This window comes from Leptodactylus fuscus, chromosome 10 (assembly GCF_031893055.1).
Source record: "Leptodactylus fuscus isolate aLepFus1 chromosome 10, aLepFus1.hap2, whole genome shotgun sequence".
NCBI classification, from domain to species: Eukaryota; Metazoa; Chordata; class Amphibia; order Anura; family Leptodactylidae; genus Leptodactylus; species Leptodactylus fuscus.
This window is the reverse complement of record NC_134274.1, coordinates 41,458,046-41,528,987: the sequence shown is the minus strand read 5'-3', so window position 1 is coordinate 41,528,987 and position 70,942 is coordinate 41,458,046. Positions and strand designations below refer to the sequence as shown.

At 43.4% G+C, this 70,942-nt stretch overlaps 1 protein-coding gene across 1 annotated transcript; it reads left to right on the top strand.

Moving 5' to 3' along the window:
• The first annotated feature begins 26,857 nt into the window (after window positions 1-26,857).
• Window positions 26,858-69,178, top strand: OGDHL (oxoglutarate dehydrogenase L). The gene is made up of 22 exons (XM_075258312.1): window positions 26,858-27,072; window positions 31,790-31,981; window positions 33,835-33,937; window positions 38,182-38,297; window positions 38,387-38,541; window positions 39,364-39,510; window positions 40,477-40,567; window positions 40,715-40,894; window positions 41,717-41,845; window positions 41,951-42,130; window positions 42,256-42,408; window positions 48,669-48,771; window positions 48,879-49,007; window positions 53,036-53,186; window positions 59,163-59,290; window positions 63,084-63,262; window positions 63,898-63,969; window positions 64,273-64,398; window positions 64,481-64,553; window positions 66,852-67,015; window positions 68,243-68,397; window positions 68,845-69,178. Exons 1-22 carry the CDS (start codon window positions 26,872-26,874, stop codon window positions 68,966-68,968), a joined length of 3,051 nt encoding a protein of 1,016 aa, XP_075114413.1. The 5' UTR covers window positions 26,858-26,871; the 3' UTR covers window positions 68,969-69,178.
• The last annotated feature ends 1,764 nt before the right edge of the window (window positions 69,179-70,942 follow it).

The window sequence follows — 70,942 nt, the reverse complement described above, 5'->3', positions numbered from 1 at the left end:
TGATATTTCAGGCTCGCTCCAGTTTTCTCATCGGTTTGCAAATAATTAAACTGCAGCCGAACACTTTGCCCAGTGGAGTGGGAGTAACATTAGCAAATATAATTTCTAATTTTTTTTTTTGTCTTCATTTGGATAGCATCTTAGAAGACAGAGAACATATTTACAAGATTGTATTAAAAAAGAAATCCCACATGAAAGTAACCAGGAGTGGAACCCCAGTCATTGTAGACATCCCGGTCAGGGGGATTCCTGGGAGAGAAAATGGGCTTTTAATCCCTGCGTGATGTTGATTAGCGGCGGAATCCTGTGAATAATCTTTACCTGCCAGTAATTATAATCAGACGCCAAAGAACTTCAAACGCTTCGCTAATAAGAGCCCCCAAAGGGCAAAAAGAGCCCACTCCATGCATGTTTGTTTTCTCTCCATGCTCATTTTACATTATTTCAATTCATTTGAAAACAGATGAAGAACATAAAGAGAAAATTTAGGTTAATTTTCATCAAAGAAAGTTATCTATTGAGAGAAACGGAATCCTAAGGGTGTGTCCTTACGTATCATTGTGTAGCCGCGTGTGGCCAAAACTGCACCTATCTAATGTGGCCAATGCTGCATTGGATATGGCGGATGGGCCCAGTTCTGGTCACATTCATCCACCAGAATGACCTGGAAACATATATACATTTTGTAATGTGCTGCGGAATATGTTGGTGCTATACAAATAAAATGTATTATTATTATTACATTATTTCATACACGTTAGTAGAGATGATATGGATTCACTGGGTTGCTACAGATTTAGATATGGACTTTGGTGCGGGTAATCCTCAGATCACTATCCACAGGAGTATTCCTGCTTAGTAACAGCTGACGTCCATCGCACACAACACCAGGACACCGTACCAAGGCAGCAAGGAGAAGTCATGGTCAGATATTCATCATAACAGTAGGCAGCAGACAGGAATATGAGGTTGTTAACAGTAAATCCAAGAATAATCACCTTAGTAGGCTGTAGGAATCAAATGGACCGTATTTCTGAATCACAGGGAGTTGGGGGAAAGATCCTTATCGCACCTTTGTCTTCAGGGCATTGGTTGAAGGGAGGAAACATTGATGTGAACTGACCCCATAAAACTGAGAACCAGTGCACACGGGTGGTATATAGCAGCAGAGAACCCACAAAAGCAACATTGTGGGGGCAACACGGTGGCTCAGTGGTTAGCACTGCAGCCTATCAGTGCTGGAGTCCTGGGTTTGTATGTTCTCCCCGGGTCTGTGTGGATTTCATCCCATTCTACAAAGACATAGTGATAGGAAAAAAAAATGTACATTGTGATCCCTATATGGGGCTGACAATCTACACAAAAAAAGCAACATTGTGAAAGAGAAGGATGGACACAGTAGCCCCGAGGCAGAGGTTCGCAATGGGAAGCAGAAAATCTGACAGAACAATGAGTTGCCAATAGAGAGTTTTGGAATTTCCTTTATTTGATCCAAATACATGAACACAAAATAATCAATATTTGTACATTTTTGTGTTTGTAATAAATGTGAGGGGATTGGAAAAAAGCCTCAAATACAATACATGACATATCATAGCAAACATATATATTGAATCATTCATCATATCTTCCTATATACTATTGTCTACAGCAGGGTCCTCAAACTACGGCCCGCGGGCCACATGCAGCCCGCTGAGGACATTTATCCGCCCCACCGCATGTGGCCTGTGCGCCATCACCTTGATCGGTCGCTAATGGGGAATCTGATTCCCCGATGGTGAGCGGATCGCTGTTTTCTGTTGTATGTGCAAATGCACATACAACTGAAACCTGTCAGTGTAGGCCGCTCAACCGTGGCCTACACTGACCGCCGAGAGTGACCTCTACCCTGACGCAGGTGTGATGATGTCATCGTCCCTGCAGTCTGAAGGAGGAGGTGCCTCTTCGTGAGTAAGTATAATAGAGTATGTGTGTTGTACTAAGGAGCATATAATACAGTGGGGGGTGTATTGAGGAGCTTATAATACTGCGGGGGGACTGAGGCACAGATAATACTGGGTGTGTGTTGGGGGGGCAGCGCCGCACCTCTCATGAGGCGACCTGAAGTGACTGCTTCAGGCGGCGCTATGCCAGGGCCCCAGGGAGGGCAGCATTTTTGTTTACCTAAGCTAGTCCAGGACAAGCTGTCTGGACTGGCTTAGCACCGAGCGATGGATTGGGGAGGCCACTGGCTCCAGCGGCCTCCCCTCACGCTCAGGCAGAGAGCAGGTCCTCTCCCTGCCTGCGAACGCCGCTAAGCCACGCCCCCTCCGCTCCACCCCCTTCGCTCTGCCATGCCCCCTCCGCCTCCTCCTCCCGGGGGGGGGGGGCAGCTTTCTGTCGTCCGCCTCGGGCGGCGATAAAAGCAGGTTTACCCCTGGTGGGGGGGCATACTGTGGAGAATATAATCTGAAATTTTTTTAAAACTATATTTCGGCCCTCCAGTGGTTTGAGGGACAGTGAACTGGCCCCGTTTGAAAAGTTTGAGGACCCCTGGTCTACAGGCTGATATACTATTCTGCTTCAAAACCAACCACTTTGCCGGCAGCTTTAATAAGAGCTCCACATCAGTTCTAGTACAAAGGTTTACTCTGATCTCACTATAAACATATAGTATTTTTTACTGTCTAATAACTTCTATGGGGATTTTTTTTTACCTATATCCTATCTGATGGAATGCGCCTGATATTTTATAAATGACAAACCACACACCAATAAGAAAGAATGTCTGTACAACAATAAGGTTTTAACTGGAGGTGAGAAAACCTGGTAAACTAGAGGCCTAACATTACTGGCAGCAACAAATGTACAGCTCCTTGTAATATAATCTTTGTCTCAGCACAGTTAACCATTCGTATAAGTAACATATTAAGACTTGCAATAACACCATCGGTATTCCTTTTTGTACTTCTTACTTTGTAACCTCTTGTATATCTCTGGATTGCCTGTAGTTGCTGAGCGGACACATGGAGCACATTGGTCCTGCGTTCATTGCTCGGCCACTCTATTGTGCAGCCCCTTTCTCAGCGACATTGCTTGCTCAACCTCAATGATAACATCTCAAGTTGTGGATTCTAATGTCAGTATATTCTTACTACCTGGTTGGGTCTCTCCATGTTTGACTCCTTTGTACAATGTACAATGAGGTAGTCACAGATAGTACTATATATATATATATATATATATATATATATATATATATATATATATATATATATATATATATGTGTGTCTTCCTGTAAAAAAATAAAAAAAAATAAAAAAAAATCCCAACCTCTTTCACAAAGAAGTATTGACATTGCTATAGGAGGATTCACAGTCCTCAGAATATGAAGAGTAGCCCAGGCAGAACTGTAACATGGACAATAACAGAGAAAAAGATTGTTGGCAGGTGATAATGCGAGGAGGAGACAGAGAAGAGACAGGTACAAAGGCGTGTGTCAGAGCCAGGAGAAGCACAACAAGTACCAGGTGAACAGATCAAGGGGTCAGGGATGGGGTCAGTCAAGAATAATAGCACAGGAAACAACAGCTAGGATAGGAAGTAACCACAATATAGAGGTGAGATATGGTAGCATGACAGTCCATTAAATAGGCCTGGTTCACATCTGCGTTGGTAATCTGTTCGGGGGAGTCCGCATGGGGAAGAGACTACCAAACGCATTGGCAAGAGGTGTGCAGTGAAAGCACACGGACCCCATAGACTATAATGGCGTCCGTGTGCTTTCCGCACGGTCTCTGCATGGAACATGCAGACAGAAAAATACTTCACAATCTGCTTTCCTGTACACATGACTCATGCTGAGACCGTGCGGAAAGCACACGGACCCCATTATAGTCTATGGGGTCCATGTGCTTTCACTGCACACCGCTTGCCAATGCTTTCGGTAGTCCATTTGGAGGGGGGGGGGGGGGTCCCCATGCAACCTCCTCTGGCTGGTCAGTAGCAGCAGACTGACATATGTGGTCTATCCTCTTCCCTTGTACTGTCCTAGTATTGTTAGTGGCACTACCTTCTACATTGTCCCTGCTATGTCTTGTGTCACCCCCTCTACTTCATAGATTGGAAGCTCTTGGGCCCTGAGTCCCATTGTGTGAACTGACTTATTACTCTGTAATGTCTCATTTTGTCTGTAATTGAACCTTACAATTTGTACAGTGGTGCGGAATATGTTGGTGCTATATAAATACATTGTATTATTATTATTAATAAATCCCTATAGCCATATTTTGCTTGTGTCGCAGTGTACCGCCGATACGAGGCCAGTAACCTGGCTATATTTATCACTGGCAGCGTCTCCTAGTTAATATATGACAAGTCTCTCGCTATCTTTTGCAATTTTCCCTGTATACGTTTCGTAATCCACACAGGCAGAAAACAGATGCTACAGTCCAGATATCCATTTTTCATCCCACGTTTAATAGAAGTGGGACCCATTATGGCTCATTGCCGCTGAATCCTTGGCTCTTAGGTACGTCACTCGCTATAATGTCTTTACCCTTAAAGTGTCTCAGCGATACCTCCGCCATAGTTCACACAACTTCACCCTCGCTCAGGAACTTCCCAAACTTTATCTGTCTAGACGATGAACATTAACCTCAGCGCACGGTATTATTTATACAGCCCGTAGTCTAATATTTCATGAAATATAAGTCTACTAATGATGACAAGCAAATCTACATCGTACTCCAGACATTAACATGAAAAATAAAGCCGCCCGAGTTTAATGGCTGCGTTGAATCAAACAATATACTTTGCTGATAACTGATTGCTAGAAAACGGCGCTGTAATTATTAATAAACACGATCATTCCCCGGTAACTGCGGCGAATAAAGGGAGCATTTGTAGAATTTACTAGGGAACAGAAACCTGAATTGTCACCTCATTTTCTATTTATTTGTCCTGGGAAAATGATTATTTCTTTATACGCCAGGTTTTTGGGGAAATGAAATCTGTTAATTATGAATGTCGCCACTGGGAGCCATGCTTTCCTATACACGGAGATCTATCTTTTAGCCGTTGCACCCGCGAGTTGGGGAACGCAGTAAGCGCCTAATAATTCTCATTAGAAAGGGAAATAAATTGCTCATTTACCTTTGGAAATGATGTTTTCATTTACTGTAGAATAAAAGGGAAACTACAGCAAAAACTGGAGCTCAAATTATTCCGCGAGAAATCCGTCGGCGTCCATAATCTATAATATTATCTATAGTGTGTGCTATGCAGCAACCATTTTAACCCATCCGGTGTGCGCAAGTGTTAGTAAGGCCAGGTTCACATCTACGTCTAAATATTCCGCCTAAGATCCGCAGAGAGAAAAGTCATGCATGAGGACTTCTCTCTCTGGCGGTTTCAGTATAAACCCAGTGAACCCATTATAGTCTATAGTGGGTAACCGCTCTATTAACGGAAACGCTCTCTGTTGTCCAGGTCCCCATGTGGATCCGAACGATGGAAAGATGAAGGTTAGTGTGAACCTAGTGTAACACAAATAATGCACTAGATAAGTCCCTGAAAGAACTGTAGGAGGTGTTGTGTTTACTGTCACACTTGAGCCCACCAGACTTAAAGGGATCCTATCATTAAAATGCTATTTTTTCTGAATAAGATGTAGGAATAGCCTTAAGAAAGGCTATACTTCTCCGACCTTTAGATGTCTTCTCCTCGCCGTCATTCGGTAGAAATCCTGGTTTTTGTCGGTATGCAAATTAGTTCTCTTGCAGTACTGGGGGCGTCCCCAATGCTGCGAGAGAAATCTCCAGCGGCACCTCCATCTTCGTCTGGAACGGCCTCTCCCCGTGTCTTCTTTCCGCGCTGGGGTCAAAACTTCTACACATGCGCAGTCAGCTCTGCTATCGGGCCTTGAGCAGAGCCATCTGCAAATGTCCTTGGACATTTTTTTTGTGGTCGCTTATGCTCTGTACTCCGTTGAACTACAGAAGCATACTGCACATGCGCAGGATGCCCCCAGTGCTGCGAGAGAACTCATTTGCATACCGAAGAAAACCTGGATTTCTACCGAATGGCGGCGCGGAGAAGAAATCTAAAGGTAGGAGAAGAATAGCCTTTCTTAAGGCTATTCCTACGTGTTAGGCAAAAAAATAGCATTTTAATGATAGGATCCCTTTAAGTGGGTTCTATGTCCACTATGACATATAAGGATTTACCAGTGTTTATAACCTCTGTGCTGAGACATCTCTGTGATCCTTCATCTAGCTATATGCAGGTCTAAAATTGCCTGATATGCTGCTAGTCGATCTATGGTGACATTGTTCATATACAGTCCTATGAAAAAGTTTGGGCACCCCTATTAATCTTAATCATTTTTAGTTCTAAATATTTTGGTATTTGCAACAGCCATTTCAGTTTGATATATCTAATAACTGATGGACACAGTAATATTTCAGGATTGAAATGAGATTTATTGTACTAACAGAAAATGCGCAATATGCATTAAACCAAAATTTGACCGGTGCAAAAGTATGGGCACCTCAACAGAAAAGTGACATTAATATTTAGTAGATCCTCCTTTTGCAAAGATAACAGCCTCTAGTCGCTTCCTGTAGCTTTTAATCAGTTCCTGGATCCTGGATAAAGGTATTTTGGACAAACAATTCAAGTTCAGTTAAGTTAGATGATCGCCGAGCATGGACAGCCCGCTTCAAATCATCCCACAGATGTTCAATGATATTCAGGTCTGGGGACTGGGATGGCCATTCCAGAACATTGTATTTGTTCCTCTGCATGAATGCCTGAGGATTTGGAGCGGTGTTTTGGATCATTGTCTTGCTGAAATCTCCATCCCCGGCGTAACTTCAACTTCGTCACTGATTCTTGAACATTATTCTCAAGAATCTGCTGATACTGAGTGGAATCCATGCGACTCTCAACTTTAACAAGATTCCCGATGCCGGCATTGGCCACACAGCCCCAAAGCATGATGGAACCTCCACCAAATTTTACAGTGGGTAGCATGTGTTTTTCTTTGAATGCTGTTTCTTTTTGGACGCCATGCATAACGCCTTTTTTTTATAACCAAACAACTCAATCTTTGTTTCCAAAATGAAGCTGCCTTGTCCAAATGTGCTTTTTCATACCTCAGGCAACTCTATTTGTGGCGTACGTGCAGAAACGGCTTCTTTCTTATCACTCTCCCATACAGCTTCTATTTGTGCAAAGTGCGCTGTATAGTTGACCGATGCACAGTGACACCATCTGCAGCAAGATGATGCTGCAGCTCTTTGGAGGTGGTCTGTGGATTGTCCTTGACTGTTCTCACCATTCTTCTTCTCTGCCTTTCTGATATTTTTCTTGGCCTGCCACTTCTGGGCTTAACAAGAACTGTCCCTGTGGTCTTCCATTTCCTTACTATGTTCCTCACAGTGGAAACTGACAGGTTAAATCTCTGAGACAACGTTTTGTATCCTTCCGCTGAACAACTATGTTGAACAATCTTTGTTTTCAGATCATTTGAGAGCGGGCTGTCCATGTTCGGCGACCATCAAACTTAACTGAACTTGAATTGTTTTGTAGAAAGAAATGGTCCAAAATACCTTCATCCAGGATCCAGGAACTGATTAAAAGCTACAGGAAGCGACTAGAGGCTGTTATCTTTGCAAAAGGAGGATCTACTAAATATTAATGTCACTTTTCTGTTGAGGTGCCCATATTTTTGCACCGGTCAAATTTTGGTTTAATGCATATTGCGCATTTTCTGTTAGTACAATAAACCTCATTTCAATCCTGAAATATTACTGTGTCCATCAGTTATTAGATATATCAAACTGAAATGGCTGCTGCAAACACCAAAATATTTAGGACTAAAAATGATTAAGATTAATAGGGGTGCCCAAACTTTTTCATAGGACTGTAGATCATCCTGCCATCAACCAATCCAAGTAAATTACCTGTTCAGGAGGCAGTGTTGAATAAAACCGCTCTAAGTCTTCGCAAAATGATAGCGATTAGCCAAATTCAGATGATCATACCATATCCTTATACTTTCAGCCAACTCAGGTTTTTCCCAGATAGCACACTGACCCATTCCTAACTGTGGGCCCGTGCACATGACTGTGAATTACATGGTCCTGTGTGCGGGCTTACAGTCCGGGCTGCAAAATATGGAACAGGTCCAATTCCAGTCCACGGATTACATGGTTTAGGCTGAAACCCCACGTTGCGGAAATGCAGCTTCTTTTGTTGCAGATTTTGCTGTGTTTTTTTGTGCCAAACCTAGGAGTGGCTACAAAAGGAATGGGAAATAGATACTAATTATACCTCTACCATCTGCTCAATCTACTCTAAAAAGCTGCGTTTCTGCAACGTGGGGCCTCAGTCTTAGAGTCATTCTGGTGTGCATTTGCAAGGGCAGAAGTGAATACCAGGAGGAGTAGTTGCAGTCACACTTGAGAACCGTATACGATGATGCCAGACAAGTTGCTTAGAAAGCTCTTTGCCATAATTCTGATGCAATAAGAGATCGAGCCAAAGTTAAAAGTCTCCTTTTTAGTCTAACAGTTGGATCTGCTTATGCTGTATATGACATTCTATATTTGAAGTGCAAATTTTGTCCTACTTTAGGAAGCAATTGTGTAGACCCACTGATGTCTGGAGTCTGCTTTTTTATGTATTCCCTCTAGAAGCTATTTACATAAAAATTAAAACATCTGTCTGTTTCATGGGTGATGGTGTATAAACAAGCATGTCAGAGCGGCAAGTGCAAGCAGTCACCACCCCATCAACCACACGCTCGCCTGGACATCTTGCAGACACCTTTTCCATTCCTCAAATTCTGTTTTTGAATTAAGAGCTCAATGAAACCAGTTCCGTTACTCTCTGGTCTGTCTGATGAAGCAGACAGATGTTATATGTGCTTGGAAGGGATATGCGTAGATAAATTAACCCCTTCACTGAGTTCGAGATTACGTCCAAAGTGTCTAAAATGAAGAATGAAGCAACTATTTGCAGACATATATACCTTTCCGCGGTAGCAGACAACAAACAAGCTGGTATATTTGGCAGATGTCGGGTATTTAAATATGGCGGACGCTTAGGAGCAGAGTGGCCGCCATAGCCACAGGATCTTTTCTGCATTATACAGCACCTGACGCTATCTATCATAAACAGTGCCCGCTGACTGAGGCGCCATTTTGAGGAGGATCGCTGGTGCCCAGTACAAGATCTGGCACGACAGCTGGGAGCCTATTATACAGTGTTGGCCAAAAGTATTGGCCCCCCTGCAATTCTGTCAGATAATACTCGTTTTCTTCCAGAAAATGATTGCAAGCACAAACTCTTTGGTATTATTTTGCTTGCAATGAAAAAACACAAAAAAGAATGAAAAAAAAGTCAAATCATTGATCATTTTACACAAAACTCAAAAAATGGGCCGGAAAAAAGTATTGGCCCCCTCAGCCTGATACTTGGTAGCATAACCTTTAGACAAAATAACTGCGAACAATCGCTTCCGGTAACCATCAATGAGTTTCTTACAAGGCTCTGCTGGAATTTTAGACCATTCTTCTTTGGCAAACTGCTCCAGGTCCCTGAGATGTGAAGGGGGCCTTCTCCAAGCTGCCATTTTGAGATCTCTCCAAAGGGGGTCTATGGGATTCAGGTCTGGACTCATTGCTGGCCACTTTACAAGTCTCCAGTGCTTTCTCTCAAACCATTTTCTAGTGCTGTTTGAAGTGTGTTTTGGGTCATTGTCCAGCTGGAAGACCCATGACCAATGAGGGAGACCCAGCTTTCTCACACTGGGCCCTACATTATGCTGCAAAATTTGTTTGTAGTCTTCAGACTTCATAATGCCATGCACACGGTCAAGCAGTCCAGTGCCAGAGGCAGCAAAGCAACACCAAAACATCAGGGAACCTCCGCCATGTTTGACTGTAGGGACCGTGTTCTTTTCTTTGAAGGCCTCTTTTTTTACCCGTAAACTCTATGTTGATGCCTTTTCCTACTTTTGTCTCATCTGACCAGAGAACATTCTTCCAAAACGTTTTTGGCTTTCTCAGGTAAGTTTTGGCAAACTCCAGCCTGGCTTTTTTATGTCTCTGGGTAAGAAGTGGGGTCTTCCTGGGTATCCTACCATACAGTCCATTTTCATTCAGACGCAGATGGATAGTACGGGTTGACACTGTTGTACCCTCAGACTGCAGGGCAGCTTGAACTTGTTTGGATGTTAGTCGAGGTTCTTTATCCACCATCCGCACAATCTTGCGTTGAAATCTCTCATCAATTTTTCTTTTCTGTCCACATCTAGGGAGGTTAGCCACAGTGCCATGGGCTTTAAACTTCTTGATGACACTGAGCACGGTAGGCACAGGAACATTCAGGTCTTTGGAGATGGACTTGTAGCCTTGTAAATGCTCATGCTTTCTCACAATTTTGCTTCTCAAGTCCTCAGACAGCTATTTGGTCTTCTTTCTTTTCTCCATGCTTAATGTGGTACACACAAGGACACAGGACAGAGGTTGAGTCAACTTTAATCCATTTCAACTGGCTGCTAGTGCCCCAAATGTAAAGCACCATGGAATTAATGGTGCTATATAAATAAACAATAATAATAATTTAGTTATTGCCACCACCTGTTAGGTGCCTCAGGTAAGTAACAGGTGCTGTTAATTACACAAATTAGAGAAGCATCACATGATTTTTTCAAACAGTGCCAATACTTTTGTCCACCCCCTTTTTTATGTTTGCTGTGGAATTATATCCAATTTGGCTTTTTGACAATTCTTTTTGTGGTTTTCCATTGAAGACAAATTAAATGAAGATAATAATACCAAAGAATTTGTGCTTACAATCATTTTCTGAAAGAAAATGAATATTATCTGACAGAATTGCAGGGGTGCCAATACTTTTGGCCAACACTGTAGGCTCTGCTCTATGCAGCCTGTAATAGAAGTGCCAGTATTTCATAATGCATTGAAAGTATTTCTATTGCAAGCAATAGAAATTCCCCAAAAAGGTAAAGCTAAAAAGAAGGGAGCCTGCACACGGATTTACGCTCCGTAAAATTGCGCTACGTAAAATTTGTTCAGAATGGACGCATAAAAAACACATCCCATTGATTTCTATGGGTGCCAGCATACGTGCGCTAGCCATTGAAATCAATGGGAGGCTTTTTTTCCCTATTGCTTTCAATGTGATACGCACGTATAGAAATCAATGGGATCTGGTTTTTACGCGCTCATTCTGAATGAATTTTACATTCAGAATGAGCGGAGCGTAACTCTATTTGCAGGCTCCCGAACACCTGACCCTGCAAAAAAAAAGATGCCCTATGCATCCCCGTAACCATAAATATAAAAAAAGATATGGGTGTCAGAATATAGCAACTTTACAGTAAGAATTATTTTTTTTTCTGCAAAGTTTTGGATTTTTTTTTTAAAATGTAGATTGTGAGCCCCATTTAGGGCTCACAATGTACATTTTTCCCCTATCAGTATGTCTTTGAAGTATGGGATGGAAATCCATGCAAACACGGGGAGAACATGCAAACTCCTTGCAGATGGTTTTTTGCCCTTGGCAGGATTTAAACCAAGGACTCCAGCGCTGCAAGGCTGTAGTGCTAACCACTGAGCCACCGTGTGGCCCCCTAAAGTTTTGGATTTTTGTTAAGGGGTTAAAATGTAAATAAAACTACATAAATTTGGTATCCCTGGATTCCTACTGAAAAATAAAATTCAGGTGACATGTAATTTTGGCTTCACGGAGAATGCTGTAAAAACTTCTATGTAGTGATCTATACAGAGCAGGGGCTGTATCTCCCTGTGTCTATCATAGCATAGATCTACTGTGCACATGGAGATCTATGAGCTGCAGCCCCTGCTCTGTATAATCACTACTTAAAAGACGACAAAGGACCTTGTAGTGATGTCATCACAAGGACAAGCTAATCACAGAGCAGTAGTGACGTCATCACAGGTCCTGTGCCACTAGTAGGGAAGAGACAGTTGGAGGCAGGAGGAGGAACTTACATAGAAGAACCACAGAGGGGGGCGTGAACAGAGTATGATGTGAGGGGTGCACGGAAACGCCTACGGTGCATGGAAAGGCTCATTCACATATATGTTTAAGAGGCAATTCATTAAAACGGGGGAGGGGGGGTCTTTTAACAAACGATTAGCAGGATTTGAATAGTCCTTTTAAAGGCTATTCAGGCATAAGTTTATAAAATAGCGAAAATCCAGTGATAGAGCCCCTTTAACACTATTCCATGATGTCATAGCGGCCAATGGGGTTTTCCGTTGTCCATGTGTAACTGCTGACTTAGCAGTCTACCTCTGTGTTGTTCAAGTACCCTGAACACAAGCAGTAGAGACCTAGCGTAATAAGGCTGTAGAGAAAGCCTAGCCTTTGCACAGGTAAAACTGACATGCAGCATTTTTCAATGATACATATGTTTTTTTTAAAAAAAAGACCTTGTGTGTGAATGAGATTAGTAAACTGGAGATTTCTCTTGCAGCACTGGGGACGCCCCCAGTGCTGTGAGAGAACTCATTTGCATACCGAAGAAAACCTGGATTTCTACTGAATGGCGGCGAGGAGAAGACATCTAAATTTAGGAGAAGAATAGCCTTTCTGAAGACTATTCCTACGTGTTAGTCAGAAAAAAAGGGTATCCAATGATAGGATCCCTTTAAAGAGGTTGCCCAGGCAAAAATGGACAACCCTTTTAACTCCCGTTTCTTCTGCTCCACCAGCTTCTCTTGGGTCTCTTCTGGAGTTCCACTGATTGGCCTTAGCGGTCACGTGACCATTGCGGCCAATTAGCGAAGGGCCTACAATGTCACTACCTGTGACATCACGGGTCCTCTTCCTGAGGCCACTAATTGTTCTCATCGGTTACGTGACCGGTGAGGCCAATCAGCAGCTTCAGCGGAACTCTGGAAGAGAAGCTGACGGAGCAGAAGAACTGGGACACACAAGAGGACACCGGAGCATCGAGGACAGGTGAGTATTCATTTTATTTTCAATGCCCCCTGCTCATTTAAAACTAGTAGATTATACTCTGGGAGCCATATTAAAGGGATATTTATACTGCGGGGGCCACATTGATGGGGACAATTCAATGTGGTATCAATTATGAGGGGGGGGTATTATACTGTAAGGGCTACAAGGAGACATTATAACGTGTGGACACCACAATGGGGCTTGATACTTTGATGCCACTGAGGCACCACATTGCAGAAATGCATTTTTTGTTGCAGATTCTGCTTTGGGTTTTTTGAGCCAGAGCCAAGAAAGGTTTCCTATTCATATCATGGGGACTGTGCAAGGACACAAAGGTGCATGCATGGGAATGTGCACAACCCAAGCGAGTGGGAGAAGCTGGAGGCCGAGCTGACAATACCTAAATACCAGATCCTGCCCCTCATTTGGTCCATAGTGTTGCTTATGAGGGACCCCCCCATATAACACCCTGGGAAACAAGGTGACACCGGATGGAACTGCACTAATGGCGTCCATATTGTCACCCAGATACTATCATAGCTCGGAAACGCCTGCATAGCAATCCCGGCCGCCATGTTGCACCCTGCCGGTGACACCCAACCCGGTCACCCGCCGCCCATTGCCCGGACCCTTCAGCACCGAGGACAGCGCTCTACGGATGTTATGTGCGCAGGCCCCGCCCCCACTAGCCCCGCCCACCCTCCAGTCTTTTACGCCGAGCGTCCGTCTTTGTGACGTCATCGAGGCTGCGATACGGAGAGTCCGCCGGGATCTGTGTGTAATATCAGACGAGGCGCCCGCAGGTAACCGGGTCAGGGCGCCGGCAGCCTGTGGTGGGGGTTAGTGGAGGGCGGCTGCTATGGAGTCTGCACCTCCTGCCCGGGCTCTGGAGAAGCCATTTTGCACGGATTGGAGAGTCTATAGAGGTCGTGATGCCTGGGGCCCCTTTGTAGTACTGGCATGGCATGGTTTGGGGGAGGGGGGCACTTGCACATAATTCAAGGATATCGGAGATTTTAAAAGTTTGTGCATCCTACATAATGCATTGGGTCAGCACCTGGTAAACTATTATTAAAGGGGTTGTGCTGCTAAGGTTGTGCTTGTATCCCCTATATACAGGATAAGGGTCAGATTATTGCCGGGGTCAGCCATTAGTGAATGGTCACACAAGTGCTCTAGGGGGTTTAGGGTCCGACTGCTGGGTCTCCCAATCTGGCGGTCGGACCCCAACAATCTGACCCTTAACTTTATTGACACAACTCCTATATCATTTTCCTAATGTTTATGGGTTCCCCAGCTTTCGCGATACTTTGTCCACCAATATCAGATCAATGGTGGTCCCTATCACCGCACCCCACTGGTTAGCCCATTGAAGGGGCAGCGGTGCTTGTACTGCAGCCTCTTCTATCCTTAAATTGGGCTGTTTCTTCCTTCCAAACGCCCATTTTCTTGTAGCTTTGCACAGTTTTCTGCAGTACCGTGCACGGTTGACCCAGGTAGATGGCAAAGTTATTTGCACAGAGCATTTCCATTGTGCTTATCACTGTATAGTACAAGTCTGTATTAGAGACTGTTCATATTACGTTTCTGATGTACAGACATAATATCTTATCACAGAAGAAAATTATAGCGATCACTTTTTTTTTGTCTTCTGTGATAAGATATTACACAAAAGTTTGTATCAACTCTGCTACATCTGTACGTGCACTATAAACCAGTCTATAGGGTTACAGCACTTGCCTCTTACCACAAAAGACGTATGGAATAGTATTATTGGCTGAGCTGTTCCATTGCAAGGTTTGCGTTAAAAAAAAATCGTGTTAGACGTGAATATGTTGTGGTTTTTTTTTTTTTTTTTCTTTTTGTACATTGGCAGCCTATGGATGAGGGGTGCCTTACAGGGGTTTGCCATTAGTATACTGTATATGCTAGAGGGAATCTGCTATTAACAAATATGGACAGTGACATCCCTAAAACCTCCCCAAGTGGAAATACAGAGCAGCCAGAGTCCCTGGATAGAGGGGGGAAGGTCTCTGAATTCCAAGGCTCTGTCTGGGGACTCGGTCTGCTACTTTGTTCTTTAGGACAGCTTCCTTTCTCCAGTTCTGGATGAAGCAATTTGGTAGAGAATTAGGGGCAGCTGCTGGTTGGGTGGGTGAAAGGAGTAAACAATCAGTTCAATAGCTCTTCCATAGTGCTCCAAACTAAACAAGTCATCACCCCCATAAATCACAATAAAAGTGCAAAAATCATCCTGAATTTTTTTTTTTTAATTGCAGATTTGGAATTTATGGTACAAGTAAATATATTTAGCTTTAAGAGGGATTCCTGGACCCACATCAATTTTTCATTCTGATGATACTATAAGGTGCCGGAAGCTGCAAATGGACATGGGAGCATGTGTAGGCTTCTCCTATTTAAGTCATAGGAGCGGCACAGCAGCCCCATCCGAAGCATAGTGGTGGTTCTGTGGAACTGCAGTGCCACTCCTATGTGCATAGGGCAGCACAGTCCAGAGGCAGCTACAACAGCTGACCCGTGTGGGGTATGGTAGTTGGATCCCCACAGATCACCTACCATTCACTTTTCCTGTGGATGGATCATCAGTATGAAAAACTAACTAGTGAGGTTCACTTCTGTGTCAGACACTTCTCTGCAGAAACCACTGGAGAGAAAAGTCCTGCACAGAAGACTGCGGCAGTTTCAGTATAAAAACGGTGGAAACCTGATGGACACCCAGCAGACCACATTTTATCCTATGGGGTCTGCGGGTAACCGCTGTTTTAGCAGATAGGTTGGTAAAGTGTTAAACTAGGTTCACACCTCAGCTCTCCATTATTCGGATCAACCTGACGACGACGAAGAGCCCAGTACAGGTGTGACCCTAGCTAAACCCTTTACTCACCCTCTTTGAACCTGCTTAGGGCGGGTTCAGACCAGCGCCTGGTTTCCACCTTGTGGGTTTCCATCTTCTGCGAATAGGAGACGGAAACCTGGCAGTCGGTGTCCGGCTGTGAGCGTTTTCTGGTCTCCGCGGCAAAACCGTGTTTTTTTTTTTTTGTTTTTTTTCCTTAAACGGACACAAAGTCCTGCATATCCGACTTTGTGTCTGGTTAAAAAAAAACAAAAAACTGTTTTGCCGCGGAGACCAGAAGACGCGCATGGATGGACACTTTGAAAACTGATGGCCGATTTCCGTCTCCTGTCCAGTTTCTTGGGCAGAAGATGGAAACCTAAAAGCGGAGATCTAGGGAATAACAGCAATTTTATGATATTTTGTAAACTTTTTTATGGCTTCACACTGCTGTTGTGTTATATGGTATTTACCAAATATATACAGTTTTAGTTTTTGTTTTTTTTAAATTTGTTTATATGTCCTCATACACAAAGATGAAACATTGCAGGACAACTTTTTATGGGTACAATGTCTGGGTACTTTTGGCTTTTGATCAGTTTGGTTTATTATTGTATATGTTTTTGAGAGAAGTTTATTATGCAGGGTAAATTACATACTAGTTTTATTTTCTAGATTGTTATGGATGTGGCAGTACCAATTGTGTGTGTGCAGTGAAAGCACACAGAACCCCATAGACTATAATGGGGTCCGTGTGCTTGCCGCCAGATCTCCGCAGGGAACATGCGGACAGGAAAGTAGTTCATAATCTACTTTCCTGTCCGCATGATTCATGCGGGCAGCGTGCGGCAAGCACACGGACCCCATTATAGTCTATGGGATCCGTGTGCTTTCACTGCACAGCGCTTGCAATTGCGTTTGGTATTCTGTTCCCCATGCAGACTCCCCTGGATGGAATACCAACGCAGATGTGAACAAGGGTGAGTAGTGGGGGCTGCCCAGTGGAATTTTAGCCAACACCCAAGTCCACGTTTTGGAACAAACCGAGGCTGCACTGCCGCTCCTTTCGTGTTTATGGAATTGCCAAAGCATTCAGTTAGCTTCAGCAGTCTCAGAAATGGAGCGTCAGTGCGTATACTTCAGCCATAGTGACATTCATGGAGGGGGACGTGAGACCCTCACTCTCTTGATAAGTAGTGGGCTCAGTAACCTGACTCCACTGATCTGACACTTCTAACCCATCCCCGTGTGCGGGTGCTAAGACTTGGTGAAACCCCTTTAATACACGTCTTGCTTACTGTGTCTATTTCTTGCTATTGCTGAATGGCCTTGAATAAGATGACACGTTCACTCCGTTTCCATTTGTCCTAAAGAAAATAAATTCCCTCAGACCTACCTGAGCTATGTCTTGGCTTCATTTACTTAATGAAATCAAATTAGTTTTTGCTGTACCGCGGGTCGAGCTGCTATTTTTTATCATAATGAATATGTGTCATTTTATTATTTTGGGCACATTATTGCTGAGGAATTGAAAGCATTGCCAGAAAATAGTTTAATAGAATTAAAATGTGAAAATGGATATGTTGGCAGCGCCCGGCTACCTATATAAATGCCAGACGTTTAATTACCGCAGATGGGTCGTGTTCTAAGTGGCGGCATCATTTACGGCCTTGTTCCTTTTACTAGTTGCCAATCCCAGCAGCGTATCTTTGTAGGTGAATGTCTCTAAGCATAAACTATACCAGAGAGTGTTAAAGTCTTAAAAACTATAAAAATAAAAGTCCTTGACTTGTTCAAGCTGCAAACGTGCTGCAACCAGCAAAGTGTGAGGTGGGCCTTGTATGTGACACAAGGTTTTGACCTTCTAAATGGTCAGAATAAACTCATCGTTTACAACACTGCTCGTCCGTTCTTGTGGTTGTTAGGGGCACAAGACCCCCAGACAGGGGCGTAAATACCATAGAGGCAGCTGCCACAGGGCCCGGGCCATTAGGGGGCCCAGTGACAGCCGCTACTGCTGCGTTTTTTTTTTTTTGTTTTGTTTTTTTAAATTGGCCATTACTTGGCCATTGGACATAATACTGTGTGCAGGGGCCACTATGGGGACATAATACGGTGTGCAAGGGCCACTATTGGGTGTAATACTGTGTGCAGGGGCCACTATGGGACATAATACTGTGTGCAGGGCCACTATGGGGGATAATACTGTATGCAGGGGCCACTATGGGGTATAATACTGTGTGCAGGGGCCATTAATGGACATAATACTGTGTTCAGGGGCCATTAATGGACATAATACTGTGTGCAGGGCTTACTAAGGGACATAATAGAGTGCAGAGGAGGGGGTCGGTCGAGGTCTTCGGTGTCGGTTGGAGGGGGGCCCCATGTCAAAAGTTCGCCACGGGGCCCCGCCATTCCTAGTTACGCCACTGCCCCCAGAGCTTATGTTGTTGTAGTTTCAAATTAAATAACACGCCTGGATGGGCTACACCCATCCTTTAGCCTGGAGAATCACAAAGACACAGATGGTTGTGTATCAAAATGGATTCTGCTTTATTGTTACAGTATTTATACAGACAAAAGCAGGTTGGACTATTCTAATGACATGATTGGTTGAAGAGTTATAACATAAGGTGTGGCATATGACTATTGGATAAGGCCTAATGTAATCGCATTTCATTATTACATTCCAACAGGAAGCTACCCCCCGCCCCCCACACACAGTCACTGTATATGTGTATTTCAAGGCTCCGAAGATAATTAGAGATCAAAAGGCTTGGTGCCACTTCTTGGAGCTAACATTCAATGGACTATAGACCTCCTGTGTTTACACACTCTACATTGACACAAAGGTGCGGCCCTGAAGAGGACCAGCTAGATAGGCTATTGTTTACACAGCCCATGACCAGACTGAGTGTCTTTCTCCCTGTGAGATAGTATCAAAACCAGTCTGGCAAGTTCCAAACTGCTCATTTCTGGGAGAGAGAAATGGACAGATAGAACAATCTTGGCCCCCACCTCTATACATAATTTTTCATATATAATTTTCCAAATATTTTGTATGGCCCCCCACATGGTAAACCCTGTGTTCCTGATTTCTCTAGTAGGTATGGCAGTTTGGCCACGTTCCTAAATAGCACAGTTTGCCTCCTTCAATACCCCCATTAAAGGGATCCCATCGTTAAAACTCAATTTTTTTGTTCCTAACACATAGGGATAGCCTTAAGAAAGGCTATTCTTCTCTTACTTTTAGATGTCTTCTCCGTGCCGCTGTTCTGTAGAAACCCCGGTTTTCCTTAATATGCAAATGAGTTCCCTCGCAGCACTGGAGGCGTCCCCAATGCTGCAAGACAACTCTCCAGCGCCGCTTCCATCTTCTTCAAGAACGGCCTCTCTTTGTATCTCTTTTGGCACTGGGGTCAAACGTCTAGGCTTCGTGCCTAAGGAAAAGCCGACTGCGCATGCCGCTGGCCACAAGATAATGGCCGCTTACACAGTATTGTAAGCTGCCACTTTCTTGTGGCCGGCAGGCATACACAGTCGGCTGCCCGAGGCCTAGAAGTTTGAAGCCAGCACCGGAAGAAGACACAAAGAGAGGCCGTTCCTGAAAAAGATTGAGGCGGCGCTGGAGAATTCTCTGGCAGCATTGGGGATGCCCCCAGTGCTGCAAGAGAACTCATCTGCGTACCGACGTAAACTGGGATTTCTACTGAACGGCGGCGTGGAGAAGACATCTAAAGGTGGTAGAAGAATAGCCTTTCTAAAGGCTATTCCTACGTGTTAGGGACAAAATTGAGTTTTAATGATAGGATCCCTTTAATTATTGCTATGCCCTTTCCTTTGGGCGGTGGTGGCCATACCCATACTCACCTTTACCCTGCCGCTATATGGTCCAGCTTGTGCCACCAGAAGTCCTTGCCAAATGTAAGTCTATATAAATGGATGTATGTGAGTGATGTCACCAGTTCCTTTCCTGTGACCACTGATTGTACGAGTCACTGGTGCTGAGACTAAAACCCAGTAGACAGTGCTGCCAACCTCCAAATGTATTTTGGACAGGTATCCAAACCCAGTAACCAGGGCCGCCAGCTGCTGGCTGTACAGTATGAGGTGCACATAACAAAGCCCAGTAACAAGAGCCAATTTGTCCTTCCAACCTACGACTAACATCACGAAGGGTGTACTTGTAGCTGGTTAACAACCTCAAACTTGCCAGTGGTTAATCCACTGCAATGTACAATTATAGGATAGTGGATGGGATTTCTCTAAATTCCCCCCCCCCCCCAATCCTGCGAATAAAAATAACTTTTGGTCTTCCTGCCTGGTTTACTGGGAGCTGGCAGCAGTTCTTGGCTGAATGTCACTGACCGGTTTGCAAACCCCATCCTTCACTGGAGGGTTTTACGCTATCCACAGGGGGTTTGCGACCCATAGTTTGGAGACCATTGTATTACACTACAGCTCATTGGTTTAGGATTTTCTTGTTGTATGGAAAGCATAAAATGGTATTTAATGCTCACATTGTTAACCAGTGGTGGATGGCATGATTTTGGAAAGTTAGACTTCAAAAACTTTATTATGCTTCCAAGAACTACTTAAAAGTTGTAGTTTCCATAATGGGGGTTTTGCACTGCACTGGTAGGAGATGTGACATCTTACAACCAAAGGTTAATGACTCCCTCCCCCTTTCTGTCACGTACACAGACAGATGGTCACACATGGAATACTGCAATACTAGTGAAAAATTCTGCAAATGCCACTTTAACTCCTGTGATATATTTAAAGGGTTAACAAAGTAATGAAAACTGATGCGGTCTTTAATTTGGGGTGTGTGATTGGAATTTCTAATATAGTGACCCCTTAAAACCACTTAAGAACTAAATTGATCTTGAATTGGGGGGGTTATTTTGAAAAATTGCTGCTTAACTTTCCTACAGACTTAAAAGATGTGTAAAAAAGTGATACCAAGATAAAGCAGACATGTAAACAGGTTAAATATTAACTGATCTGTGTGATAAGACTCAGTCTCTGGCTCACGTGTTACCTACATAGACGAAACGCAGTAACAAGTGTCAACATAGATGACTCCAGTTTTGTTACATGAAATCTTTTCTAAACTTCCAGTTTTTGTGTGAATCCTCATATCGGACTAAAGAGCTCGTGAATGATAACTTCTAATTTTTAGATCTTCTGCATGCATCATAGACTAGTCTGGTACCAGTAACCAGCATGTCCAATATTTGTCTATGCCCATTTCACCATATCCAGAATACAATAAAGATCCAAATTTTGCCGCCATCTATTTTCTTGATTATACAAATTGTTCTACTTGTGTTTTTAAGTTAAATAGTCACTGACTTTTCAGACCACCTAGTCTCACTTCATAGATCATGTGATTCTGGATCATAATATACTTTAATAAAAAATGTGGCTGTTTTCTGTCTGAAAAACCTCTCAAGTTCCTGCCACCCTTGTAGCTAATTTGCAGTTCACTTTTGTTACTAAGGAAGTCTGTCCCTAGATGCATTCCTATCCGTCTTGCTTATGTCAGTGAATGGAGGGAGGAGAGGAATGGGGTTGTTTTTTGTTTTTTTTGGTTTTTTTTTGCTCAGTCTGCACTGACAAGTTGGCCAACTGTTGTTGTTTTGAAAATCTCACAATTTGCAATATAATAAGTCTTCTCTGTACTTGTATCTACTTGAGGCTACTTGTGTGATTACAGATGGGATATTATTCACAGACTGCAAGCAGCTTTCTTGAGGCCTTATTCATGTCTGCGTTCGGGTTTCCATTCAGGGAGTCTGCATGGAAAGCCCCTGAACGGAAGCCTATATGCATCAAAAAGAGGTTACTTAAGGAAATCTGCGGACCCCATAGACTATAATGGGGTCTGTGTGCTTCCCGCACAGTCTCCGCACAAGTCATGCAGATTGGAAAGTAGATTGTGAACTATTTTTCTGTCCGCGTGTTCCGTCTATGGGGTCCGTATGCTTTCACTGCACACCGCTTGCTGATGGGTTCGGTCGTCCGTTGAGGGGGGTCCCCATGTGGACTCCCCCGAACGGAATACCGATACAGATGTGTGATAGAGGCTGCACTTTCTGTGAAAAGCGTGATGCATTGCTGCTGTGCTTTTTCCCGCAGCGCTTTTTTTGCTACATGGGGCCTTAGCCTAAAGGGGTTATATCTCAAAGCATATTTATTCCCTGTTCATATTATAGAGGACAAATAGCTGATCTTGTGAAAAACAGGGCCATTTTGTGGTCCCCTGTTCAGCAGCTAACCTGTGAGTGACTATTGCTGGCCAAATTCCAAGACTAAGTGCTCTCAATGAAATCCCACACCACACAAGGAAAGTTGGTATAAGAATCTCTTTCTTAGTCTGAGTAGTGCACAGAGAGAGAGAGAGAGCTTTATTATGCATCAAGGTTTTTATAGCCACATAAAGGAAGTAAACAAACAGCAAGCTCTGATTGGTCGAGGTATCCGCCTTCTGTGACATCAGCTCCAGGGCACTACCTCCAGGAAGTGATGTAGCTTCTTGCCATGTGACTTATCCAATGTCATTTCCTGTGGGAGTGACTCTTGCCATGTGATTCTGTGATGTAGTTCCTGTGGCCGTGCCAAGCCCTCTGATGGGAAACCCTGTATAATCTCCTTGTGTCCACATGTTTAGGCCTACACCTGAGCACAGTATAGAGGCCATCTTGTTATGATGTCTGGTACACTGTCAAAAGCCAATAACCCACAGGAATGTCTTTGCAGCCTCAATCTTCACAATCCCATGCGTTCATTACAGTATATACATATAGCCTAGTATACAGCTTTGATTTAGCTATGACCTCCATCCACCCCCAGCCTCTAGATGTGTGGGGGCTTTGGGTTAATTGAATGTTATCTGTTCATGCTCCACAACAGCCTAACTGGTTTTTCCACTTAGAGATTCCCATTGTTCCCAACCCAATGGAGACTGCTCAAGTCAGCTGGGGGAGGACAACTATCTCCAAAGACAATAGATTACAAGATGCCAGGAGGGCACACAAAGGCATAATATAGCTATATCCAGCTATATCATATATATATATATATATATATATATATATATATAATATCATATTCAGTTGAAACATAAATAGTTATACTGCATTTAGTTTTAAGGATAACAATGTTTTTGTGATTCATATATTTACAACCTTCACAATCTGACCACTGAAACGACTATTGATCCTGAGAACAGGGCGTGTTTTGTCCTCGTGAATTCAGCCTAAAGCTAGCTGTTCTCAATGTAGGTGCACCTCCCTGGACAGGACATTTCAGCGATCTAATTCACTTCAATGGGAGTGATGCAAATAACCCAATTACAGCACTCAGATGGGTGGGGGTCTCCGTTCATTAGGTAGTTTCTTTCCAGCTCAGTCCCTTTCACGTGAATGGAGCTGCCCTGTAGTACCAAATGCAGCCGCTATACAATGCATGGTGCTGTTGTATTCATTGAAAGGCTGTTCAAATGCTGTGCCATATATTTATGGCGTCTACAAGGTAATATTCTGGCTGCAACTACAGAAAGTAGCAGAAATTGCTTAGTCTTTAGCCACAGAGACTGATGTCTAGATTAGGGATGAGCGATCGGGAAAGATCGGATCGCGATCGAGCAAACTTCACGTTGGGGATCGGCTGGAAAATGATTGAAAATCGGATTTTAAATACGATCCTGAAATCTCAAGATCGGCTCAACCCTAGAATACATAAGCTCCTAAATAGGGTTGAGCGATCAGTATTGGGAAAGATCGGATCCCAATCGGCGATTGAGCAAATTTCATAATAGGGATCGGCTGGAAAATGATCGAAAATCGGATTTTAACCCCTTAGCGACCCTTGACGTAACTGTACGTCATGGGTCGCATGGGGATGTATGGAGCGAGCTCACACGCTGAGCTCGCTCCATACACGGCAGATGCCGGCTGTATAATACAGCCAGGACCTGCCACTAACAGCAGCGGTCGGTGCCCGAGCCGATCGCTGCTGTTAACCCTTTACACACTGCGGTCAAACGTGACCGCAGTGTGTAAACGGCGGCATGGGCGTCGCCATGTTTCGCCGATCACCGCCCTCCTGAACGTCACATGAGGGCGGTGATCGGTTGCTATGACAGCCGGAAGCCTATTGAAGGCTTCCAGGCTTGTCTCTGCACTAGATCTATTAGACGATGCCAGAGGCATCGTCTAATAGAAGTGCTGCGATTTTCCTATTCACTGCAATACTGTAGTATTGCAGTGAATAGTATGAGCGATCAGACTCCCTAGGTTTCAAGGTACCTAAGGGGTCTGATCATAAATGTAACAGAAGAAAAAAAAAAGTTTTTAAAAGTATTAAAAAAATAAAAAAAATATAAAAGTTCAAATCACCCCCCTTTCCCTAGATCAGCTATAAAAGTAATTAAAGAACATTAAACATAAACATATTAGGTATCCCTGCGCTCCAAAATGCCTGAACTATTAGAATATTAAAACATTTATCCCGTACTGCGAACGGCGTAGCGGCAAAAAAAATAAAAACAGCCAAAAAGCGTTTTTTTCAACACTTTGCCTCCTATAAAAAATTGAATAAAAAGTGATCAAACCATCGGATCTTTCCCCAAATGGTATCAATAGAAACGTCATCTTGTCCCGCATAAAAAGACACCACAACCAGCTCCATACATGGAAATATGAAAAAGTTACAGGTGTTAGAACATGATGACACAAATTTATTTTTCTATTTTGCAAAGTTTATCGTTTTTTTAAAAGTATCAAAAAATTTCAAATACTATATAAATTTGGTATCACCGCGTTTGTACTGACACGTAGAACACAGGTAACATGTCATTTGTACCAAACAGTGAATGCTGTAAAAATTAAACCCATAAGAAAATGGCGCAAATGCATTTTTTCTCCAATTGCGCCTCATTCTGAATTTTTTTCCAGCTTCCCAGTACATTGCACAGCATATTGAATGGTGCCATTACAAAGTACAATTTGTCCCGCAAACAATAAGCTATCATGTGACTCTGTGAACTGAAAAATGAAAAAGTTATGGCTCTTGAAATGTGAGGAGGGAAAAACGAAAATGCGAAACCAAAAAATGGCCTGGTCCTTAAGGGGTTAAAAACGATCCTGAAATCTCAAGATTGGCTCAACCCTAATCTAGATGTGACCTTCCCATCAGTTTTTCCACTTACCTCTTCTATACTATGTCTTGTTTCTTTTGTCTGCTTTCCTGCATTGTCTTCATGTCCACGACCATATAGTTGTATCTGGCGATCAGATTAGTTGTTGGACAGACCCATCGTGGTTATTTCCTAGAGACGGATGAAGGATTTACTACTATTAAGGTAGAGGACGCAGTTTTGTAAAAAGCAAACCTACTTTTCTCTCAGGACAGATGACGGGGGCATGATGCCAGCTTCAATGTATAGGACAATGCAGATCAAAGCCAATGTTAGGCCAGTTTCACGTGAACATAACAGGCACATTTGTGCCCTCATTTTATTGCCCTAAATAGTAGCCCATTGGGGGTCTAGTGCCGTGGAATGATGCATCGTATCCCTGTAATGATGTCCATTTGGGTCATTAGACACCTAAACGGGCCAGGACTTGAGGTCATCATACAGGCGAACACCAATCTGAAACTGGACGTATAAGAAGTATTGCTTTAGCCCCTCTTATCTAATTTGGGATTTGGAAAGGTCACTTTCTTATGCTTAATATTTAGCTTCAGTATATGTAAATCAGAACCCGAAGTGCCTTTCCATTCTCTACATAGATTCCCCTTTAAGCTTTCAAAAACCGATTCAATATACAGCATCATAAGGTGTTAGGAACAGAAACTTATGTACTGAAGAACTTGGTGCACTCGGTTTGGTGCCATATGGCAGATTTATGCTTCCTGCCGTCTGATTCATGTGAATGAAGTCTGAACTTCCTATTCTGCTGAGGCTGAAGCTGCTGCCAGAGGTGTTTGGCAATGGATTTACTCCTTCCCCCGCCTAGGATACTTATCTATGGGGAGATAAGTGAAAGCTGTACTGTTCATAGTTCCCTTCTTAGTGGTGTAGCCTGTACTATGGGGACAGATGTAGCCTGCCAGAATCCATACTACTTGTAATATCGCACAACACAGAGAAAAGTGATGTGAAGGAGGAACTTAAAGGGGTTCTATCATTAAATTTTCCGGTTTTTAGATAAACATATGCCTGAATAGCCTTTAAAAAAGCTATTAGGTGCTGCTAATCATTTTTGAACCCTCCCCCCCCGATTTTCTGAATTATCGTTAAAATGTATATGCAAATCAGTCCTACCGTGCACGGTGGGCGTTCCGTGCAGCCTCCGCGTCGTAGCTTGTTAACGCTCTTCTCTCTTCTTTGACCTCCTCCTGGCGATTCACCGCTTCCAACCCGGTGGTTTCGATCGAAATCTCGCGCATGCGCAGTAGTGCCCCCACACCATTTTTGTGTAGAGAACTGCTCAGTTCCCCTGAGAACTACGCGAGTGTGCTGCGCATGCGCAGTATAGTTGCCGATGTTATCTACAGGAAAATGGCGCTGGAGTGTGCGCAGTAGCTCTCCGGAGAGAGCGCTACTTGCGCACGCACGAGATTTTGATCGAAACTGCCGGGTTATAAGCGGTGAATCGTAAGGAGGTGGACGTCAAAGGAAAGGGAGGGAGTGCTACTGAGCATGCGCGAGATTTCAATCAAAACAACCGTGCTGGTCGCTTGGTGAATGCTGGTGTTCGGTGACACTCCATTTGAGAGCCGGCCATGGTTGTCACCAGTCACTGACCTCGGCCAAGATCTCCACAGGTCATTGCTTACGTCTGGCATTTTGAAACTGTAAAGCAACAGAGATATGCCCTTAAGATTACTGAAACTGTGGCTGCAGTAATCCATGACCATTGTAGTCTTCCAACAATACAGACATTACTGAATCTTAAAATCCCTTTGTGTTTTTCCTTCTTCAGGGTAACCCACTAAATGAAAGATGATCCGAACATTTGCTGTGAAGTGTAAACCATGCTGCATTGGTCTGCTGGCGAATCAGAAAGTCGCCTCAAAGACGTTAATACAGAGCCGCTGTTCACAGTCCTCTGGAACCAGAGACCCCTTCTTAAGTGGCAACAACACAAGTTATGTGGAAGAGATGTATTATGCATGGCTGGAGAATCCAAGAAGTGTCCATAGGGTAAGTGGACTGCTGGTGAATCTATTCCTATATGTTGGACAAGCAGGGCATCTTCTTTGACATGTTACCCTTCGTTCACATCTGTGTTCGGTATTCCATCCGGGGGAGTCTGCATGGGGACCCCTGAACGGAATATTGAATGCAAATGCAAACAGTGTGCCAGTGAAAGCACACGGACCCCATAGACTATAATGGGGTCCGTGTGCTACCCGCACAAATCATGCGGACAGGAAAGTAGATTGTGAACTACTTTCCTGTCCGCGTGTTCCCTGCGGAGAACTGGCGGCAAGCACACGGACCCCATTATAGTGTATGGGGTCCGTGCTTTCACTGGCATACCGCTTGCATTTGCATTCAATATTACGTTCAGGGGTCCCCATGCAGACTCCCCCGGATGAAATACCGAACGCAGATGTGAACGAGGCCTTGGATATGTTTCACTCAGTTTATGCTGTTTTTTGCATTCAAGCTACTACTCCTTTACTAATTGTAAACCATATCTAAGACCCCATGCACATGACTGTGCATCCTGATGTGGGGCCCAGTTTGCAGCAGAATACAGTCCAATGACAACTGTATTTGCATGTTGATAAAGGCTTCCAATCCATTACATTCTGATGACCTGCAGCAGTATAGCGCAGCTCCGACTACAAGTGTCAGCAGACTGCAATCTGCTGCAAACTTGGACCCACATCAGATATACACTGGGTCGTATGCATCGGGCCTATGCCTCATATATCAGAGTGTTTTCTAATTTCTATATGCTTCAAATGTGACATTCGGTAAGAGCTGAGATCTGAGTACTGATCCCTAAAATGGGTGTGTTCTGTCCTCTGTTCCTTGCAGCAACCTCGTTGTGAATGTGTAGTCATGCTTCGTTATTGGGTACAACTGAGTGAATATTGACTATATATATATTTAATTTTATTCCCCCCCCCCCCCTTCCCTTTCCGTGATCTATTTGATATGCTTCTCCTCTCTCGCCATATTCCAAATTTCAGCTAGTTATTTTAGTGGGACCCAGGTATCACATTGTGACATTTGGGTTCCTGTATACCCTCCTGTATACCTATATACTTTATGTAATTGCCGCTATTTCCTTTTTGCTTTAGTTGCATTCTGTTTTTTGACCTTTGAAGTAAGCTTACAGTCTTATTTTTTTTTATTGAAGGTTTCCTCTTTTATTCCAGAGTCATCTCGCGCATTGGCATTATTTTCCTGAAAGCCTGTTTTCTAAAGTATTTTAGGCCTGATGGCCAAATCTTCCATTAACTCTATTTATGACATTGATGTATTTCGGTCTCAATGATACTCCTGCATTGTAAGCTGCTCAATGTGACTTTAAACCGTTTCATTCCAGCGATTCTTTGTCTGGGGCATATTAATTCTATTTGGAGACATGATTCCATCCAGTCATCCATCTTTGCAGCTCAGTAAGCCCCCCCCTTATGGGAATTATTTATTGTGCCGTCTACAACTTGATCCTTTCACCACTACAGTTTTATTTAAAGCTTTTCCTTTCTGCTTGAATATTATCATTTCCTCCATGTCTGTAGCTATCGGGGTAAGTGGACACCATAGACAGTGGTCTCCTACCCGGGACTCATGTCTGGTAGTCACAGGGGAGAGACGGCAGTCGTGTAATATTAGGTGGACACACGAAATCCTTCCTACCTCAGTCTTCCTTTGTAGCAAAATAATTCAATTTATGTAACCAGCATCAGCGGCAGCTATATATGTTACAATGCCTTGGCAAAGAAGGTAGGACCGGATCCCATAATATACTTGTATAGAAGGGGCCACACGGTGGCTCAGTGGTTAGCACTGCAGCCTTGCAGCGCTGGGTCCTGGTGTTCAAATCCTGCCAAGGGCAAAAAACCATCTGCAAGGAGTTTGTATGTTCTCCCCGTGTTTGCATGGATTTCCATCCCATATTCCAAAAAAGACATACTGATAGGGAAATGTACATTGTGAGCTCTATGTGGGGCTCACAATCTACATTAAAAAAAACCAAAAAAAAAACCATCATAAAATACAGAAAAATCCAAATAGTGAGGATATTTGAGAGCTACAGATTCATGTTGTGCCCTGTTGGGTATTTTACTGACTGTGTACAGACTCCAGCCTGCTACAGATAGTGCCGAAAGGACCCTGAAGGGTAGTCAGTGACTACAGCTAAACACATGGATGCAGATTTTTTATTTTTTTTTATAATTGTACTATAGCACTTCACCCTTAAGGGAATCCTATCATGGGATACCCTTTTTTTTTTTTTTTTCTTGATAACACGTAGGAATAGTCTTAAGAAATATATAGAAGTCCCAAGAAAGAAAGTGGCGCTATCACTTGTAAGAGAAGAATCAAGGAGCTTTCTATAATTTAGACATCACTTCTTATAAGGTCACATATGCATCTTCCATGTGGTGCTCAACAACCCCGAAAAAACAGACAATATAACATCAAATTGGAAAAAGGGGGAGCACTTATCCAAACGAAGATGTTGCTTTAAAAACTTCCTTTATTGAGACATAATTAAAGCAAATAGGGAGGAAAAACTGACATACAGTGGCGTGGGCCCACGTGCTGCCGTTCCGTAGAAATCTGTGTTTTCGGTATGCAAATGAGTTCTCTCGCAGCATTGGGGACGCCCCCAGTGCTGCTAAAGAACTCTCCAGTGCCACCTCCATCTTCTTCTGGAACGGCCTCTTCACACGTCATCTTCCATCCTGGGTTTCAATCTTCTAGGCCTCGGGCAGAGCCGTCTGCATGTGGCCAGGTCACAAGAAAATGGCCGCTTACACAATAAGTTGGTGTAAGCAGCCATTTTCTTGTGGCCTGGGCATGTACAGTCAGCTCTGCCCAAGGCCTATAAGATTGAAACCCAGGATAGAAGACACAGGAAAGGGCCATTCCTGAAGAAGATGGAGGCGGCACTGGAGAGTTCTCGCGCAGCATTGGGGACGCCCCCAGTGCTTCGAGAGAATTCATTTGCATACCGACGAAAACTTTCTACCGAACGGTGGCTCGGAGAAGACCTCTAAAGGTAGGAGAAGAATAGCCTTTCTTAAGGCTATTTCTACGTGTTATCGAGGGGGAACAAAAGGGTATCCAATGATAGGATCCTTTTAATACGTGGCTGGAGTGAAATGTGTCCAAATTATTAAGAGGCTCACGCTGTTTAATAAAAGCAGTTCGCCAAAGGCGCTATCTAAAATGTATGACTGACTTCATGCTGGGCTGTGAAATAAGAGTCGGTCAGTGGTGTTTATGGTGTTCGCTTTTTGGCAATTTGCAGCATGATCCCGGATAGAGGTCTTGTTTTGTTTCTTTAAAACAATAGGCTTTTATTCTTTTATCGAATTCTCCCTAACGTAATAATACATGTCAGTGAGTCCCTTGAAACCGGACCATAGTAAGAGCAGGCTAGCGTATCGTGAACAGATTTTATAGCTTGGGCTTTGATTTTTGCCGTCAAGGAATCTTTGCTTGCTATCTCGCCCCTTCCACATGCCACAGATTGTCGCTAGGGGCTTGAAGATTTGTTTAGGAGTGTAACTTGCAAAGTCAGACCCCATCTTGTGTCCACGCTTTGTCTATATATTATTCTATACTTCTAATCTAACTGTTCTTTCCCTCCATCACTATTGTGATCCCTCCTGTACAGCCGCCATTACATCCTTCTATCTACCTGGTGTAATTTTAAAAGCCATTTCCCAGTACATGATAGTTGGACGTTGTTTGCAGTGTGTCTCGATGGCACGACGATACCTCTTGTCAAGAAGATATGTGTTCACTATGAGATGTCTGTATGTGTTGCCTTGAATATGTTAGAAGACGTGATTCACTTCTTCTGTAATTGGTTATAGTGGGTGAGCAGACAGACACGCTCCGGTCTTTGACATGCAAGTCTTGTTGGCGTTATAGACTTGGAGATTGGAGATCGAATACCTCGCTCCCATTGGAATGTGTGTAAGCGGCTGAACACCAAGGGGTTAAGCGCATCATATATTCACTGTGCTTAACCCCTTGGTGTTGGGCCATTTGCACGCATTCCTATGGGAGTGAGGTATTTGATCGAGTACTACTCGCTCATCTCTATTGGAGATAGTAGAAGGGTGTTGACCAAGGAGGTCATGTTGGATTTTTATTTTATTACATTTATTTATTTTTTATCCTTTATTACCCTGTGAGCAATGAGAGTATCCACAATGTGTTTCTCTTATGTCTGGTTTATCATTGAGTAGGCGATATTTTAACGTCTAGTTATTCCAATAACGCAAGCCAGGTCTGGAAAGCCCAATACCATACCTCATCCCACCCTGACCACTGTAGTTTCCAAATCTGTTCAGCTATTCCAAAGATATAATCCCTTTTAGGATTGCTTCGAATTGGCGAATTCTATCCAAGTGAGCAGTTACATTGCATGACATACGGTACACAAGACCCTGTGCCCAGAGAATCCACAGTGTTTCCACCCACTTGGCTAGTATACCCTAATTTGTGTCAACCCTAAAAGGTCTTATATCTCTGGAATGGCTGAATAGATTACAAAACGCCGTAATACTCAGGCTGACAGTTCCTATTAGGGAAGTCCTGGGACCACCCCTTTAAATATCCTTTATCTAAGCTCCTCTCCATACAGATATTTCTGTTTTCTAAATTTAGGTTCTCTGAGACTCATAAAGATGTTTTTTTTTTTTTTTTTTTTTTATAACAGTCTTGGGATACGTTTTTCCGCCATGCTGATGCCAGGGCCTCGTCTGGTGAAGCCCATCAGATATCATCGGCAGCTGATATGCAAACTAAAGCGTTGTTGATTCGCAGCCAAGGTCTTGCTACGGCTCCATCCAAAGCGGAGAAGCTGGTGGAAGACCATCTGGCGGTGCAGTCATTAATCAGAGCGTACCAGGTAAACGCCTTATTACAAGATTACAGCTCTGGAATGGGATGGGCCTTATGTTCTATAATATTAACCCAGTATATCTACTGTACTGATGTGGCCTCTCCACGTAACACCATTTGATTAAGGGCTAGTTCACATGGGGCGGATTTTGGTGCGGAATCCTCCTCAAAATCCCCCCTCACAATAGAGGTCTATGTATTTTTCCGCTAGCGGTATGTTCCCGCTCATGGAAAAAAAGTGAGCTGCCCTTTCTTCATATGGAGTCCGCGGCATCCGCCTCGCAACAGCACCCTCCGGACTAGGCCCATTCATTTGGGCCGAATTCGGAGCGGAAAGATGCAACGGGATGCCGTGCACTGCAACGGCAGCTGCGACGGAATGTGCACAGACGGAATCCCCGTGTGAACTTGCTCTTAAGGTCCAGCATAGCTGATTTACTACTTAATACATTTTTATAGTGATCAGCATTTAAGATACATAGCTCCAAATCTCCTGCATATAGCATATTGTGTTACTATTTTACTATATGATGCTAATAAAGGGATCCTATCATTCAAACTCATTTTTTTTTTTCCTCACTAACAAGTCAGACTGTTCTTAAGAAAGGCTATTCTTCTCCTACCTTTAGATGTCTTCTCCGCGCCGCCGTTCCGTAGAAATCCTGGTTTCTCTCGGTATGCAAATGAGTTCTCTTGCAGCACTGGGGCAGGCCCCAGCACTCAAACTGCTCTGGGGGGCGTCCCCAATATTGCGAGAGAACTCTCCAGCGCCGCCTCCATCTTCAGGAACGGCCGCTTCACACGCCGCTTACAATACTGTGTAAGCAACCATTTTCTTGTGGCCGGCGGGCATTCACAGTCTGCTTTTCCCTAGGCCCGTGGCCTAGAAGTTTGAAGCCACTGCCGGAAGAAGACATGGAGAGCCCATTCCTGAAGAAGATGGAGGCAGCGCTGGAGAGTTGTTTCGCAGCATTGGGGACACCCCGGTGTTGTTTGAGTGCTGGGGCCTGCCCCAGTGCTGCGAGAGAACTCATTTGCATACCAACGAAAACCGGGATTTCTATGGAACGGTGGCGCGGAGAAGACTTCTAAAGGTAGGAGAAGAGTAGCCTTTCTTAAGGCTATTGCTACATGGTAGGCAGAAAAAAAGAGTTTTAATGATAGGATCCCTTTAAGGAAGACATCCATGTAAACCTGATTAGATACCAACCAAGGACCTCAGTGATACTAAGGCAACAATGCTCGGAGCCACCATGATTCCCAAAATGTTAATAATCTAATGTCCATTTTGGACCATTACTCATAGGGTATCACACCATGCTACATCGGGTGTATGTACGTATGGCTTACTAATGCATCCCTTGCACTTGATAAGCATTATTACTCTTATATACATATGTACTTGTTTTGTACATCACCTGTAGAAACAAAGGTGCCATTGTTCAGTCTAGTGCAGATCAGCAGCAAATAGACACTATATCATGACACTGTAGCGTAGGTCCCATTGGTCGTAACCATATAGACAGAAATAACATTAACCTTAATCTTCTAAACCATCATAAAACTTGTGTTAGGAATATCTCCTACATTAAGTAAACCAGTGTATATACATGTGGCTGGTTATAGGTTTAATAACGTAGATGGCCGTGGTTTCAGCCAGCAGTCTTGTCCTTACTTGTAGATCAGAGGGCACCATGCTTCAAGCTTGGATCCATTAGGAATTAATCAAGTCTTTTTTGGTGATTCCGTGGATGAAGAGACCGGGGGGCGCACAAACATTGGTAAGCATTGTCCCTGGCTAGTGGATGACCTTATCTTGTGATTTTTGTTTTCTTTGGCTTACCTCTTCAAATTGGACAGATCCGTGGGCATCACGTGGCGCAGCTGGACCCCCTTGGGATTTTGGATGCCGACTTGGACTCTTTTGTTCCATCTGATCTTATCACTACACTTGATAAACTTGGTGAGACTTCTGTAAACGCGTAGAGGTAGTGTGGTGAGCGCTCTATAGCTGACCTAGTGCTTATGGCTTGACCTTACTATGTTTGCTCTTCACCACCGGCCTGTAGATCATAGCATGGATTGCTCACTTCTATGTGTACGATTTTGCTTTCTGTAGTGATTGCATCCTTTGTGTAACTGCTTATAGATGTAGCCAAAAAAATTCCAAATTTTTTTTTATATATGACAAAAGGATTTTATATGAAGAATGTAGTCACCGAAGACAACTCCTTTGAAATAATAGCTACATCTATAGGTGTTATAGCTGAAGGTTTATGTTCGCCATCTTGTCTTGCCATGGATCATTGTTATTGTAGTAGACTTCATTGTTCTCAATGGACGTGAAGAAGAAAACGGCCAATGGACCCTGATGACCTATAATGGGATCCATTGGCTTTCTATGTATGGTGTTTTTCACTTTGCTTGAGAACAGACCTGATTATGTTGCTATTATTTTCTCCATGATTTTTTAATGGAAGAAACCTCCAATGCATATGTCTTTTGGATATAGCTTTACACATTGACTGTTTCGGGGAAAAGATGGGGTCTATAACCAACCTAGTGTTTACCCCTATTTAAAGAAGTATTGATATCAGGACCTACTTAAAATGTCCATGTCTTGCCCTTGCTTTAGTTTCATAGAAATCTGATTTACCTGTTTTTGGATGTGCACTTTTTGTAAACCGGTCCTATGGGTAGGGGACTTAAAGATAAGTGTAAACATGTCATTGTGACCATTGGTAGACTTGGGCCTAGTTCACACGGGGCACGGGATGGCATATTTTGGTCCTGATTTTTGACGCGGGAAGCCGCGTCGGAATAGGACCAAAATGCGCCTGTCGCGGCCTCCGACAGTAGCGGCTTCCCGCTCCAGAGTAGGCCCAAATGAATGTGCCCAGTTCGGAGGGTGCTGCCGCGAGGCGAATACCAGGGCTGAATCGGCTGCGGAATCCGCCTGAAGAAGGGGCAGCTTGCTTCTTTTTTCTGAGTGGCAACATGAAAAAAAAGTAAGCTAGCGGTCTGCATAGACCTCTCTTGCCCCGTGTGAACGAGCCCTTAGAATGTCAGAGAAAATCTAGCAAGTCTTACAGAACTGTAATCTGATTCGGAGCCTTAAAATTATGTCCTAGATATGGCTGTGTATTCTGTACTGTGTTGGGTTAAAGGGGCTCTATCGTTGGGAAAAGTCATTTTTAATAGAGATGAGCGAGTACTGTTCGGATCAGCCGATCCGAACAGCACGCTCCATTGAAATGAATAGATGCACCTGGTACTTCCGCTTTGACGGCGGCCGGCCGCTTAACCCCCCGCGTGCCGGCTACGTCCATTCATTTCTATGCGAGCGTGCTGTTTGGATCGGCTGATCCGAACAGTACTCGCTCATCTCTAATTTTTAACTAATCACATCCTTGCATAGGCTTTAGAAATGCTATTCCACACCTACCTTTAGTATGTAAATTGCCTCAGCGGTTTTTGGAGAAGTCAGTTTTTATTCATATGCTAATTAGACTGGTGCACGATGCATTGTGCAGCCCCTTTGCTATTGTTTCCTATGTATGTATACAGCACAGGCTGCTGCTGCTGATGACTCAGCTTCCTGTTTGCATACACACATAGGAGATAATAGGAGCGATGAGTGCTGCTGGGAACTTCCTGTGCTGGCTGGATGCTCATTAGCATATGAATAAAAACGGACTTATTCAGAAACTGAGGCAATCTACATACTAAAGGTAGGTGTGGAATAGACTTTCTAAAGGCTATGCAAGGATGTGATTAGTTAAAAATGACTCTTCCCAATGAAGAGTACACTGCTTAAAGGGGCACATTTACTTTGCTATTGTTGTGGGTCAGTGCACAATAGTTCACATAAATAAAGTAGAGGGAAGTGGGCTGGAAAATACTATGCTTGTGTCTGTCCCCTTAAGGCTGAGGCCCCACGTTGCGGAAACGCAGCTTTTTTCGTTGCGTTTTTTTTTTTTTTTGAGCCAAAGCCAAGAATGTCTACAAAAGGAATGGAGGATGTATAGGAGGCTCTTGTATGTCTTTCTGCTCCGTCTACTTCTGGCTTTGACTTAAAAAACCGCAACAAAATCTGCAACAAAAAAAGCTGCATTTACCCAACGTGGGACTTTAGCCTAAAAGTGTTTTTTGGGTTAAAAATATTGATCACCTATCCTCAGAACAGGTAATCAATAACAGATTGGGCACAGTCTGGCAATTTCATTTTTTTTGGTGTTGATAAACAGAGAGTGGAGCAGGAAGCAGACAGCGCTGTTCTCTGTGTAGTGGCCGCAGCAAGCTTGGCTTCTATTCCAGTGAATAGGAGCTGATCTGCATTATATTGGTCTGGCCACTGTACAGAGAACCGAGCTATCTGCTTCCTGCTCCATTCTCTGTATATTTGTTGCTGAGTACAGGTGATTTGTATGGTGCCGGGTGTGACTGACTTTTGAAAATCGCAGCATTTCAATTATACCTACGGAAATGCTGGTGTTTTATGTATAGGTATAAGGCTGCATTTACACGGGGTATTTTGGTCAGGATTTTGAGGCTGTATCTGCCTCAAAATCCTGACCAAAAAAGACATCTCCCATTGAAATTAAGTCAGTTCTTTTTTCTGGGAGCGGTTTGTTCCTGCTCCCAGAAAAAAGAAGCGACCTGCTCATTCTTCAGGTTGAGTCGCCTCGCGAATCCACCTGAAGACACTTCTTCCTTCCGACTAGGCCCATACGCTGCACCGGCATCCAGTCGCGGCTACCTATATTTTGGACCGGAATATGAGCTGGCCTCCGCCTCAGGTTCCGTACCAAAAAGCCCAGTGTGAACCCAGCCTTAAACACCAAGTTGGCTAGCATGTGTATGCTATAGTATCTTTCATGTGTGACCAAACCCTAAGAAGCCTGTTTCACCTTCTCTGATATTCTGAGGATTCTTAGTTATTCCGACTGTCTCCAAACCTTTAGCGTTTCCATCGGCTTCCTTGTATTATTTCTCAGGGCTATGAACTGTCTCGCTCTCCGAAGTCTGCGTGAGTGATTGATGGCTGTGTTTTTGAGTGTAAGGTATTGCATCTGTCATAAAGAGGTGGATGATCTGTAGCGGCTGAATGCTATTGTGCATAATAAACCTCTGGATTAATGAACTCCAGCTGCTTACAACGCTTCAAGAAGCTTTGTTGTTTTTCATTTTACCCACTTCATTCCTTTTTTTTTTTTTTTTTCCTTTTTAAGGAGTTGATTTATGATTTGCCTCCTTTATCAGAGATTGCTAAGTCGTCGTACAGATCTAGAACATGACATTTATTTTCCCTCATTTGAATTGCACCAAAAAAAGGTCAATTATAGCTTTTACGTTTCTTTGGTTACACGCCGCGTTTTTTACTTTTTGCCTTGGAAGGTATTTTATTCTTTCTTTATATTATTCATAGATTTTTAGTGTGGAGTGATTTTTTTTTTTTTTTTTTTTTTTTTTTTTTTTCTTCATTTTTGCTTATCTTCATTATTTTAAAATACAGAAGCCGCGAGCGAAGTTGTCCATGTATTGATCGCCTTGTGCCGCTTTTTTAAGGGGACAGTAATTCATAGTGTATTTAATTTGTCAGATTTAGTCATTTTCCATTAAGCGTTGACTTTTTTTTTTTTTTTTTTTTTTAATCCGTGACATTCATTTATAAATCTAGCAGACCTCCTTCTTCACTTTTCGAACTCCTCTCTGCCCTTCATCGTCTTTGCATCCCTGTATGTAGAAATATACATTAGTATTCTAGGCGTGATCGCCACGGGGTTAGGCATTTTTCTTCACAGTCTTCTACACCAACATATCAATGTGCTAAGTCTGTATAGTCAGATGGAGAACATCTACGGAGACAGATGTTTCAGTATTCTCCCAATCCTCCTGAAATTTGCCTTGAAATTAAACATTTGACAGATTTTTGTCAGAATTCACCCCCTGCTGTCGTGTTTTTGTGCATTGTTTTCCTCCCATCCATCCAACCTCCTGCTCATATATTCCTGTTTATATCCCTTTTATGTTAATAACCACTTATAACATGCATGTCTATTTCATGTTCAACTAGAATCAATGAACAAGATTTGCATGGCTTACTGAAAGTCTATTACATATTTTTCCACCTTGTTGTTGGTTATTATAGTATTTTGTTATCGAATTTTTGCTTTTTGTCTTAAAACAAATCAAACAAAAATTTAGGTTTTTATGGATTGCACGAGGGTGACCTAGATAAGGTTTTCCGGCTTCCGACCACCACTTACATTGGAGGTAGTGAAACTTCCCTTTCCTTGAGAGAAATCATTAAAAGACTGGAGGTAAGTCATGTTAAGTTTGGTTAGTTGTATCCGTGCTATTGCAAGAATTGCTGCTATATTAAGACGGATATGATTTCCACGCCTTTCAGAATTCCTATTGCCAGCACATCGGGTTGGAGTTCATGTTTATCAATGACGTAGAGCAATGCCAGTGGATCAGACAGAAGTTTGAGACCCCCAGCAGCATGAAATTTACAAATGAGGAAAAGAGAACCCTTTTAGCAAGATTAGTGCGTTCAACAAGGTAATAGAAGCATATTTCTTCCTTATTGTGTGAACAATGGACACAACATTTCTGGGTAGATTTCAGTTGTATGCCTGGGGTGGACCAAATTTATTAAGAGGCACCCTAATCTTGGATGTCTGTGTGGCAGTAACTGAAACTTAGATTTTTATGTCAGGGCGGGTTCACATCTGCACCTAGTCTCTGGGTTAGCCATTCTGGCGGGTTTCCGTCTTCTGCCCCGCGAAACTGGACAGGAGACGGAGACCTGGCAGTCAGCTTTCAAACCCATTCACTTGAATGGGATTGCGAAGGTGACCGCCCATGTGTGTCTTCTGCTTATCCGTGGGGAAACCATTATTTTTTTTTTTTTTTTTATAACCAGACACAAAGTCCTGCATGTCCGGCTAAAAAAAAGTTCCCCCTCGGACAGGCGAGCGGTCACCGTTGCAAACCTATTCAAGTGAATGGGTTTGAAAGCCGACCACTGGGTTTCCGTCTCCTGTCCAGTTTCTCGGGGCAGAAGATGGAAACCGGCCGCATTGTCTAAATCGGAGACCGGGCGCAGATGCGAACCCGCCCTCATAAGTAATGGTGAATGGGTTGTCCGTTCTAACCAAGTCCCACCCACACCTCATCCTTTTGTGCTTTTTTTTTTTTTTTTTTTTTTTTTTTTTTTTTAAATCGAAAGTCACATTTTTGGCATCAAAAATTGCATGTCGGTGTCCTTTCTTTTTGTCTGTAATTTAGAGTTCTGTTTTGCTACTGCCAAGTGTAATCAAGATTATTTATTCATATTGCCTTTTCCTAAAATTCAAGCTATTCCATCCTATTTTTCTTTAGGTTTGAAGACTTCCTAGCTCGCAAGTGGTCATCGGAGAAGAGGTTTGGTTTGGAAGGCTGTGAAGTGATGATTCCAGCACTGAAAGCCATCATCGATAAGTCTAGTGCGATGGGACTAGAGTATGTCATCTTGGGAATGCCTCATAGGTATGCTAAATACTACTTAAGAGTGTGGTAAGGAGCAGCACAGATGTAGTACAGCGCTGTACTGTAGGGAGGTGCTACTAGACAGATGGATCCTGAGAGTGAAGGTCACACAGTGTTGGCCTAGTATGTCCCATTCATAAATATCAGGCTCTGGAACACTACCAGTTACCTGCTGCTTAAAGGGATCCTATCATTAAAACACAATTTTTTTTTCTGCCTACCACGTAGGAATAGCCTTAAGAAAGGCTATTCTTCTCCTACCTTTAGATGTCTTTTCCGCGCCGCCGTTCCGTAGAAATCCCGGTTTTCATCGTTATAACTGGAGAACTCTCCAGCGCCGCCTCCATCTTCTTCAGGAACAGCCTCTCTTCACATCTTCTTCCGGCGTAGGTGGTCAAACTTCTAGGCCTCGGGAAGAGCCAACTGCACGTGCCCGCCAGTCACGAGAAAATGGCCGCTTACTTACTGTGTAAGTGGCCATTTTTCTTGCGGCTGCGGATGTGCACAGTCGACTCTGCCCGGGGCCTACAAGTTTGAAGCCTGCACCGGAAGAAGATGGAGGCAGCACTGGAGAGTTCCCCCAGTGCTGTTTGAGCGCTGGGGCCCACCCCTAGTTCTGCGAGAGAACTCATTTGCATACTGATGAAAACCGTGATTTCTACGGAACAGCGGCGTGGAGAAGACCTCTAAAGGTAGGAGAAGAATAGGCTTTCGTAAGGCTATTCCTACGTGGTAGGCAGAAAAAAACTGTGTTTTAATGATGGGATCCCTTTTAAATAGAGCGGTCCTGTATTTCCCTGGGTAATGTGTGACCAGGAGGGACAAAACCGTACAGGACGTTAGGTACTAAATCAGTGATTTAAAGAGGCCATATTGTACCAGATATTAGTTTTGTTGTAGCACAGCTGATGGCTTCTTTTACATCTGATGCTAAGGATATTGTGGATGTCGTGTTTTATCTCACAGAGGCAGACTTAATGTCTTGGCAAACGTAATCCGGAAAGATTTAGAGCAGATCTTTTGCCAGTTTGACCCTAAGTTGGAGGCTTCGGATGAGGTAATCGTCGTCTTCCTTTTTTTTTTTTTTTTTTTTTTTTCTTAAAATCTATTTAATGTGCGTTTTTTATGGCACCATAACCGTACTGATATACCTTACTGAACATTTATATTATAGCATTGATGAATGAAAAATATTTGTTTTCAGGGATCAGGAGACGTGAAGTATCATTTAGGAATGTACCACGAGCGCATTAACCGAGCCACGAACAAGAAAATCACCTTATCCTTGGTTGCAAATCCTTCTCATCTTGAGGCAGTCGATCCTGTTGTTCAGGGGAAAACCAAGGCAGAACAGTTTTACAGGGGTGACAATGAAGGAAAAAAGGTCCGTTCTCAGATATTAAGGGTCTACTGTTCAGATAGGTTATCAATATCGGATTGGTGAAGGTCTGAATCTTGCTGCTTCCACTGATATGTGAAGCGGTTGCGGTGCTCCAGCCAGCCACGAGGCCTCTTCATTTGGGCTAGTTCACACGGGGCTAGTGACTGCATATTTTGGTCCTGATTTTGATGCGGGAAGCTGTGTCTGTTGTGAGGCGGACATTGCGGCTGAAACAGCCATAGAATCCGCCAGAAGAAAGGGCAGCTCGCTTCTTTTTTAGTCAGTTTGTTCCTGGTCACAGAAAAAAGGATGCTAGCGGTCTACATAGACCTCTATTGTTAGGGGGCGGATCTTGAGGTGGATTCAGCGTCAAAATCCGCCCCCTCTTTCCCCTGTGTGAACAAGCCCTTACTAGGCCCAGTATCATACATTTTGTAGTGCCTGTGAGTGGTGCTGCAGCTTGGGACAGGGATATATGTATGACCAAATACAGCCACTACAGAATGTATAGGAAAGAAGAGGCTGCAGTATTCATCGAACAGCTGATTGGTGGTTGTGTCAGGTGTTGGACCCCAACCCAACTAAAAGGTATTTATTAGAGATGAGTGAATAGTATTCGATCGAATACCTCGCTCCCATAGGAATGTGTGTAAGTGGCCGAACACCAAGGGGTTAAGCGCAGTGAATATTTGATGCGCTTAACCCCTTGGTGTTCGGCCGCTTATACGCATTCCTATGGGAGCGAGGTATTCGATCGAATACTACTCGCTCATCTCTAGTATTTATATATGATCATTTGCACCTGTTTGTCTTATTTTTCTGTAGGTAATGTCAATTCTAGTCCATGGAGACGCGGCATTCGCAGGGCAGGGTGTTGTGTATGAGACCTTCCATCTCAGTGATCTTCCCTCTTACACCACCAATGGAACCATTCACGTTGTAGTCAATAACCAGGTAACATGGTCGTTTCTGAATATTTTCATACTGTAAAATGTATGACTATATATGAAATGTATTCGATTTCATCGTGGATGTGAAATTTTTTTTTTTTTTTTAAAGATTGGATTCACCACTGACCCTCGCATGGCTCGTTCATCTCCGTACCCTACTGACGTGGCTCGTGTTGTTAATGCACCCATATTCCACGTGAACGCCGATGATCCTGAAGCTGTAATGTATGTGTGCAGTGTGGCAGCCGAGTGGAGGAACACTTTTAATAAAGACGTTGTGGTAGATTTGGTAAGTCTTTGGAATGACCAAGAATAAAGTTGTCTTCCCTTTATTTCCTTAGATAAATTTACAGATGATGTGCCACATTCTTCTCAACATCAGATCTGACCTCTCTCGTTCTTTGTTCTTTTTAGGTTTGCTACCGTCGTAGTGGACACAATGAGATGGATGAGCCCATGTTCACTCAACCACTAATGTACAAACAGATCCACAAGCAGGTTCCGGTTGTGAAGAAATATGCCGACAAGTTGATTTCTGAGGGCATTGTTTCCCTTCAGGAGTTTGAGGTGCAGTACACTTAAAGCAAATCACTAGACTTGGTTAATATCTATACAAAAGGGGCATCCTCCATTTTTGTTTGTGATGGGCAGGGATCACACTGATTGAACCCCCATCAATCGGATGGCATATCCTAGCAGTATGCTACCAATGTCCACCATGAGACCACCCTTGGATTCCTCACACCACTACACTTGTACTTGCAATATACTTTTGTCCTGCTCATTCAGTTTTGTGCCGTGAGCTTCTTCAGTTGCTGCCAGATTTGGGCCTACAACTTAAAGGTGTTGCCTGGGATAGCTATAAAGGGTTTGGTTTCCTACTACAAATTGCATTTCTATTTTTGTGGCTCATGTTTGCTATTGTAGCTCTCCATCCCCATTCAGATGTATTGGACTGAGCTGCAATCCGAGACACAACCCATGCACAAAGTGGTAGTGTTTTTTTTGGATAGAAAGCAGTTTCTATTGTATAATCTAAGACAGGGGTCGGCAACCCCTGGCACGCGTGCCAAGACTGGCACGCGAGGCATATTTTGCTGGCACGGCAGCCAGCCTGCAACTTTCATACAAAAATTGAGAGAGAGCGCGCGTCCCTTCAGTGCTCTGCTATAGAGCTGAGGACACGCCCCCTTCTCTCACTGCCCACCAATCAGAGGTGAGCCTCTCACTGCACAGGATAAGGGCTCCCTGGACCTGCTGCTACATGTGAGGAGGAGCTCCTGCCCTCTGCAGCCTGAGGAGAGAGAGGAAGCTCCGGGAGCAAAGTGAAAGTAAAAACACCAGGTACGTGTGTTACTAACTATTCTCATTAATGTCAGGCATTTGGGGTTATTACTTTAGTGTTAGTAACTCCATGTACCTCACATTAATAGCAATTAACCCCATCATGTCCCTCACATTAACCCTGTGTGGCTCACATAAGGGTTACTGAGGTGTGAGACATATGGAGGTACTAATAAAGGACCTATATAATGAAGATATTCACTTATTACCTCCATATGTCTCACATATCAGTGTCCCTTATGTAAAGCACACAGGGGGTTAATGTGAAGGACATGATGGGGTTAACTGCTATTAATATGAGGCACATTGAGTTAACCTGTAATGCACATGACCAGACTCTATCTACAACTGTGGATAAAAGTACAGACCTATATATTTCAATTGACCCATATATACAGCCATTATTTTTGTGGCTGTGTATCTGGGCCAAATTGAAGAGCTGAAAACTATTGAGCAGATCCTATATGTGTCCTATACATACCCTATATCTGTCCTATACGTCCCCTATATCTGTCCTATACGTCCCCTATATCTGTCCTATACGTCCCCTATATCTGCCCTATACATCCCCTATATCTGTCCTATACATCCCCTATATCTGTCTGCATTTGCAGCCCTGTTAATTCATTTTTAACATATAGGTCAGTGAAAACCACATCCATGCCATTTGTATGCAGGAGGCGTAAGGCTGAGGCCCCACATTGCAGAAATGCAGCATTTTTGTTGCAGATTTTCATGCGGTTTATTTCAACCAAAGCTAAAAATGGCTACAGAAGGAATGGGAAATATATAGGAAGCTTCTTATACGTTTCCCTTCTGCTTAATCTACTCCTGGCTCAGGCTCAGAAAAACGCAGCAAAATATGTAACAAAAAAAGCTGTGTTCCAACAACGCGGGGGCCTTAGGCTAAAGCCCCACGTTGCAGAAACAGCTTTTTTTCGTTGCAGATTTTGCAGGTTTTTTTTTTTTAGCCGAAGCCAGGAGTAGATTGAGCAGGAGGGAGACATATATAAGAAGCTTCCTATATATTTCCCATTCGTTTTCTAGCCATTCTTGGCTTTGACGTAAAAAAAAAAAACGCAGCTAAATCTGCAATAAAAAAGCTGCATTTTTGTAATGTGGGGCCTCAGCCTTAGTGTGATTCTATTGGGTGGTGACACTGTAACTAGATGCAATTAAAGCCAAATCCAGTTCCTGGGCACCAGTGCGGCCACTTTGTTGAAAGTGTGACACCCATTAATTCCTGGCTGGGGTTTTGCTGTTGCTGCACCGCCAGGAACTAAAAGTGACAAATTAATCTGCGTTTCACTTAGGGAGCGTTCACACTACCGTCTGTGTCCGTCAGACAATGTCCGCTGCTAATGTCTGTTCAAAATCTTGTGTGGACATTAGCAGCGGACACTAGCTGTGTCTGTGACATTTTGCATTGATTTAAATGGACATTGGGTGCGTTCGTTTACTGTTCGTGGGTGTCCTTAAGTGTCCGTTCCCAAAGATGTCCGACTTTTCAAGCGGACAGAAAAACCTACATGTCGGGTTTTGCTGTCCGCTTGAAAAGTCGGACATCTTTGAGAACGGACACTTAAGGACACCCACAGACAGTAAAAGAACGCACCCGATGTCCATTTAAATCAATGCAAAATGTCACGGACACAGCTAGTGTCCGATGCTAATGTCCGTGCAAGATTTTGAACGGACATTAGCAGCGGACACTAGCTGTCGGACACAGACGGTAGTGTGAACGCTCCCTTACAGAAAACTGAAGTTACTAACGTCCAAGGACTGGATGTAGCATACAGGTACATTGTGTGTCAGAGCTTTACAGGTATGACCTTACACTGCTCCCAGTCACATACATTACCACTAATTGTGGGTTACGCATGTACTTACATTGCTTCTAAAGGAAAAGCACATGTATATCCAGGCAAATAGTGGTGAGCGCATGTGGCTGGGAGCGCAGTATGACAGCACCCCTATGTTGTGGTTTGTGCTATATGACTAGTGTAGGTGTCGTCAGCTTTACAATTATTGCTCGGCACTCCGAGGACCTCATCTTTGATTTTTTTAATTTAAATCGGCACACCGAACAAAAATGGTTGCCTACCCCTGATCTAAGACAACTTGTAACACCGATCAATCAGGAGATGCTTTAAAGGGATCCTAACTCATAGGAATAGCCTTAAGAAAGGCTATTCTTCTCCTACCTTTTAGATGTCTCTCTGCGCTGCTGTTCGGTAGAAATCCAGGTTTTCTTCGGTATGCAAATGAGTTCTCTCGCAACACTGGGGTGTCCTCAATGCTGCGCGAGAACTCTCCAGCGCCACCTCCATCTTCTTTTGAAACACCCTCTCCCTTCGTCGTCTTCCTTCCGGCTTTCAATCTTCTAGGCCTTGTGTAGAGCCAACTGCGCATGCCAATGGCCACAAGAAAATGGCCGCTTACACCAGCTTACTGTGTAAGCGACCATTTTCTTGTGCCCATTGGCATGGGCAGTCTGCTCTGCACGCAGCCTGATGGCAGAGCTGACTGCGCATGCCTAGAAGATTGAAACCCAGGACGGGAGAGGGCTTTCCTAAATAAGATGGAGGCCTTGCTGGAGAGTTCTCTGTAGCATTTGGGACATACCCAGTGCTGTTTGAGCGCTGGTGCCTGCCCCTAGTGCTGCAAGAGAACTCATTTGCATACCGAAACCAATCAGACTCTGCCTTTATGGGACTTAGATGGCTATGGACCAATTTAACCCTAAGTCCCAAAAGGCAGAGTTTGATTGGTTGACAACACATTCTAAAAGTATCATGGGTACTTTTCCCTGTGGTAATTGCAAGGCATGCCCATCCATTCTCAAAGGAAGAACCTTTTCAAGCACTTCGATTGGCAAACAGTATGATATACGCAGTTTTATCAGCTGTAAGACCTGTGGCATTAGCTATCTTGCCACATGCGTCTGTGGTATGCAGTATGTGGGGAAAGCTGTCAGAGAATTCCGCAGACGCATCAGAGAACATGTCAATGATATATTGCGGGAGGAACCTACATCTCTTTCAAGACATGTTAGAGAGAGACATGGAGGAGACATTGAGGTTATTAAATTAAATTTGGTTTTATATACTGCTCTCGCTACCCGTAACATTCAACCTCCCAGTGTTTTTACTTAGCTCCAAGTTCCAGGTTTCCCATTGTTTTTAATGGGTTCTTCCCTCCTTGGGGATGATTTAGTGTCCAATCAATATATATCCCCATATATTACTGGACCATGTGATATCCAGTGGTTTCTTAGGAGAATAGCTTTTCTTAAGGCTATTCCTACGTGTTAGTGAGAAAAAAAAGGGTATCCAATGATAGGATCCCTTTAAGGGGTAGTTCTACAATCAAAATGTATCTAGAGCAATGTCTCTTTTAGAAGAGATGAATAAAAGACTGAATTCATGCTTTTTTAATTCATTTTGGCAGTCGCAGGATGATCGCTCATTGACCACTGGTGCCACATATCACTATAAAGATCTTTTGTCAGATGAGACGTTATGTGTAATGGCTGCCGGTACATTTAGTTATGTCAGCTGGCGGTGAAGTCATATGGAGAAGACTTTTATAAATGGGCTAGTCTATAAATCTTGTGAATGTGGCCTTCAGTTCTGGTACTTACATCTGTGATCGACCATTATGAGGTGTAAAGGTTACTCAGTCTGGTGAGATCATACAAGATTTATTGAAAATTGTTTTTTTCCAGAGCCTATGATAGAACGTTAAAGGGGCACTTGTTACTGACGTGCTGTATACCGTATTTTGGTTAATAATTCATGTTCTTTGATATTAGTGCTACTGTTTAGACGTGTAGCTTTTGACTGAAATCATGAGATTTTTTTCCTATTGTAACTTCTTATACCTGTATCACTGATTCTTTCACTGGCCCATGAAGGGGAAGCAAGGCTCACCAGAATATCAGGAAGAAATATCATGCTGGCTAGTTATTGGTGACAATGTTGTTCTAACCTGGTCTGAGTAAATAGCTCCATTTTATTTTATTTAATTTTTTTTTTTCTCCCAATTAAAGGAACTCTATCAGCAAAATTATACTGTATAAGCCCCACATGTGCCTGAATAGCCGCTAATGGTATTTTAAAAGCCCCCTGTTTTAAACTAAGACTGTAAAAACATATATGCAAGTTATACTTACGGTGCACAGTGGGTGGTCCGTGTACTTGTGGTCGTCATCTTCGGTCCCGTCCTCCTCTGGTGTCTTCTTCCAGCGATGTCCTCCTTCCAAGCCATCTTCTTTTCACCAGCGGGTTGTGCTTAAATCCCATGTGTGTGCAGTAGCGCTCCCTCCGGAGCGCTCTGGTGCCATTTTTGTCGTAGTTCTAAGGGGAACTGAGCATGCTCGGTATGCTCTGTTCCATTTAGAACTACGCGAGCGAACTGCTATTGACAAAAATGGCACTGGAGCGTGCGCAGTAGCACTCCGGAGGGAGTGCTACTGCACACGCGCGGGATTTAAACACAACCCGTCGGTGAAAAGAAGAAGGCATGGAAGGAGGACGTTGCTGGAAGAAGACACCAGAGGAAGGCGGGACCGAAGATGACAACCACAAGTGCGCGAACTGCCCACCGTGCATGGTAAGTATAATTTGTAGCGATGAGCGAACAGTGAAATACATGAGATTCGATATTCGTTTCGAGTAGAGCCTCAATATTCGACTACTCGATCGAATATCAAATCCCATTATAGTCTATGGGAAAAAATGCTCGTTTCAGGGGAAACCACTATTCGACTAAAGGAGAGTCACTAAGTCCATGGATAGCAGGAGGAGAGTGTTTAGGAGGAGTGCTGTGCAGTTAAAGCGCATGGACCCCATTATTGTCTATGGGGTCCGTGCGCTTTAACTGCACAGCGCTTGCAGTTGCGCTGATAAAAAGTCAGCTCCCTCGTAACAGCAAGCTGCCAGCTCTCCCGACTAGCAAAGACGAGCCTGTGGAAAATCAACACTGGTTCTGCAGCAGGCTCATCCTTGCTAGTCAGGAGAGCTGGCAGCTTGCTCTTACGAGCGAGCTTACTTTTTCTAATAGGAATGAATTGACCAGCGTTGATTGGCCAGTGTACAGCAATCAACGCTGGCACTAAATCGAATATTTACTGCGAGTAGTATTTGATCAAGGTACGAATATTTCGAATACCTACTCGATTGAATACTACTCACTCATCTCTGATAATTTGCAGATATGTTTTTATGGTCTTAGTTTAAAACTGGGTGGGGGTGGTGGCTCTTAAAATAACATTAGCGGTGCCTAAATAACCTTTTTACAGGCATATGTGGGGCTCATATGGCATAATTTTGCTGACAGAGCCCCTTTAATGCGAATGTCACATTTCTTTGTCCCTGGTGGTTTTGTCAGCTGATATCACTACTGAATATTTAGGACGACTAATACGATGAATACAAAATGTACAATATATCTCAAAGTCCTTCAAAATATATTTGTCTCAGGAAGAAATAGCCAAGTATGACAAGATCTGTGAAGAGTCCTATACCCAGTCTAAAGACAAGAAAATACTGAATATAAAACATTGGCTGGACTCTCCATGGCCCGGTAAGAGAAATTCTCCAGTTTTATTGTAGATTTGGCAAGAAGTAGAAGCAAGACGACCACATTGCCAGATGTTTCCTCTTTCTTTTTTTTTTTTTTTTTTTCTTCAGGTTTTTTCACCTTGGAGGGAGAACCGAAAAGCATGACCTGTCCTCCGACTGGTATTCCCGAGGATATGCTCTCCCATATTGGAAACGTAGCCAGTTCTGTGCCAGTGGAGAATTTTAAAATCCATTCAGGTAACCGGACATCAAGATACGCTCCTAAATATTCATTTTAGTTGTTTAGAAGTCTAGATTTATATGGATTATATTATATGAATTTATTGAGTTCACATTGATAGGTTACTATACTGTTCCTCATGTCATTGTAAGTTGTGTTGCTGTTGGCGCCCTGGGAATTAGCAAACTCGGACATCTAATCTTTAAAATGTGTATTCTAGTGATGTGATGAGTGAGTAGTATTTGAGAATGTTTGATGCGCTTAACCCCTTGGTGTCCGGCTGCTTACATGCATTCCTATGGTGGCAAGGTATACGATCGAATACTACTCGGTCAACTCTAGTGTTTTCATCTTTGAACCCCATGTAATAGCATATATTTAGATAATACCGACCTATACAGTCTAGTTGGGTTCTGTGCCCATCAAGGTGTGCTTTGGCCTAAAGGATCATATCATAAGTGTTTGATTGCGATATATAGTATTCCATGTGTAACTTGGAGAAAAAAAATTCCATTGCTGTAATGTAGTAATAAAAAAACACAAATTGTCAAACAATGAGGCACAAAGTAGTAGTTGTTGGAATCCAATGAAAACTTGTGTGTGTGTGTGTGTGTGTGTGTGTGTGTGTGAATGTAAAAGATCTATGTTAATGTTAGAGGGAAAGGAAGTTGGGGGAAAACTGCAGAATTGAAAGGGAGCTCTAGTACCCTGCTGGGCCACTTGTAGCCTTGATACAGAATGAAATACGGTTGAATATGGAGGTATACGTGTATTCCTTATGGTGGCGCATGTTGTAGATGGATCTGTGGATCCTGCACACACATAGGTTGTTGAATCTGGCGTCCCATCTGGTGATATATCTGGTGACCGGTCAGGCCAAGGAAGGGTTGCAATCTAGTGGAGACATTCCTGGAAAAACCTTGCTGTGTGGGCAAGCGATAATTTCAGTTGGAAACTCTGCGATGAGAAGAAACATGTGGCCACAAGATGTCCTGCACTTACCAGTAAGGGCGGGTTCACGCCAGCACCCGATCTCTGCTTTGTGGGTTTGTCTTCTGCCGACAAATGGAAACCCGGCAGTCAGTGTCCGCCCGTGAGCGTCTTCTGGTCTCCGTGGCGAAACCATGTGTTTTGTTTTTTTTTGTTTTTTTTTTGTTACCGGACACAAAGTCCTGCATGTCCAACTTTGTGTCTGGTTAAAAAAAAAAAAAAAAAAAAAGTGTTTCGCCGCGGAGACCAAAAGACGCTCACGGGCGCACGCTTTTCAAACCCATTCAAATGAATATGTTTCAAAACTGCCTGCGGGTTTCAGTCTCCTGTCCAGTTGCTCAGGCAGGAAACGGAAACCTGCAAAGCGGAGAACGGGCGCAGGTGTGAACCCGCCCTAAGCTGTTAGTGTCCCTCATGCACTACTAGGGCTGGTCGACTCTCTGATGCTTCCCAGTTCATCACATCTGCAGTTTGGGCAGTGTGGTGTTCCATAGCAAAGGCAGGATTGGCGCACTCACAAGTCATCCATACTCAAACCTAATCTTCATCTGATCCCAAACATAACCTAGATTTAATAATAAAAAATACAGTTCCAGTACATAGCAGTCTAGGTTTTTCATTCATGGCACCACTGTAAATGAAGGTGATTGTGGTTGCCAGTCAATGGCAGGACACGTAACGGGCGCCATGACTCCAAATTTATTTTTTTGCTATAAGTGCCTGGAAATGGTTCGGGCAGAAACAGGGGTGTGTAATGAAGGTGCCACCTGTGTCTGGATGGTGGACAAGGAAATTGTAGGAGCTGCTTGTACTTGTCAGTGAATAAAACAATACTATATACTGGTTATCTGTCTGGGCCATATGGGACCTGTTTGTTGCATGCGTGCCTTCACTTTCTCAACATCTCCTAAAAGCTAGATACGAGAGACCTAGATGGTGGACAATTCGTTGAAACGGCCATTCTGCTTCTCTCACCAAGAAGTATACTACCCAAAAGTGTCTTGTATAGGGCAACGGGGAAGCAAATTTTACACCCTCTTGTGGCAAGACGCAATGTCCAGTCCAACCATACCTGTAACCATTTACATATCTGTGTGCCAGATTTTGCAGGAATCCGACCTTTTTATCTAGCTGTGTTTTTTATTTTTTTTCTTTGTCAAAGAGTGTAAAAATCTGTGCTCCCGTTTTAGCAGGAATGTCCTCGGGCTTCTTAAGTAATAGACTAGGAATCGGCATGCATGTTTATTTAATGGGATTGTTTCCTTTTGCCGTTAATTATAAGCTGTGTAAGGTTTATGAACCTTTTAACAGCTGTGGCCTTTCACTAGTGATGAGATGTAATTTACACGTCTATCTCCGAGCTGTCGAACACCCTGTTTGAGGTCTATTATAAATGAAGTCGTCTGCAGTATCGGTTTGTGGTCCGGCTTTCCTTCCACTGCATAAAATCTTACGGTTTTAATCCAATTTGGAGTATAAAGGCACTTGTTCTTGTGTCTGCGTCATCACCATCTATTACTGTATTTATTATATTGACTGTGCTCCCCCAAAACATGTAACATTAACGTAACCATAAAGCTAAAACCGTTCTCCACTGTATGTAGATCTTAATAATTAAAGGGATTGTTTGAAGCCTTCCCCTTTTATGGATCAGGCTGGCCAGATAGTCAGCTAATGGTCAGCAAAGCTCTCTGATATTTAGAGAGTTCTTCGGCCAGGTTCAAACGAGGTTTTTTGGTCCGGAAACTGAGGCGGAGGCCACCTCAGTTTCCGGAGCAAAAAACAGGTAGGTGCGACTAGATGCCAGTGCATTGCACTGGTATCCAGTGGCGTACTCTGCTCCGGATTAGGCCAAATGAATGGGCCTAGTCGGGAGTGTCTTCAGGCGGATTCGCGAAGAATGAGCATGTCTCTTCTTTTTTCCGGGAGCTGGAACAAACTGCTCCCGGAAGAAGAACTGACCGGCTCCCATTGATTTCAGTGGGAGCCTTTTTTTGGTCAGCATTTTGAGGTGGATTCAGCCTAAAAATCCTGACCAAAAGACTACGTGTGAACTCAGCCTTAGGGAATCTTCACACGGTGGAATTTGCAGTGCAGCGGCATTCCACTCCGGCTTAGGTCCAAGTGAATGGGCCTAGTGAGGAGGGGAGTGTCAGGCCACGGCGGATTGAGCCATGCAATCCGCGGCAATAATAAGTCATGTCTAGAGATGAAACTGCCGTTTCGACTAGCACGCACCTATAGGAATGAATGGAAGCAACCGACAAGCAGACTTTGCCGGCGGCCGACCGCTTAACTCCCTGGCTACGTCCATTAATTCCTATGGGGGCGTGCTATTCGAAACAGGAGTTTCGATTAGTACTCGCTCATCTCTAGTCATGTTGCTTCTTTTTTCTACTAGCTAGCAGAAAAAAGAGAGCGGCTCCCATTGAAGTCAACGGGAGCCGGTTTTGGCAGAGGATTTTAAAGCGGATTCCACATCAAAATCCGCTACCAAAACTTACCCTTAGGGGGTGTATTGAGCAGAGGATATAATGGGGAGTAGCTACAGTGTGACATCTCTGTGTGGAGACTATTAGGCTCTACCGCGGTATACTGCTATAATGTGTATATTGTTCCTTTATTAAAGGGAGTCTACCACCACTAAAATGCTTCTAATCCAGCATAGTGAACATAACTTTTTGTGTCAAAGCGCAATCCTTTTAGCTGAAGGACACGTTGAGTTTTCGCTACAGGTTTTTTTTTTTTCTTCTTAAATCCAAAGAAAGGAATGGAATCAAACGGAATGAGAAAAATTAAGAAAGGACTTTATACGTCTCATACAAAGTCCTACATGTGTCTCGCATTCTGTGGATAGGTGATCAGCGTTTGTTTTCGGTAACTTCTTTAACATTTGACATTAGTTTTCCTTCTGTACTTTGTTTGTATCCTTTGGCTCAGTACAGTCTGTATGTATAATGCATATAGTCTAACTTTTGTCTAGGACTTTTTTTTTTGTTTTTTTTCCTTATTAGAATATTTGTTCAGTAGACAGTAATTTAATCTTGTCTTTTAGGACTCTCCAGAATCTTGAAGGGAAGATTGGAAATGACAAAGAATCATCTCGTAGACTGGGCGTTAGCGGAATACATGGCGTTTGGTTCTTTGCTAAAAGAAGGCATTCACGTCCGACTAAGTGGCCAAGATGTGGAGAGGGGGACTTTTAGGTACTTCAGCTAAATCATTTTATTTCCTTGCATTTATTTCCCTCTTAGAGCAAATATATAGCAGTTGTGTGAAATAGAAGGGTCCAATAACTAGCAATGGTTATTCATACAGTATAGCAATATTTGTCATTGTGTTTGCAACGAATAGTCATTTTGTGATACCTTAAAGGGATCCTATCATTAAAACGCAATTTTTTGTGACTAACATGTAGGAATAGCCTTAAAGACTATTCTTCTCCTACGTTTAGATGACTTCTCCGCGCCACCGTTCAGTAGAAATCCTGGTTTTCGTTGGTATGCAAATTAGTTCTCTTGCAGCACTGGGGGCGGTCCCCAGCACTCAAACACTGGTGGCATCCCCAATGCTGCGAGATAACTCTCCAGCGCTGCCTCCATCTTCCACCGCCTCCACAAGCAACAAGAAAATGGCCGCTTACTGTGTAAGCGGCCATTTCTCTTGTGGCTGGCGGGCATGCGCAGTCAGCTCTGCCTGAGGCCTAGAAGTTTGACCCCCAGCGCCAGAAGTCACATGAAGAGGAAGTTCCTGAAGAAGATGGAGGCAGCGCTGGAGATTTCTCTTGCAGCAGTGGAGCTTGCCCCCAGTGCTCCGAGAGAACTCATTTGCATACCGACGAAAACCAGGATTTCTACCTAACGGCGGGGCGGAGAAGACATCTAAAGTTAGTAGAATAGCCTTTCTTAGGCTATTCCTACATGTCAACGAGAGAAAATTTGATTTTAATGGTTAAATCCCTTTAATCTGCTATGTAAAGTAAGTGGTGAGCGCCTGGAAGGCAGTCAAAATATCAGCAAGCGCTCTGGGTCTCCATCATGCATCCTACCCAATGCCTTCTACTCTAAGATAACTGGTATCCCAATTTTCTTCCCCAGGCTGCGTTCATCCCCAGGTTGGCACATACACAGTTCTTTTCTCTGCTGTGAGCAGTAGTTTTTTGGGAAAATATTGATATCTGTGGCAACAATGAACCACGTCTGTGTGAATTTCAGTTAGGATATGCAAAATGTCATGTAGAGTTTGAGGGGGACTTGAAGCACTTGTGGGGAATGGGACTGCCCTCGGAGCACTTGTCACGTAATTTAAAGGTATGGATTACGTTCAATGTTGCCTGCAAGCAAATAAGTTAGGATGTTATATGTGTCTTCAGGTTTCTAAATAGGATAGTCTTCTAGGAATAACTGTTTTTATTAAATGCTAGAAATAAGGGTTAGCTCCTGAGCATGAGTCCTGCCATATTCTTGAGTATGGTAGAAGTTTTACAGCCTTATTTTATATCTATTGTAAGCCGATGGCTGGTCAAGTAATGGAGGGGGTGTACATCTCACCCAGACTACTCATGTGGGTGAGATGAGAACTCCAGGAATGTTTGTCTGCTGAGCATTTTGGTAAATGCTCAGTACTGGGCTGGATTTTTAGGAATGACAGGTAGGTTGGTAGTGGGACCTGTCATTCCACCCCCTCCAGTCTAGTCCACACTTTGGGGATGTTCTGACTCAGCTGCAGAGAGTCTCCTCGTCAAGGAGGCTTAAGAAGCCAGCTCCAGCAGCAACACTTTGGCAGAGCTTGGCTGGAGAGCTGACAGAGAGGTCATATATTTTTGGAGCTGTGTCCTGAATGATTCTACTGGCTTTTTGGATTTCTGTTATTCTAGGTGAGGTAACCTATTCTATGTTTAGTTAGAGCCTAGCCGGGCAGGTATTTATTTTTGTATTGCTTCCTTTTGTTGCTGCACTACCTTTTTGAGTGAACATTAAACTCTACCTTTGTTTTGGACTAAAAGAAACTGGACTTGTGTCTATGCCACCCCACCTAGCAACCCCAGACCCTGACAGTATGTACAGTTTGCTTTTAGACCACGTCCTGGCAACACATTGTGATTCATCGAGCCATCCTGAACTAATGGGCTGGAGGACATGTTGCTTGGAAATAATTGTTCCTTGCTGTTCATTCTTCAGAGAGTCGTAGAATGATTTCAGTCACAGTAAAAACTTTGGAGGTCGTTCATTTTTCACACATGCTTTCTGCCTAGCGATAAGCGTCCCCTACAGTATCTTCCCAACCCACAGGGCTCCACTTTAGACCCACTCTAAGCCCTGGATGGCGTTGCACATTTTACCACTCTATTTTCGTTCCGTTGATGTTCTGAATGACAAGTCCATCAGGTTTATGTCTGATCTATGGCACTCAGACTGAAATTTACTTAACCCTGTACCAGCCCACCTGCCTTTAATGATACCGGCGATCCACACGTGTTTGAGAGGGCAATTTGTCCCTGACACACATTACAGCCGGGGAGGGGGCATCGCTTTCACTCTGTTTGACACTGGCAGCTACAGAGCAAGTAATACACATAATAGGTATTATCAGTGTAATAGTCCATTTTGCCTGGGCGCTCGCGGAGCTGAACATATTGGTGTGATTCAGTCAGTTAGCCTCACTCATTACTCAGGGAGTTAATGGATTACAGTAATTGCTTCAGTCATCTCTGTTTTCATAATGTGCCTCTGCCGCCCATTCTAATGCTGATTAATGAACCCTCCAAGCTCCGCGGCAAGGAGGTGGAGCGGAAATCTATCCCTACCAGGCACTTGAAAAGGCCATGCAATATGCTAGGAATATTGGACTGCTGCTTAATGAAATGCTAGCCTCTCCTGTACAAGGGATCCGCTATATTTCATTCACTAGACGGATTGCTAACGGCGAAGACGAGGCACCTAGCAAGTGTCGCTTATGTCACCAGATATTATAATAGGATTTATTTTACAAACATAAAAAAATGGATCACTTGTAAAGGGTATGGAAATATTTGCAAAAAAAAAGTGATTATGCAATTTCTAGAAGTGGGAAGATTATTCTGCATAAAGTGAAGACAGCAGGGGATGGTAGGGATCTGATTGGTGAGAACATGGATCTGAAGGACCGCCCCCAGTGCACCAACCGTTGCATTTGTTTAAGATTTCAAAGTTCTTTTTCTTTAAATCTACAAAATGAACATGCTTATCACTGTAATGTGCTCTGTAACATGGTGGTAGCAGTTGAATATACTTGGTGAATTGGTAGAATTTCTTTAATTTAACACCTGATTAATCAGTTTAGTTGGTAACTTGATGGTAGAGGGTCGTTCATGGTCATCCGAAATCTAACATGTATTACCAGCGAGTTGAGATGAGCAAGTACTATTTGGATCAGCTGATCCGAACCGCACGCTCCATAGAAATGAATGGATGCACCTGGTACTTTTCTTTGACGGCGACCGGCCGCTTAACCCCCCGCGTGCTGGCTACGTCCATTCATTTCTATGCGAGCATGCTGTTCGGATCGGCTGATCCGAACAGTACTCACTCATCTCTACCAGCGAGGACTCCGAGGGAGTGTGGTGCGTTGAGAAATTGGTCCCTTTGTTTCTGGCAAGAGATGGTTATAATGGGATATTTCAGTTGCATCAGAGGAAAAGAAGGAAATCACACAGTCCAGTTGCATTAATGTGACCACCCGTCAAAATCCAGAATAACCACCTTTGGCAGAGCAGACCGCTGCGAGACATGAAGGAAGAGAGGGAATGTTGTGGTGATGTTGAGCCATGCTGACTCCAGTGCCGTCGCCAGCTGCGCTAGGTTATGTGGTTGAGCATCCATGGCACGAACAATCCGATCGAGGTGGTCCCACAGATTCTCGATTGTCCTGCTGGTAGATGCCATCATCCTCAGGAAAAACAATTCGCATGTAGGGGTGAACATGGTCCGCAAGGATAGATGCATACTTGTTTTGATCCATCGTGCCTTCCACAATGATGAGTGCACCCAGATGGCTGATGACACGTGCCTTCTGCGATTGGTTATTTAACAGTAGGCGGTAGTCACATTGATATGTCTGGACTGTGTAGGATTAGAGATGAGCGAACACTGTTCGATCGAATAGATATTCAATCGAATATCAGGCCATTTGAGGTATTCGATTCCAATGGAATACCACGAGGCAAACGCACTAAAAATTTGTATCCCCTCCCACCTTCCCTGGTGCTTTTTTTGCACCAATAACTGTGCAGGGGAAGTGGAACAGGAACTATGACAACGGAGGCATCAAAAAAAAAAAAAAAAAAAAAATCGTAAAAAGTAATTGGCTGGCTAAATCAGGTGACCTCCAATTTATACGAATAGTGGATTTAATATCCGGTTCATATGAGACTGTGAACTATGTGACTGTGAGACAGGGATAGATGTACAGGCAGGGTTAGCTAGAGATTACCTTTATTTAGGTGGGAATGTTACTCACTCAGCTCTTTGGGGCTCCATCTGGTCGGGGTCCCTGTCAGCTTGCAATATATGCGGGAGCTGACTTTTTCCCATAGGAATGCATTGGCCAGCGTTGATTGGCCGAATGCCATACAGAGTACAGCATTCGGCCAATCAACGTTGGTTCTGCCAGAGGAGGCGGAATCTAAGATCGGTCCACGGCAGTCTCCATTCCGGTTCGATATTAGGCTCCGCCTCCTCACAGATGAGCCTCCGGCAGAACCAGTGTTGATTGGCCGAATGCTGTCCTCTGTATGGCATTCGGCCAATCAACGCTGATCAATGCATTCCTATGGGAAAAAGTCATCTCCCGCATATCACAAATTGACAGGGATCCCGACGTAATACAGTGACTTGGGCATGTTAGATGCCCCCAGACATGCTTCCCCTGCTGTCCCAGTTACATTCCAGGGTGTTGGCTTCATTTCCTGGGGTGTCATAGTGGACTTGGTGACTCCTGCGTCGAAGAGTGGGATCCCCTGAAATGAGCATTTCCCCCATAGACTATAATGGGGTTCGATATTCGTTCGAATAGTCGAATATTGAGGGGCTATTTGAAACAGATATCAAATATGTTACTGTTCGCTCCTCTTTATGTAGGATCAATGATAAATGGTGCATTGAGTTACCCCAATGTACATAAGCAAAACACTGGGGGGCTTCTTTAAAGCCTAAATTATTGACCTCTCATCAGTCTTTTTGGCTCCCCAATGTCTGACTTAAAAATAATACCTAATGCTAATAAGCTAACCAAACCCTAATGCTATTGTACGCCAAAATGGCCGGATCACAAAATTTCACCAATCTTTTTGTGTAACCCCATACATACTCCTATCTAGTGATTTATACAGTGTACACAAATATAATTAGTAGTCTTTATCATTTTCTAAGACATAATAGCTGCAACTATCTTGTAAAAACCAACAAGATGAATCTGCAGAAAAAGAGGATAGAATTAGCCATAAATATTTGGGTAATATAACGAAATTGTCTGCTGTGCTTTACCTATCTCATCGAAGGCTTCATTTATGCAATGAATCTTTTCTTTATGATCTCTTACATTAGTTTCTACAGAATATTATTATATAGATATATTTGTCATGCTTTCGCCTCTTCCCACCACTTTGCAGTCAGTCCCCTAACCAACTTTCTTTTCGCCCCAACTTTTCCTCCGCACCAATTTGTAATTTCCATGCCAGACATAAATCTCAATGAAGGCCACGCTCCGGGCTCGCGAAAACAAAATGACACTGAAGGGAGCCGAGTTTATTTAGCGAATAGCAGTTATTCCATGCAAAAAATGAGTCCATACAAAAACCCTATTCATTTTGGATTTGCCTTTACTGGAGATGATGGCACATTTCATTAGCTCCTTAGTGACCGGCTATTTTTGGTCTTGGAGATGAGCGAGTAGTATACGATTGAATACCTCGCTGCCATAGGAATGCGTGTAAGCAGCTGAACACCAACGGTTTAAGCGCGGTGAATATTCGATGCGTTTAACCCCCTGGTGTTTGGCCGCTTACACGCATACCTATGGCAGCGAGGTATTTGATCGAATACTACTCGTTCATCCCTAGTCTTAATGAGCAATCTTGAGCAATTTTAGTATGGTCTTATGTTGACAATAAGGTTTAGTAAAGTATTTGTTTTCTTCCCGGTAAGTCATCGTCATCACGTTTTACATCATCAAGACGTTGATCGTAGAACCTGCGTTCCAATGAATCATATGTGGCCAGAACAAGCTCCATACACTGTGTGTAACAGCTCTCTGTCGGAATATGGTGTCCTGGGTAAGTCTAACCAGGTGATCCAAAAATGTGTACTAAAAAATGTATTTTCGGTCATTGCTGTACCCATGTTGGACATGTATGTCTTCATCCAAAATGTCTTCTTTAGTTTAGTTTTTACATAGGTTTTAAATATGCTTCTTAAAGAGTCTTCCAAGACGTTAAAAAAAAAAAATTCTAAATGGCTCGTGATGGATTAAAAAAATAATAGAAGCAATACTCCATAAACGTATCCCGGCCACTATTGTTGTCATTGGTGACCAGTCTGTGTATTGGGAGGGACCAGAAGGCGGAGACCTGCGGGGAACCTGAGGTGGAGACCAGTGGGGAACCTGATCTCCAGCGGGGAACCTGAGGTGGAGACCAGTGGGGAACCTGATCTCCAGCTGGGAACCTGAGGTGGAGACCAGTGGGGAACCTGATCTCCAGCGGGGAACCTGAGGTGGAGACCAGCGGGGAACCTGAGGTGAAGTGGAAGCACAACTAGGACTGCAAATCAAATTAGTATGGATATTGGTACAGGTTCTGACTATTTTTCTGTTACTCATCCAATATTTGCTGGTATTCATTCAGAAACTGATCTGGAATGGTTATCATCATTCTAGATTACAGATTGTTCCTCCAATAAATATACTGAACACTGCATAATGGGCAACAAAGTATCATAATAGCTACTGAGTTTCTTTGCAAAATAGACTGAAAGTCAGGACGGTCCCCGTGAAATGTTTACATTCATCACCGTGCCTCAATGAAGAGCAACATATGTGCAGAAAAGCCGAAACAAATCTGTCATATTGCAAGTTTCTCAGCCATATCTCCCAATCACCACAAATGGGCTCATAACGTGGAAGATAAAATTAGACTCAGATTAAGAGCTGCCAGGGGAAATTTCAGTTCGTACACTCTGGAAAGTTCATGAAATTTTGTGTTTCCTATAAACCTATAAAAAAGAAAGAAAGAAAGAGAAAAAAAAAAAAAAAACGGTCTAGACTGCATCTAAATATGTAAAATGAAAATACGTTAGGTTCCCTCGCTTTTATCTTCGACTATAAGCTAAAGATAGCCATTGTAGCTGATGCCAATGTTTCTCAACCTTTGCAAGCCACCAAGTTCTTGGTGATAACCAGATTCAACCACGTAGTACCCAAGCGAGCTATCTGTTATAAACGGTGCCACTCCCTGCCTCAAGGTTCTTCTAAGGGTCAGTGCACACAGATTTTTTTGATGCTGAAGCCGCCTCAAAATCAGTCTCCAAAAAAAGCCTCCCAATAGAGTTCTATTGGATTTAGCATCAAAATCGGCGCCAAAAAATATGTCACTGACCTTTAGTGTTCCATCATGACATAACACCCATGTCACTGCGCATGCCCGACAGCCACAAGAAAATGGCCATTTACACTTACTGTGTAAGCAGCCATTTTCTTGTGGCCAGCGGGCAAGTGCAGTCTGCTTTGCCCGAGGCCTAGACATTTGAACCCAGCTCCGGAAGAAGACGCGAAGAGAGGCAGTTACAGACCAAGATGAAGGCGGCACTGGAGAGTTCTCTTGCAGCATTGGGGACGCCCCCAGTGCTGTGAGAACTCATTTGCATACCGATGAAAACCGGGATTTCTACCAAACTGTGGCGCAGAGAAGACCTCTTAAGGTAGAATAGCTTTTTTTAAGGCTATTCCTACGTGGTAGGCAGAAAAAATACAATTTTAATGAAGTCTTATCGGACTACAGTCTGCGTGCAAATCAGTGAAAAACGAATGCAACAAAACTGATGCAAATCAGACATAAAAATTGCGGTTTTTCACGGCCATATTTGAGTGTACAGTCCTATAGCCCAATAAGAGAATGGCCGCTGTGAATCCTCTGGACAATGTCCTAGTTTGACAACTCAGTAGTTGTTTGAAATACAATTTACATTTTAGATTTTCCAGAATTAGCTCCTATTAGATTTGGTCTCCTAAACAATAATTTTCCTCCTGCTAGTTGTGTCCTATACATTACATTAAGTCAGTCCTTTTTTGCTCACAAAACCTCCTATCTCAATGCAAATGCACAAATTTTGCAGGTCTCTTTCCCCGAGGGATTTGACCTGGTAATAGTAGAAATGACAGATACATGACACCTGCCATTGAGAGCTTAGTGGTGGCTTCTATCTGTCTGGCTGTGTGTGCAGAATAACAAGGAGCCCGGCCGTCCTGTCATTCCCTGCAGTGTGCACAGCGCCTAGGACTAATGACATACGAGATACCGCCGTACTATCAGCAAGCGCAAAGTGAAGTTTATCTAATGTGCGCCAATGCCAACCCACACGTATTGTGGCAGAACACATCATTAATAAAACCCTAATGCAATAATTGTTCTAATTTATGTATTGCTGTATTTTTGATAATTTGACTAATTCTAATGAACTTTTTTAACTAATTAAAATGAGTCAATTTATAAGGTACAGCATTAACAAATAGAATGTTCATAATGTCGTTTTAACCGCTTAATGGCCTGGCGGGTTTAAGCCTGAATGTACTACGTGGTTTTATTTTATTTTTTATGTTTACTTCCTTAGTAGTTCTGCCCATGCCTATGTACCAGTCACACAGGCTGCAGTTAGAACAACTCTTGGTGTATTGTAACCGAATGCTTAGTGTACACACTGACTTTCGGTACTTTTTGTCCTCAGTAACAGTTTAGTTCTTGATTGTGTTACCAAGAAACATGGTGATATGATCAAGTCTCCTGGCTGGATCGCTCAACTGGACAACTGCTGATATTTAATTGGTGACCTGTCCGAAGGGTAGGTGATCGATTACAAAGCTTAGAAATGCCCCTTTAAAGGGTTAACTATCCACTTAAAATAAACAGAGGAAACCTGACATTACATAGCCATGGCAGAAAAGTTGGAATTGTATAGTTTATCTTCACAGTCCAGTCACAGTAATGTGACCACCTGTAAAAATCCAGAATAACCACCTTTGGCAGAGCGGACCGCTGCGAGACGTGCAGGGAGAGAGGGGATGTTGTGATGATGGTCACTGGTATGTTGAGCCATGCCAACTCCAGTGCCGTGTCCAGCTGTGATAGATTACGTGGTTGAGCATCCATGACGCGAACAACCCGATCGAGGTGGTCCCACAGATTCTCGATTGGGTTCAAGTTCGGGGAATTTGCTGGCCAAGGGAATACGGTAAACTCATCCTGGTGCTCCTCGAACCACGCACATACACTGCGAGCTTTATGAGTATTGTATTTATGTCGTATTGTCCTGCTGGCAGATGCCATCATCCTGAAGACAAACAATTCACATGTAGGGGTGAACATGGTCCACAAGGATAGATGTATACTTGTATTGGATCCATCGTGCCTTCCACAATGATGAGTGCACCCAGATGGCTGATGACACGTGCCTTCTGCCATTTGGTTATTTAACGTTGAAGCAAAAGTAGGCGGTGGTCACATTAATAGGACTGGACTGTGCACAAAATAATAAAGTTTTGCCTATTTGGGCTCAGAAGTTGACTATAATGCCATTAAAGGTCCACAAATGATGATCATGTCCATTGCTTGCAGCAGAGAGGTGGTCAAACGTATATTGTCACTCTTCGGTGTCATATATTTTATAATCCATGATATACTATGTGTCTGACACATGTCTGGAGAGCCGGTGTGATAAAAACGTGCGGCTGCTTCCTCTTCTCTTGGCTAATCAAAGCACTTTACCATACATCCATTGAGCCAAAAATAGCTAGAGTTTCTAATATGCTGATTTTTGCAATGCTGTCATCTTAATTTAGGTGTTTTTTGGTTTCAGGTTTTGAGCTGGGTTTTGCCATGGCGAGTCCCAACGCCTTGGTATTGTGGGAAGCTCAGTTTGGTGACTTTCACAACACAGCGCAGTGTATCATTGACCAATTTATTAGCTCCGGACAGGCCAAGTGGGTGCGTCACAATGGGATCGTGCTGTTACTACCTCATGGCATGGAAGGAATGGTGAGGAGCTGCTGATCTCACATCTGTTCATCGCACACAGTCGCTGACTGATATACACAGTGGGACGTTAATAAATAATAAGCGCCCCAGGAGGGTAAACTCCTAAATAATCCATGAGCCTGAAGTTACTGTTTATCCGGCTCAGATGTATATTCACGACAACTAATCGGATATATACAATATAGAGTGAAACCTCTCAAGGACTTGACTGGTCTTGGTGGTCACATTGTGACTGGTGTCAGTGATATGTGGGCCCGGTATAGAGTGGTGTTTGGGGATGTGATGCAGCGATATCTGACTTGAAGTATTGCTGTGTGTTACAACACTCCAGCCAATGCATACATTATCATTCCTGTTCTTTCCTCACCTCTCCATACATTCTAGTCATTTAAGCACCTATTATCCATCCTCCCATGTATTTCCCAGCGCTGGGTATAACAGCGGAGTTTCATTTGTTAATGATAACCTTGGCTACCCTTTCCAGCTGCTAGTTCATCTTTCTTGAGGGACATTTCCTATTGCCGCAGAATAAATTGCTTCCTAGAAGCCTTTAATGCGGCTCCTTTTCCCTCGCTATCAGTAATGTGATTCTGAGACAAGCATTCTTAAACTCTTCTACTTAATGCTATTACCAGGGGCCGGAGCATTCTTCAGCCAGACCTGAAAGGTTCCTGCAGATGAGCAATGACGACTGCGACGCTTATCCTGTAAGTTGATTTGTCCAGCGCTATAGTCCATATAGGCCGCCATGACCTCCGATTCTGATTCTACCTGTTCAGCAGTTCATTACATTTGGGGCTATGGAACATTGTGTTTTGCGCATTATTTTCCGATATCAATCTGCTTATTGTATAATGAAATCTAGGTGACGACTCTTGTCTGTGTCGCTCATATTAGTTCTAACCAGTCTGACATTCTCTTGGGGCACCTGCATTTTTTATGATCAATGATAATACTTACTTTAATGAATTTATATAATCAGTTTATGTATTTGCTATTGCATTTTTTAGGAATTTACACAGGATTACGAGGTGACCCAACTATACGACTGCAACTGGATTGTGGTGAACTGTTCAACACCTGCCAGCTACTTTCATGTCCTCAGACGGCAAATTTTACTGCCCTTTCGCAAGCCGGTAACTAACATTGTATGAGCATGAAATATCGGAGAGTACTTGGTGGTTTTCCGAATAACCAATAATTATTTTTTTTTTGTAGCTCATTATTTTTACACCAAAGTCTTTGCTGAGGCATCCAGAGGCAAAATCACATTTTGAAGAAATGAAAACCGGTTAGTAAAAAAAAAAAAAAAAACCAAACCAAAAACCTCTGTAAATTAAATAAAATAAAAAAAATAAAATAAAATATGAGAATTCAAAAATCATTGCAGAAACCCCCATCCAACTTGGAGAGATTGATCAGTCTTTCTACCTTTAAGGTTAAGTTCACACATTGAAATTAATGGGAGCCGCTCAGGAGTTTTTTCCGGAAAAAAGAAGCAAAATGTTCATTCTTCAGGCCGAGTCTCCTCACGATTCGGCCCGAAGATGAAGACACTCCTTCCTCTGGACTAGGCCCATTCATTGGCTCTAATCCAGAGCAGAGTGCACGGCTGGATACTGGTGCAATGCACCGGCTTTCAGTCGCGGCTACCCAGGTTTTGGACCAGAACCTGAGGTGGCCTCCGCCTCAGGTTCCGGTCCAAAAAACTCTGTATGAACTTACCCTAACATGGCTTTACAAACTTCAAGCTGTGGCTTCAAACACACCTACAATCCAGTATAGAATAGGTTCAGCGTCCAGGTGGCAAAAGCAGACAAAAAAAAAAAAGTCTGGATTTACTCAAGTTTAAAGGATTGTTCCTCATATCATAAAGTGATGGCTTATCCCTGAGGGTCCGCTCATTATGAGAATGAAGGGTTAGGGGGTGCTGGTTTAGAGCGGTGTTTCCTGGGAAGTTTTAATAGCTCAGTGCTGTTGTCATCCAGATGTATAAGGAACTGCAGCACAGTCCCATTCTTTTGACCGGGGCCATGCTGCCGTTGCCTGCATTGTTGGGTGGTTGGCAGCTTTCAGGCTACAATAGAAGAGATGCACTACTTGGCCACAATGACAAACCTTTCATTCCCAGAATCTGTGGGGTCCCAGAGGATGGAAGCCCATTTCTTCAGGCGGGTTCTGCTCCTGATTCAGTCGTGACAGCACCCTCCGGACTAGGCCATTTATGTGGGCCTAATCCAGGAGTGGAAAGCCGCGACGGGATGCCGTGCAGCCACAATGTAATGTAATGTGCACACGCGGAATCCCCGTGTCAACTAGCCCTAACTTTTTGCTCTCCCATGAAAAATCTCTGCACAGGTGACTCCTATGTCAGGTAGTGTAGATGTGAATACCAGGGGTTAACTGGGGTTAGGCCTGGCACTCAAATGAAAAGAGGGGAAACGGATATAATTTTCATCCCATAGTTTCGTAACGCCATTGTCCTATGCATTGTCCAGACATAAACTTACAGACATATGGACCCAAGAGCATGTGAAAAGTGACCACTGTTGTAGTTGCACAAAGTGTGTATATATTCTTTTCACTTTAATAAAAATGAGGTTTTAGGCACTTTACTTTTTTCAGTGATGGTTATTTTGCTTTGAGGTACTAGATCCCTTCTTAGGTCAGTGATAGAATCCCCTACCCCTATCTGTAAGACGTGTTGATCTGTATAAAGGACTTTGGATTAGCAAGAACTTGCTGCAGTGGCATGTTTTTGCATTTTTTTCTTATTCGGCACCTCCTAATCTCCATTGACTTCTATGGACACATGATCTGTCCTTGCAGTCCACCTCGGAGAACACTGCTACGCTAAATTCAGCTGAACCCCTGGTGGACACAGATGCATCCTATTCATTTCAGTGGAATGAATGCAGGACTTGGGCAATTTCTCATGCTGTCATTGACGTGAAGGGGAGGGGTGTCTAAGTCTAAGGGGTTCTCCTGCTTTCCGTGTTCACAACAGGATAAAACACCCTCATGTTCTTAGGATTGGCACCTCCACCAGTGGTAAAGGTATTTTTCACTTATAAAAGATGTTACAATGCTGCTTCTTTTCCCTTATACTATTGACTGAAACACAGAACAATTCAATTTCACAATAAATGTGACAACTTCAATTAAAGTGGTTGTGGACAGGGGTCCTAGTGAACAGATCAGTTTGTACAGGTGTATTGCAGTTGCCCCTTACCTTCTAGAATGATGATGTACAACAATAGACCTGTAGCAAGTACCAGCGGACCCATTGGTGTGCTGTGCTATTTGCATAGTCCATGTTATTTCTATGAGTGGCACATTACACCTATCGTGTAGACTCCCTACAGCACGGTGCTCGTCACATCTGTATACACCGGATGACAGGGAATCCCGCATTATGCTTATATGTGAATGCTCCTACCACCGAGATCAGCTTAAATGTCTATATTCTGCAGACGGTACGCTCTGTTTGTTGTAGAACGTGATCCTTGTTTTTACTTTGCTTTCCAATGTGTCTATCCGGATGCTTATTCTAAAGCATTAACCATTAGTTTCATTATTTAATGTCAAGGCACCGTCTTCCGCCGTGTGATTCCTGAAAGTGGAGCGGCTTGTCAGAATCCTCAGAATGTGAGACGGGTCATTTTCTGCACCGGGAAGGTTTATTATGAGCTTGTCAAGGAAAGACATCAAAAACAGTTGGAAAGCCAAGCAGCAATCACAAGGCTGGAGCAGGTAACCTATTTCTCAGCCTTAATCTGTTTGGCACAGAATATTTTGACAGCAAGATTTGTTACAAAATGAATTATCAGGCTACATGTGACAACAGAATGGGATATTTTTCCTGTCATGCTAATACAATCATGTACGGGATGGATTGACCCCTATTAGGTAGAAAGTAGGAAAACTCGAATCAGAAACTTAATTTTTTTTTTTATTAGATGGCTAGCCTGTCAGACAAGTACATGGCTATGAAATATTTGTCCCAAAAATAAAGATGGGTAACGTGCCTATTGGCATCATAGGTCTGGCTGTAACATAGGGAGTAGAGATGAGCGCGTAGTATTCGATGGAATACCTCGCTCCCATAGGAATGTGTGTAAGCGGCCGGACACCAAGGGGTTAAGCGCAGTAAATATTTGATGCGCTTACTCCCTTGGTGTTCGGTCGCTTACACGCATTCCTATGGGAGCGAGGTATTCCATCGAATACTACTCGCTCATCTCTACTCCCTATGATTGAGATCTGGTGAAATTGGAGGCCATGGCCATTAAGCCATGCTGTCACCACAAAAGGGTGTATTTGGCCATAGTAGATGTTAAGGCATCAATGCCAGAACCCAAGGTTTCCTGCAAATTAATGCACAAAGCGTCATGATGCTTTCGCTAGCTCGTTGTCTTCACCTAGCGCATCTTGGTGGTAACTCTTCCAAATGTAACAAACAAAATGCAACATACACTTACCCGAATGTCTACTAATGTCTGCCGACTACGCATGTCCACCTGGTGTAAGCGCCCATTTTCTTGTGGCCGCTTACACAGTAAGCTGGGGTAAGCGGCCACTAAAAAATGGCTGCACGCAAGTGCAGTCGGCTGTGCCCGAGTCCCGATGGCAGAGCCGATTGCGCATGCATAGAAGTTTGAATCCAGCTCTGGAAGACAACTCGGAGAGAGGCCTACCTGAAGAAGATGGAGGCAGCGCTGGAGATTTCTCTCGCAGTGTTGGTGACTCCCCAGTACTGTTTGAGCGCTGGGGCCCGCCCCCAGTGCTGCGAGAGAACTCATTTGCATACCAACAAAAAAAAAAAAGGGATTTCTACCGAACGGTGGCGCGGAGAAGACCTCTAAAGGTAGGAGAAGAATAGCCTTTCTTAAGGCTATTCCTACGTGTTATCGAAGAAAATGGGATTTTAATTATAGAATCCCTTTAAGCAGTTTGTCCTACTTTTTTCTTTTATTGCAGATCGCTCCCTTTCCTTTTGACTTGGTGAAAGAAGAAGTTGAGAAGTATCACCAGGCAGAATTGGTGTGGTGTCAGGAAGAACATAAGAATATGGGTTATTATGACTACATCCAACCTCGCTTCCTCACCATTTTGAACCATACTAGACCGATTTGGTAACTATAATCCTATGGTTTGTTTTTTTTTGGTTTGCATGGACTATTTCACGAAATAATAAAATCCCATAGTGTATCTCTGCCATCTTTGCTTCTCCATCCCCCTGATTATAACGTGGTTGTAGTGCCATAATAGACAGCAGAAATCCAAACTCTGCAAAAGTGCATTAGGTTCAACCGGTAGCGGAACATACGCAATCCTAATATTCTATGACCACAATGTTACATGGTCACGGGTAACCTTGCAGCCCTACCTTTGACCATGACACAGATTGATATTTTTATTCGTTTTAATGTACATCATGGATAACCCCTTTAAAAGGATAACTTACCTTTGACCTCGAGAGTTCGGGGTGCATTGGTCCTTTTTATGAAATGTATTATGAGACTCATTTCAATTGTAAAATACCTTTTATTCTTTGATCTTAATCTAATCTCTTTTTCTAGGTATGTTGGTCGTGACCCGGCAGCTGCCCCTGCCACAGGAAATAAAAACACCCATCATGTAGAACTAAGAAGATTTTTGGATGCTGCTTTCAATCTCCAGTGTTTCGAAGGGAAGACCTTTTAATATGTTGCTGTATATACTATAGTATTATAGCAATTCAGTATAGGAATACCACTAAAGAATGTAACTAGTTCTGCAGGTTTTTTATGTGTCTCAATAGGCACTTTAGTTATTTACATAGATCACCTGCTCATAGGATCCAGGTATAAATCGGAACCTACAGGAGACAAATAGTCCATTTCTTGTGGGAACAAATCACACTTGTCTAATTTGTTAGCTTTTTTTCTGTTGAACCCTCACCCAAATCCTGCTTTCGAGTATGACCAGGTTTGGCTCATGGTCTTCCTCCATTCCTTGCATTAACAGGTCATCTACACGAAAATATGACGATACTCTCTTTAAACCTAGATTGTATTGGTGACCGGTCAGCCAGGCAGCTCTATGACCAATGTTATGTATGTTGTAGTGGAAATTTTTAGATCAATTGTAAACCAAATATATAATCAATTGTAGAGGAAATACATAAGGTTTTTTTCAATATTTCAGATAGTTAATAAATCTAGATCTGTTTCCCAGTGTTGTTGCCCAGACTGACTTTCATTTTTGCAAATTGGCCTCGGTTAGTGAACTCATGAGAATTCCTTTGACTCCTTTCCTGTATTTTATATGGGACTCCAGATCTTGATTTTATTCATTGAGTGTGAGCACCAGTTTCGGAAATGCATGTACTAGCATGCCTTGGCAAGCTATCATTGAAGTGAAAGGGATTCTATCATTAAAACACATTTTCTTTTTTCTTATTGACACATAGGAATAGCCTTAAGAAAGGCTGTTCTTCTCCTACCTTTAGAATTCTTCTCCACGCCGCCGTTCCGTAGACATCCCGCTTTTTGTAGGTATGCAAATGAGTTCTCTCGCAGCACTGGAGGCGTCCCCAATGCTGCGAGAGAACTCTACAGCGCCGCTTCCATCTTCTTCAGGAATGGCTTCTTCACGCGTCTTCTTCCGGCATGGGCAGTCGAACTTCTAGGCTTCGAGCCTAAGGCAGAGCTGACTGCGCATGCCCACAGGCCTTAAGAAAATGGCTTTTACTTACTGTGTAAACAGCCATTTTTCTTGTGGCCGCGGGCATGCGCTGTGTGCTCTGCCCGAGGCTTAGAAATTTGACCGCTTGCGCTGGCAGAAGACGCATGAAGAGGCTGTTCCTGAAGAAGATTGGGGATGCCCCCAATGCTGTTTGAGTGCTGAGGACCGCCCCCAGTGCTGCGAGAGAACTCATTTGCATACCAATGAAAACTGGGATTTATACCGAACGGCAGCACCGAGAAGACATTTAATTTTGGGAGAAGAATAGCCTTTCTTAAGGCTATTCCTGCGTGTCAACGAGAAAAATTGATTTTTAATGGTTGAGGCTGTTGAGCATGGTAGCAAGTTTAAGCCATGCCCATAGTGGCACCAACATCATGCGCCCTGGTGTTGTCCCGTTGATAAACGACCCCAAGTTCACTTTGGAGAAATGTTCCTACCGCTGGTTTCACAACCACCACCAGGCTGTCATTGTACCTGAACTGAAGACTAGTCGGGTCTGACTACCATATATTTGGCGTTCCTTTTGTGAAGTACCCAGACGGCCTCCAGACCAATCCCTGGCAACAATCACAAAAAAAGGAAGTTTCCTAACTATGAAGTGTGCGGGGTGCTTTGTACCGAATGCTTTCCAGTCCTTCCCTCTTTACTCTTTGGTGACAGCTCTAGTCTTCTGGATGGCTGCTCGAGCCACCACTGAAGAGCCAGAAAAGAGGGCAATTCATTGTAGAAAGTCTAACACAATTCCTGGTTAAGGAACACCTAGAGGACACTGCTCTTTCTCAATCCTACAACTATTATGACCTTCCACCTACGTACACACATTTATTACCGTCGGCAGTTTAGTAGGGTCAGAACTGATGCCAGACTTCCTTTCAATGTAATAAATAAATAATGGACTCGTAGTGTTTTGGTTTTGCATTATCAACTATTAATGGTCATAAATCTTGT

Coding starts and splice junctions, on each gene's coding strand:
- OGDHL (XM_075258312.1), top strand. CDS start 26,872: ATGATCCGAACATTTGCTGTGAAGTGTAAACCATGCTGCATTGGTCTG. Junction 48,772..48,878: donor GCTGGACTCTCCATGGCCCG/GTAAGAGAAATT, acceptor TTTTTTCTTCAG/GTTTTTTCACCTTGGAGGGA. Junction 63,970..64,272: donor ACGACTGCGACGCTTATCCT/GTAAGTTGATTT, acceptor TGCATTTTTTAG/GAATTTACACAGGATTACGA.